This window comes from Equus caballus, chromosome 17 (assembly GCF_041296265.1).
Source record: "Equus caballus isolate H_3958 breed thoroughbred chromosome 17, TB-T2T, whole genome shotgun sequence".
NCBI lineage: Eukaryota > Metazoa > Chordata > Mammalia > Perissodactyla > Equidae > Equus > Equus caballus.
In genome coordinates, this window is record NC_091700.1 from 33,619,467 (window position 1) to 33,691,555 (window position 72,089).

A 72,089-nucleotide genomic window follows, 5' to 3' on the forward strand; every position below is an offset into this window, starting at 1 on the left:
AAGAACACAAGTAGCCCACGAAGGGGTCACTCCTCGTTCTTATGGTCTGGTGATGAAAGGGAAGCACACTGCAGGGCCTCATAAGGCATCTCATACATAAGGCCACTTCTCCAAGATCAGGAGACATAGCCAACTCACCTAGTACAAAGAAAATAGCACAGAGAAAGAGACATATTGAGGAGGCAAAGGAATACCTTCCAAGCAAGGGAACAGTACAAAACCCCAGAAAAAGAAGTAGGTGAAACAGAAACTAGCGACCTCCTCGACAAAGAATTCAAACAAAATATAATGAGGATGCTCCCAGATATGTGGAGAAGAATGGATGAACACAGTGAGCACATCAGCAAAGAACTGGAAGATATTTTAAAAAACCAATCAGAAATGAAGAATAAAATACTCGAAATGAGAAATTCACTAGAGGAACTCAATAGCAGAGTAGAGGAAGCAGAAGAACAGATCAGCGAGCTAGACGAAAGACTAGAGGAAATCACCCAAGCAGAACAGAAAAGAGAAAAAAGAATTAGACAGAATGAGAACAGTGTAAGGGAACTCTGGGACAATATCAAGCATGCTAACGTTCAGATTATAGGGGTCCCAGAAGGAGAAGAGAGAGACAAAGGGGCAGAAAATTTATTTGTCGAAATAATAGAGGAAAATTTTCCTAAGCTGAGGAAGGAAACAGACATCCAAGTTCAGGAAGCACAGAGAGATCCAAACAAGAGAAGCCCAAAGAGGCCCACACCAAGACATATTATAATCAAAATGTCTAAAATTAAAGACAAAGAGAGAATCCTAAAAGCAGCAAGAGAAAGGCCACAAGTGACATATAAAGGGAAGCCCATCAGGCTGTCAGCGGACTTCTCAGTCAAGAGCCTACAGGCAAGAAGAGAATGGCATGACATATTTAAAGTGCTAAAAGGAAAATCCTACAACCAAGAATACTCTATCCATCAAGGTTGTCATTCAGAATGGAAGGAGAGATAAAGAGCTTCCTAGACAAGCAAAAATTAAGGGAGTTTATCTCCAAGAAACCAGTACTACAAGAAATGCTGAAGGGACTTATTTAAGCTGGAAAGCAATGACCACAAATAGAGATAAAAAAAATTATCAAAAAAACTCAAAACAACAACAACAACAAAAAACAGGCAATAAAATCACTTGTAAGGTAAAAGTATAGTAAAGGCAGCAGATCAACTACCTGTGAAGATAATATGAAGGTTAAAAGACAAATGTACTAAAATTACCTATTTCAATGATAAGAGGGTAATGGATAGACACACACTAAAGAAAAGACTATATATGATGTGAAAAACATGCAATGTGGGAGGAGCGGAATGAAAAAGTAGAGCTTTTAGAAAGAGGTCAAGCTAAAGAGTCTATCTACTCAATATAGACTGTTATATGCATAGTATATTAAATAGGATCCTCATGGTAACCACAAACCAGAAACCTATAACAAGCAGGACAAAAAAGTAAGGCAAAAGAAATTAAACATATTACTAAAGATAGCCATCAAACAACAAGGGAAGAGAGCAAGGGAAAAAGAAAGGAAGTGAGAAGAACTACTAAAACACCCCCCAAAAAAGAAAAAGTGACAAAATGGCAATAAATACATATTTATCAATAGCTACCTTAAATGTCAATGGACTGAATGCTCCAATCAAATGCCCTAGGGTGGCCAACTGGATAAAAAAACAAGATCCATGTGTATGCTGCATACAAGAGACACACTTCAGACCTAAAGACACTCACAAACTGAAAAAGATATTCCATGCAAATGGCAAAGAAAAGAAAGCTGGGGTAGCAATACTTATATCAGCCAAAATAAACTTTAAATCAAAAACTGTAATAAGAGACAAAGACGGTCACTACATAATGATAAAGGGAACAATCCAACAAGAAAATATAACACTTGTAAACATATACGCATCCAACATAGGAGCACCTAAATATATAAAGCAATTATTAACAGACATAAGAGGAGAAATAGACAGTAACACAATAATAGTAGGGGACTTTAACATTCCACTTACACCAAGGGATAGATCATCCAAACAGAAGATCAATAAGGAAGCACTCACCTTAAAGGACACATTAGACCAGACGGACTTAGTAGATATATACAGAACATTTCATCCAAAAGCCACAGAATACACATTCCTTTCAAATGCCCATGGAACATTCTCCAGGATTGATTACATATTAGGCCACAAAACAAGTCTCAATAAATTTAAGAAGATCTAAATAACACCATGCATCTTTTCTGACCACAAAGGTATGAATCTGGAAATCAACTACAGAAAGAAAACCAGAAAAGCCACAAAAATGTGGAGAGTGAACAAAATGCTACTGAACAATGATGGGGTGAATGAAGAAATCAAAGAAGAAATCAAAAAATTCCTGGAGACAAATGAAAATGAAAACACGACATGCCAAAATCTGTGGGCTACAGCAAAAGCAGTTTTACGAGGGAAGTTTATAGCAATTCAGGCCTACCTCAACAAAGAAGAAAAATCCCAAATAGACAATCTAAAAGTGCACCTAAACGTACCGGAAAAAGAACAACAAACAAAGCCCAAAATCAGCAGAAGGAAGGAAATAATAAAAATCAGAGTAGAAATAAACTAAATAGAGGCTAAAAAAAAAAACAATAGAAAAAATTAATGAAACCAAGAGCTGATTCTTTGAAAAGATAAACAAAATTGACAAGCCCTTAGGTAGACTCACCAAGAAAAAAAGAGAGAAGCCTCAAATAAATAAAATCAGAAATGAAAGAGGAGAGATTACAACGGTCACCTTAGATATACAAAAGATTATAAGAGAATACTATGAAAAGCTATACGCCAACAAATTGGATAATCTAGAAGAAATGGATAAATTCTTAGAAACAGACAACCTTCCAAAACTGGACCAAGAAGACATAGAAAATTTGAATAGCCCCATCACCAGTAAGGAGATCGAAACAGCAATCAAAAACCTCCCAAAAAAATAAAAGTCCAGGACCAGATGGCTTCCCTGGTGAATTCTACCAAACATTCAAAGGAGACTTAATACCTACCCTTCTCAAACTCTTCCAAAAAATTGAAGAGGAGGGGAGGCTTCCTAACTTCTTCTACAAAGCCAACATTATCCTGCTACCAAAACCAGACAAGGACAACACAAAAAAATAAAATTAAAAATAAAAAAAGGCTAATATCACTGATGAACATCCATGCAAAAATCCTCAACAAAATACTAGCAAATCGAATACAACAATACACTAAAAAGATCATTCATCATGACCAAGTGGGTTTCATTCTGGGGATGCAGGGATTGTTCAACATCCACAAATCTATCAACGTGATACATCACATTAACCAAATGAAGAATAAAAATCACATGATCATCTCAATAGATGCAGAGAAAGCATTTGACAAGATACAGCATCCATTTATGATAAAAACTGTAAATAAAATGGGTATAGAAGGAAAATACCTCAACATAATAAAGGCCATATATGACAAACCTACAGCAAATATCATTCTCAATGGAGAAAAACTGAAAGCTATCCCTCTAAGAACAGGAATCAGACAAGGATACCCACTGTCACCACTCTTATTTAACATAGTATTGGAAATCCTAGCCAGAGCAATCAGGCATGAAAAAGAAATAAAAGGGATCCACATTGGAAAAAAAAGAAGTGAAACTGTCACTCTTTGTAGATGACATGATTTTATATCCAGAAAACCCTAAAGAGTCCACTAAAAAACTTTTAGAAATAATAAAGGAATACAGTCAAGTTGCGGGATACAAAATCAATGTACAAAAATTGGTTGTGTTTCTATACGCTAACAACGAAGTAGCAGAAAGAGAAATTAAGAATACAATCCCATTTACAATTGCAACAAAAAGAATAAAATACCTAGGAATAAACTTAACCAAAGAGGTGAATGATCTGTACACTGAAAACTATAAAACATTGTTGAAAGAAATCGAAGAAGACACAAAGAAATGGAAAGATATTCCGTGCTCTTGGATTGGAAGAATTAACATCGTTAAAATGTCCATACTTCCTAAAGCAATCTATAGATTCAACGCAATTCCTATCAAAGTTCCAACAACATTTTTTACAGAAATAGAACTAAGAATCCCAAAATTTATATGGAACACCAAAAGACCCCAAATAGCCAAAGGATTCCTGAGAAAAAAGAACAAAGCTGGAGGTATCATACTCCTCGATTTCAAATTATACTACAAAGCCATAGTACCCAAAACAGAATGGTCCTGGCACAAAAACAGACACACAGATCAATGGAACAAAATTGAGAGCCCAGAAGTAAACCCACACATTTATGGACAGCTAATATTCGACAAGGGAGCCAAGAGCATATGATGGAGAAAGGAAAGTCTCTTCAATAAATGGTGTTGGGAAAACTGGACAGCCACATGCAAAAGAACGAAAGTAGACCATTCCCTTACACCATGCACAAAAATCAGCTCAAAATGCATTAAAGACTTGAACGTAAGACCCGAAACCATGAGAATTCTAGAAGAAAACATAGGCAGTACGCTCTATGACATTGGTCTGAGCAGCATATTTTCAAGTCCCATGTCTGACTGGGCAAGGGAAACAAAAGAAAAAATGAACAAATGGGACTACATCAAACTAAAAAGCTTCTGCACAGCAAAGGAAACCATCAACAAAACGAAAAGACAGCCTAACAATTGGGAGAATATATTTGCAAACCACGTATCAGATAAGGGGTTAATATCCAAAATATAGAAAGAACTCATACAACTCAACAACAAAACAACCAACAATCCAATTAGAAAGTGGGCAAAAGATCTGAACAGAGATTTCTCCAAAGAAGATATCCAGATGGCCCACAGGCATATGAACAGATGCTCAACATCATTAGCTATCAGGGAAATGCAAATCAAAACTACAGTGAGGTATCACCTCACTCTGGTCAGAATGGCTATAATTAACAAGACAGGAAACAGCAAATGTTGGAGAGGGTGTGGAGAGAAGGGAACCCTTGTTCACTGCTGTTGGCAGTGCAAACTGGTGCAGCCACCATGGAAAGCAGTATGGAGTATCCTCAGAAAATTAAGGGTAGATCTACCATATGATCCAGCTATTCCACTGCTGGGTATTTATCCAAAGAACTTGAAAACACAAAGGCATAAAGATACTTGCACCCCTATGTTCATTGCGGCATTATACACAATAGCCAAGACTTGGAAGCAACCTAGGTGCCCATCAAGGGATGAATGGATAAAGAAGATGTGGTATTTATACACGATGGACTACTACTCAACCATAAGAAATGACGAAATCTGGCCATTTGTGACAACATGGATGGACCTTGAGGGTATTATAATAAGTGAAATAAGTCAGAGGGAGAAAGTCAAATACCGTATGATCTCACTCATAAGTAGAAGATAAAAACGACAAAAGAAAAACACACATAGCATTGGAGATTGGACTGGGGTTACCATTGGGGAAGGGGGGAGGGCAAAAGGGGTGATCAGGGTCAGATGTGAGGGGATGCACTATAATTAGTGTTCGGGTGGTGAACATGATGCAATGTATACAGAATTTGAAATATGATGTACATCTGAAAAAAATAAAAATTAAAAAAATAAAAGAAAACAGATCAGAAAATTTTCGTAACCTTTGGTTAATAAAAGATTTCTTAGATGTAACATCAAAAGCACAATCTATAAAATAAAATAAACAGATAAATTTGATTTTGGTATCTTCAAAATACTGCTAACAGAATGAAAAGACAAGTCACACACTGGGGGAAATACTTGTGCCTTATTTATCTGGCTAATATTCATAACATATAGGGAGCTCTCAAAACTCAATAATTTTTTAAAACTGTCAATTAAAAATCGGCAAAAGATTTGAACAACACTTATTTTGCCAAAAAAGATATTTTACAAATGTCAAATAAGCACACGAAAAATACCCATTAGAGAAATGCAAATTAAAACCACAATGAGGGGCCGGCCCAGTGGCTCAGCAGTTATGTGTGCACATTCCGCTTCGGTGGCCTGGGGTTCACCGGTTTGGATCTTGGGTGTGGACATGGCACCGCTTGGCAGGCCATGCTGTTGTAGGCGTCCCACATATAAAGTAGAGGAAGATGGGCACGGATGTTAGTTCAGGGCATCTTCCTCAGCAGAAAGAGGAGGATTGGCGGCAGATGTTAGCTCAGGGTTAATCTTCCTCAAAAAAACCGACAATGAGATATCATTATACACCTTTTGGAATAGCTAAAACTAAAAAGATTGACCATGGCAAGTGTTGGCGAGAGAAACTGGAACTCTCATATCCTTCTGGTAGGCGTGCCAAATAGTAGAACTCCTTTAGAGTATGGTTTGGCAGTTTCCTAAAATGTTGGTCATATACTTTCTGTATGGTCCTGCCATTCCACTTCTACGTGTTAGAGAAAGAAAACCCAGGCAAAGGAGAAGCCATGCCTACTGTGTGATTCAATTTATATGAGAATTGGAAAATACTGTGATCTATAGTGACAGAAAGGAGATCACCAGTTTCTTGAAGACTGTTGTCTCAACAGTAATCTCTATAAAGCAGTATTTCTCAGAGTTAGGGCTGTGGACCTTACGCATCAGGATCAAGTAGGAAGGCTTATTTTAACATGCAGTCTTAAGTCCAGTGTGCTCAAACCTGCTGCATGCCGCTTTATGCAGAGGATGGTTAGAAAAAGAGCTGAAATTAGATAACACAGTGTCAACACAATTGCGAAAACATTACATGTTGCGATTACATATCGTGTGTAAAAATCATGTATTACTCTGCCTCTTCAAATTGTAGGAAGCGTCTGAGTAGGACTGATGTTTATTTATCTATTTAAAATTCTTATTTTGGGATTTTAAATTATTCTTTATGTTCATATATTTTTAATTTTATATCTTTTTATTTGTATTATTGTTTTATTTATTTCTATTTTATTGTCTTCCTTAAATGTAATCTTTAAAGATATTCACTTGTGTCACTTGAAACACTCTGTCCTTTACCAGAGATGTATGCTAGAGTTTTGTATGTTTAATAGCCAATACTGATTTCTTTTTTCTTCTATGATTAAAAAAAAACAAAGCTGGGCCTTAAAATTAGCAGTCTTTAAAAAGACCTCACCTTATTCCTACCTTCCCTAAATTCCTATCTCTCAAAGTCCAAATCTGCAACACCTGGCTCATTGTCGGATGAAAACCCTGAAGGGTGCTGAATGAATGAATCCATCTCCTGTTTGTTCTATGCAATTAACCTGTGACCTTCTAGAGGCTCATGAACAATATGCTATCTGTTTGGAATAGCCATCTGTGTTAACAACAGTTTCGTACATTCTACCAGTACCACCTTATGTAAGCACGTCCTATGAATCATTTTGGGAAGATCACGGCCACGTTCTGTGCAGCTGAGATTGAAGTCCCAAGATTCTCTACATGAGTACTGAGTTGGTAGGACATTTTGTTTCCTGGAAGGGGCTCTAAATGCTAGACATAAATCTCACCACTTTCCCAGACTAGAAAGCATTCTGGAAAACCATGGTTGTGGAGCACTTCCTTAGCAAGCGGCACTGTCAGAATTTTCCTTCTCGCTTCCTCACCCAAACCTTTCCTCAAAGAACCAGTGCTTTGAGCTACCCAAAAAGCTTTCCAGGTCGTTTTGTGGTACTTTAGTACTGAGACTCTGATCCAAGCTGGACATCACGATCAAGACAGGTATCTTCTGTTTGGCCTCCCTCAGTTTTACAGTCTCTCAATGACTGACTTCTGTTGTTTGGTAGAATTTTAGTACACTATCACCACACAGTTTCTCATCAGTATGGATTCTATTCATTCATTGCTCTTATTTCAACTCGTCCAAGCTAAGGGTGACACTTATTGAGATCTGAGTAGATCAAACTGACCTCTTTGTCATTCTCAGGAAACAAATATTTTTGTTACCCTCCTTGACCATGCAATGGATTTAGATACTTCAAGTCTTAGTTAAGAGCATCTCCGTGGCTCCTTCTATGTCTGTCCCAAGCCTAGGAATAATCAACTGATGTATTTGTGCTTATGCAGTGCTGTTTACTCTTCTATTATACCCCACGGTGTGTTGTGGATTATTCGTGATTTGTCTCTTTGCCCTTTGAGGAGAGCAATTGTCAGATTCACCTTTTGAATCCTCACAACTTAGCGCAGTTGTGGGGTTATATGTACTCAGATGATGTTTAATGATTGCTTCACTGTGTAAAAACTTTTTATATATCATAATAGTTCTAAAAATTCAAGAAACACTAAATTCATTCAATTTCCTTTAATGAGTATTTGTTATAAAAAAAAAAAGAGGTATAAAGTCCTATTCCCAAGGCTAAACCGCTTATTAACTTAAATCTTGAGTTTTCTGAATTACCCAATTTGAAGTAATTCTCTTTATACCTGAAAAATTGTTTTATTGCAATTTTTGAGATAAAAATATGTATTGCAAGAAGTATATGACAAACGTTTCAAGAGTACAAAATTAGTTGTAGAAATAATGTAATTTACTGGTAAACCCACATTATATTAGAAATGTGCAAAGCCTTTTGATGTAAAAGTTTCATTTGTTGTTTTTAATACTGAGCACCCATTTTTATAACTTAGCTTCCCATGAAGAGGTAACTGCTTGCATGCATTTTATCCGTCCATTACATAAATTCAAGCTCAGTCATTTCAATGCAATAACAGCTCACCACTCTGAGATTTGAATTGTAATGAATCCGGTGAAAAGGATTTTCTTTGATGGATTCCAAAGTTAGCCAGAACTTTTAATGTTAAGATGTAACAGCCCGTATGGTGTTCTATTTCCCTCATTTCTATCCCACAGGAGGCTAACCGCACAATTTCCCTCACGTTTCTCATTCAGAAAAAATTTATATATTTGCATTCAGAATTGTCCAATGATTGCTTTTTTTGTGCTGATGGTTCATTTCCTGACGTCAAAGTGGCTCTCATAATTTTCCTTTAAGATCAGTTTATTGATTTAGAATCGTATACGCTTTATCTTCTGGTTTCTGGATTTTCACTGAGAACGACCTTCCCTCGATCGTCTTCTAGATCCTGATTAGGAAGAAGGGAGAACATATAGACTGTAAATGTGACGACAGTTTAGAGTTTAAGAATATGATATTCCATGCATAACTACATCTATAAAAGGCCATCATTCCTTACTTTAATAAATGTTAGATTACATTTCTTAATATCCTCTATTTATGATGATGCAATAAAGGTTATCTGATCAAAGGTATAAGAAAATAATAAAGTGGCGATTTTAATTCTTCAGAAAATTTTGTTGAATTTGGATGTTTAGAAGAAATCCCTGATAAATCCTTCAGTTAAAAATTATTTGTACAATTAATTCTTTAATTTCAAATGTCTGTATTGGATTGGGTTAAAATCAACTATGCTTATAATGCATTTATAAGCCTTGCGACTTTTTTTGACTATTAGGATGTAATTATCTTAGAAATTTCAAACACATAATTTATTCTAAGTTCCACAAGGACAAACTTTGATTTTTGAAAGTATCAGAATATAAGGTAGCGTAAGTGGAAGATTAGAAGATGCACATAAGTATAGTTATGAAGAAAATTATAGTGCGTGGGTGATATATACATGTATCTAATCTACACATTATATCAAAACTTTGTACATAGTTATATTAAATTTCTGTATGTGTACTGGTTTTAATTAATTTATGTTTCAAACTGTAGCCACATCTTAAATAATATTTTTACAGAGTTCAGGTCCACCTGCAACCTATTTTGCTCTGCTCTGGTTTTCAGGATTTCTTTTCAACTTAACTCTACTTGAGTCTACCTCAGTGCTTCATTATGTCTAGCAGTTTACACGGGTGCAATTACCTTTCCTTTCACATTTGTTATTCTTAGAATTTACTAATAGTGAATAATATGAACAATTTATTTTCTGATTCTTATCATCAAAATACTTTGTCTCAAAGTTGGCTAACTTTTCTTCTTGACAAGACAACAAAGTCCTATAAAATATATTAAACCACTCTCCTTTTCTTTGGTTTGTCTTAATACAACAAACCATGTGTCATATATGCAAATTACTATAGTCAGTATATTTACCTTGAACTCTTTTGTTGGCTTGCATCTTCCTCACGGGTGTGTCTAAAATTAAATAGTTGCAGTTAGAAATACTTTGAAATGATGGCTAACATCACAAAGGAGATTGTAGATGAGCGGAGAAATATAAAATTTTAAGTAAGCATAGCTTAAACATGTAGATTTTCTTTAGAAGTAGTGAGACTTCTGCATTGGCAACAGAAAAACAAACATTTTTTTCCACATATCATAATGAATGTTCACTATTTGCAAAACAATTGTTTCATTGGGGCATTTGGAGCCCCGTATAATGTGTCATTTTTGCATGAGTAAGTGACTTACATGACTTTATCACCCTTTTTATAAAAAGCATTGCTTTATGATGAAGAGATGTTTAACATTATATAAAGTTTAGCAGCAGTATCTTCCCAGAGATATCCGCTCATTTCTCGCGTCATTCCTATTTGTGATGTATCAGACTTCTGTTTCTGTAAAATTCTCATTGTAAACTAATTTATAATTACCTTATAGGACCTGAGGACAACAAAACAACATTGGCCTAATAACTTTAGAAATATAACAATAAGCATTCAGGAAGTGAGCCAACATACACCCAAATTTAATTCCAATCCTGCAAGACCATTTAGAAAATTAACTAGAAAAAAATAATAAAAGCTTTCATATTTAAGAATTTCAAGTGTTTCATAACTATGAAGTTTTTCATTGTTATGGTTGCTAAGTATTTCCCAATTCCTTGGTTTTTGTTTTTCATTTTAATTCATTGATGAGACCACCTGGTGAAATGAAATTCACATTTTCATTCTGTTGTTGGACATTTGAGATCAAAGAGTATATGTGGTTCCTACAGTGACTTCATTTTTCTGCTTCCCTTTCTTTATTTTTTTCTCCAAATTTTGACTTCTTGCTTTTTACATATTATCTTACTCAACAATGAATTCAAAATTTTCTATTTTATATATATATATATATTTTCAATTACCTGAAATCTCATAAAAAGTGAGGCATAAAACTATCACCAACAATAATTTTGGCTGAATGATATCAACTAAAAAAATAAACATTTAAAATTTTTTCAAGAATTCTGTTTCTATGTAGCATATTTCCAACGTGTCTCTTTTCCCCCCAGAATATAAGATGTATAACCATTTATCGTACCATATTAGTACTATAATAAAATTTAGAACTATAGAAAACCTTATTTGATTGGATAGTGGGGGAAAGTTTGTGTGATATAGGAAAGTTAGAATTACAGAATATGCTCCCATTGATATATTTTCCTTAACTTCAGGATTATTTGGTAACAAAATAATGGCTTATAAAATATTGTCAGGAAAAGATGAATCCAACTATTAATTAGTGAATAAGAGGATTATAATGGACTTATTAAATTCCAAAGAGCAATTACTGTACAATTTAAAACAAGATCATAAATGTAGCATTACTTTTCTTAACAAGCCCTTTCACTCAAATTTTCTTTCACAAATTGGGCTGCATCCAATTAATGTGCATATAATTAACTAACTTGTTAATTTATTACTATTTTGCTATGACAATATCAAAACAAGAAGTGTTTATTGTGGCAAACAAACATCTTTAGAAGAAAAGCTTGATTAAAGTGCAGAAAATCAGATATGCTCCCAGTGGCTCTCTGCTACCTCAAAATGAATGACAGTTGTATTAGGTCATGTTTAGGGAAGCAAAATGTGGAAAGATAAACTAGTCATCTGAATGATCCCACACAAATGCCCCTCTCCACCACGTTTCCTGAAATGTGCAAAGTGCTTCAGCCCAATCACTTGCAAGATTTTTGCATTTTTACATGGATATGACTTTGGAAATTTAAAGTAGCATGTAAAATATCACTTTATAGACCTTGCTAATGTTAATAGGCCATAACACTGATTGTAGCTAACATTACTGAGAGCTTATATGTGCCAAACATTATTCCAAGCACTTTTCGTATGTTAATTGATTTATATGTAGGTAACATTACTAATCCCCACTTTTGAGCTGAAGAAAGCAAGGCAGATAAGAATCCACCTAATTTAGTTCGGGTGGGAGAGCAGATTGGAAGCCAGACCTACAATCGGATTCCTTATTCTCTATAGAGGCCGTAAATCTTTACATGTTATACTGGAAGATTTGTCAAAACCTTCCCAAATAACTTTTTGTTGTTGTTCCATTTTCCATAGCCTGATATTTCTCTTAATTTCTTTAGCAGTTTCAGTAAATACAGTTCTACTTAGGATAAGCATGAAAAACTCTATGCTCTATGTATTTCATGAGAGTATTTTTCAGTTGAAGGCTCTGAAGCCTTTCAGTCACCATTCACAATATTAGTACCGAAAAGACCGCTTAGTAGTCATGATTTAAATGATTGAAAAATATATTCAAGTCATCAAAATGTACTATATGTACCCTAATATGAGCAGTTCAGATAGAAAACTCCAAGCTTTGAGATGAAGACTATAGTTTGGATACAGATCAATTATCTATACTCGGAAACGAAAAAAGCCAGTCTTGCATGAGGTAATCTCTTCACACCAGCTTCTTTGTAAATTGGTGTCTCTTAGGATCTAGGTCAGAGGACGCTTGTAACTCAGTGATGACCCAATGGTTTTACATGGCTGGAAAAAAGAAAACTAACATGTCCAATTAATGTCCAGATACTAGTAACCATACTGCTTATATTGTCTTTCTTATGAGAAGAAAAAGCTTGAAAATGTTTTGACAAAAATTTATGATGTGGCATTGTGGAAACTGATAGTTTGTAGACATATAGAGAAACCAAACACTGGGAGCTAAAAAAAATCAACCTCTCTGATGAACAGAAACAGGAGTTAAGGAAAGATTCCATTAACTAAAATTAGAATATCTTCTTAACTTGTAGCAGGTGTATCTTCTCTTGACTGAAGTTATTCTTAAGTACTTAGTTCATTGTTTACAACGGGCTTGTTAACAGAGGCTTATTAAAGGGGAAGAAAACATACTTACCTAAAGTTTAAACCTAAATAAATTAAAGCAATATATACAGGTGCAGCTACTAATGGATTCATTCTCTAAAAAGCACTGCCATTCCACAAAGCTGTTTACTATGGCAAGGACTATAAAAAAAAAGAATTCAATTTAATCTTTATAATGTTTTCATCTCTTCCCTCAAATCCTACATTTTCCTAGCAGGCAGTTAAGCATTTGGGGGTAGATGAGTGAATTCTATGTTAGATCTCACAGGAACTTTTCGTTCAGTTATGGCTTCGGGTGTGTCGCATACTCCCTACAGTCTGAAAGGAAATGGTGTATTTTTCAGACACACGTCTTTCTATTGAGGGGAAATTCGATCAGTGGTTAAATAAAAATGATTTATTTTTAGTATCACTGAACAGTCTCAACACTATATATTTTACCTATATCAAAATAAAGAATAAAGAAACAATACCTGCCAAAAATACGCATGGTCTCAAAAGAATTTATATCTTCTTTGACACAGTGATATAATTTTTAAAATTTTAAGCAGAAAAGCCATATTTGGCCATACTTTGGATAAATACCAAGCTTCAATTGTGTCTCAATTCATAGTGTATTTCCAGGAGCATATTTGATTTTTCTAAACAATTTAAATACTTGTTTCTCTAAAACAATTGGTCATCTAAATACTTTTGTTGTTAATAAAATGAACTAGAAATTCGTTTATTCAAATGCCAACTACCTAAACTATACTTTATTAACATTTACTATTTCTTTGAATAATTACTATTTAGAGTTTGTGTAAGATTTTGAATTCTTTTTTTTTCTCCTTTGCTTTTAAAAGTAGGTCCTTTTAACGCCATAGACAGAGAACATTCCATATTTTAAAGATTAAGATTAATTTCATATGCAAAATAATTTACATCTCCAGGTATAGATTATCACTCAAACCGTTAGAAGAAACAGATGCTCATTCCCAAGAATGTAGTTTTGGAAAGGAAAATTACTAAATGCACTGTTTATTGTTTTTTTTTTTTTTGCTAGATCTATGCACTTAAAAAATCTATAAACATGCCTTTTATTATTGTTGTGGAGGCAGTGAATATGTTTTTTTAAATATCAAAAGCATGTCAATTTGGGCTCTTTTAAACAACTACCAATTTTAAAAGCATTCCCCTTTCACATATTTAAAATATGCTTACGATGATCTGTATCAAGGCAAAAAAATATTCACTGCTCCACAAGCTTTATACCATAGAACTTTTTAAAGACTGTTTAAACTAGTAATCATTTCTTCATAACTATGACTTAAACTACCGTTGAACCAATCAATCTAAGACAGCACATGATGTTGTCTTTTTAACCTAATTAAAAAAAAATCTGTCTGAATGCTCTCAGTCTTTAAAAAGTTGAAGAACTCAGTGTCTGGAACCTGTTAAATGGGTTAGTTGTTTCCCTTTTACTAACCTCCCTGAAGCAGTCTTTTAATTTCTTCATCTTCAAGTAAATGACCATCACCACCTTCAATGAATTTGGTGACCTTGGTGACCTCTGAGAGGATACATGTTTATAGCAGAAATTGGTTTATGTAATAAAGACAGGAGACTTGATGTATATCTAATGGTGTCTGCCCAAGAATGAATTCCAGACCAACGCTCAGTTCTTTCTTAGTTTTTAGTGCTGTTTTCTGATAAACCAATGTTCTTATAAAGCTGATGAATAGTATATAACAAATATATAAGAAAACAATCAATAGGACTGTCATTTCAATTTCATTCTCTATCTTTGGACTTTTTTCTTATGTTGGTATGGAACTTCAACTAAGGAATGAGATAGAGTAGAAAACATATAAAAGGCCTCAAAGATTATATACAGAATTTGATACAGATAGCTTAGGTGAAGTTGCATTCTTATTTTTCTAGACATGCTGACCTTCTTGCAACAGTTTCTTGAGAGTTTCTTCCGTTTCTCCACCACCAGTAGAAATCCTGGTGTATTTTATTTCAGGACCTAAAGTAGGGACAATTTAAAAAAGGTCTAAAATGGGGGTAGGCAAACTTCCTCTGTAAAGGGCCAGATAGTAAATTTTTTAGATTCTGTGGGCCATATAGTTCGTGTTGCAACTATTCAACTTTGACTCTGCAGTGTGAAAATAGCCATAGACATTATATAAATGAATGGTCACATTGTGTTTCATCAAAACTTCGTTTACTTAAGTAGGTGGCATGGACCATTGTTGCTTACTGCTCATTTAAACAAATACTGATAAGATAGTTAAATTCAGAATTTTAGCGTAATTCATTGGTAGGAGACTAATGCAGAGGTTTATTGAAATTATTGATCAATTGTTTTATACAAATTTACCTATATTTTGGTATGTAGATGTGTAGAGCTTAAGATTAATGGAAAATCAAAGGAGAGAATAGTTTTTCTTCTAGGATTCAGTAAACTTATTAATAAATAGCAAAGTGAAGATAGTGTATTATATAATATGTATGCATACACACAGTCAAAACACATGCTTATAGATTTGCCCACAAATTTCCATTTCAGAGAAAAACATAGATTATATATTTAGAATCGTATCATTTCTGCCAAAAAAGAAATGAAGTAACTTTAGTAACTACCATGAAAATGACTTAGTTTTTCTAATGATTCTTATAGAGATATTTTAGGATTAACTATGGTTTGGTCTTTAGAATGCAGGCATAGTTCCGTATATGGAATTAAAGATTACCTGTAATGATTCGTTCTTCTCGTGTCTCTTTTTCAGTTATTTCCACAGGCACTCCATCAATGATTTTGGTGTATTTTTTAATAATTGGCTCTGAGAGTAGGGGAAGAAAAATGCATTGGATTTATCCCCATAAGGTGTCTAAACTGCCATAAGCTAGACATTTTAATCATTAAATATTTTTCTCAAAGCAATACCATTTAGAATTCAATCATAATCATTTTGGGGACATATCTCAAATAAATTCAGGCTAGCACAGGTGTAAAAGGTCGTAGTTACGTTCCGAATCTTGGGTGAGGGAGAAGGCCAGTTGGCAAGCTAACTCTCCACGTCATACTTGTTTCCTGACTGTCCAATGAGTACTTATTGAGAATTCATGGAATTATACATCATTAGAATGAAAGCCCTATAATAAGTCCTAGCAGTGGCCATTTTTTCTTCTATTTCTAAGTCCAATATATTCTTCTGTATTGACGTTATTGTTACCATTATGTTTCATAATCATAACTTGCACATGCAAAGTAACAACAGTTTTGTTGGACCTGACGACTTAACGGTTAAATTAATGCCAACCAGATGCATCCAAAGGTAGACTGTACTTTATTTGAGTGGCTAATAAGAACCCATAACTGAGAAAAGTATTCTCACAACTTATATAAGACAAAAGCCAAGAGAAAATATCAGATGTTCAATATATTTAAATCAACACTATTTCAAAATGATCACAGTGATCCTGAGCTGTAGGAAACATACATAACGCACCTCCATGGATCACTTGAGTTACTGTTTCCCCTTCTTTAATCAGTCTGAATTCAGGTTCACCTTCAATTTTGACCTTCGTTATTGTGGGTCCTGAGGCATTGTTTTAGGAGACAAATTATCATGTTAAAACATTCCTTTAAATTTAGCAGAACAGAGGTTTATTTCAACATTTGCTGTTACTCAAAAGTCAAAGCAGTTTCAGGCTTTACAAAGTCAGGTTTAACTTTTCCCATTGTCTTCAAATTAGGCAGTATTTATGAGAACAAATGATTCAGTCTCTTAGTGTGCCGCTAAAATGACTTTCATCTGTTTTAGCATTTAAATTAATGTATAAATCCATCCATTCGTCCTTAGTTGTAAAGTATGATCACGCAAAGTATTATATGTGGCGATGTTTTGTGAATTAGGATGTACAAATTTGAGCTTCTCTAATGATAACTAGTGTAGATCTTACTTTCTCATACTGATATTGTCTATTGCTCTTTCCTTATTAAATTTTTAAATTTAATTTTTAATCACTCAGTATTTTACATTTTTCATATAATGGGCATAAGACTGAACATTTAAAAATCCCAACTTTATGCCTACCTTGAAGATACTGAATTTCTGGTTTTATGGGAAAATGAATTTGAGTGCTTACCTTCTGTATGCGAATGACCCAAAAATTTACTAGTTAATAATTAAACAGTCCTTCAAATGCAAAAGTTAAACACAGGTTGCATTTGACTTGCAAAATGATTTTACTCCCAGAGAAAATCATTTTGAATGTTAGAAAGCTGATTACTACATTAGTTAATCAAGACTATTTCATAGAGGAGAAGAAAAATAAAATTCAGTACATTTAACTCATACTATAATACCCTTCAACAGTTGAATGTAACTATATTTGCTTATCTTTAAGAGGATTTATTTGCTTGTCCAGAAATTGTCAATGTACACCACTACCCAGAATTAAATAGTCTACAGCAATCTACAATAATGAAAACAAGAGGATAGTTCTTTCAAACATTAAGTATTTTGCAGGATAACATTTGACCTATGGGGCCAAGGGATTTGCGTATCAAAACATATGACCAGGTTTCTAAGGTGTAGAAATTTCAAATGGAAAGTGCACCTAAGGAGTTTAAGAACAGGAAATGAGTTAATAAAATATCCAAATCGACATTTCTTTTGAAGAGCCCACACTGAAATTTCAGAAACCTCTTCATCATCTTGCTCTATAAAGGTGGGGATTTTTACCAAAGAAGCATTTTTTCATATTTACTCCCAGCACCTAGGAGAGTTCAATAGCACATTAGGTGCTCAATAAGCATTTGTTGAATTGAATTTCAGTTGATTTATTCTTAATTCTGTAATTTGATTGAGTACCTTTTATAAGAAACATCTTAATATTGTGTCTTGGAGTCTCATTTATTTAGTGACAATCCAAGGATCATCAAAGAACCTGCAGAAGTTCAAACAGTGAGAAGAAATGCCGGGAGCAATCTTAGAGCTGTACGATTGTAAATGGCTGCCAAGATAAGTATTTGTTTCCTTCACTATGTTACGCGGAAGTAAAACATCTGAATTTGTGAACTGAAGAGTTCAAAATTTTTGAACTGAAAAGCACAGGTGACATGACCCTATTTTTCATTCTTGTTCCCGTTATAAGAACTCAGATGGAGTAGCTGGCCCACTGTGCTCCTAATTAAAGAAAGACCGAGACGATAGAATTCTGCTAACAAAGTGGAAAGATAAATGGATTGAATGAAGAAGCTTGAAAGAAAAGAGAGGAACCTTTGAATATCAGAACAACAGCACATGAGAATGACTGATTATGGAAGCTCTGTACAAGCGATAATACAAACTTTTAGGGAATCTAATTTTTAAAAACAGTACAAGAATTTCAAAATCAAACGTATTACCACGGACCGCTTTATCATTTTTCATTAAAATGAAGAGAATCATTTTCTCAACAAAAATTTCTGTGATTTTATTTCTTCTTAAAATACCAAATTCTCTTTATTGATATATAAAAGCAATCAACTAAGGGGATAATATTTTTTAAAAAATAACCAGAGATTTCAAAGAATACCTCAATTTTAAGTCACAAGAATAAATAAAAATACAGAAAATTAATTAGCTAGGAAATAAACTTTTAAGTCATGGCTTCTTTTAAAGGAACAGAAAAAAGTATTCAAGAAGTTACCATCTCAATTCACAGAATGAGAAGAATACCAAAATCAAGATTACAATAATAGTTTTCTTGAGATTCAGTTGAGGACTTTCTTTTTTGGAAGACTGTTTCTGTCCTTTTTAGAGAATAAAGAAGATAACCTAGTGTTTTCTTTGTGGCAAGTAACCACATTAAGATGCTTAGATACAGAAATAAAAAATCCTTAAGGTCTAATCCTTGGCAATCACTAAAATATATGAAATAAGTTGGCATCAAAGATGTTGGAGTTGGCTAACATAGACAGTAGGGGTAGAGAGGAAAGTGACTATTTAATATTCTAGCCAGAAAGATCAGAGGGAAGTATACATATTTGTTTAATACACATATTATATATGTGTATATGAGAATATTTATATTCTCATATATATAAATTCAAGGCTAGAATTAAGGATTTTAACGTTTGACTCACTGCACCAGCTACTTATTTCCTCTTCTGTTCCTGGTGGTCTAATTTAAAATTATGCCTCGTGTGGTTGTAATTTTAAAAACTTTCATCAACGTACAGCTCCTATGCTCTCATAGGTTGTTGAATGAAAAATGCCTGCACTTTTTTGGTAGAGCCTTTTCTAATAGTACAAAAGAGATGCATATGGAGAGATTGGAAACAAAGCTATAAAATGCGTCTGCTTTCTGAAAGAGTCTAACTGCAGTAAAAAGGCTCAGGATTTATTTGTTTAGTGAGTATCTGGGTACTAGTGCTAATGCAATGGCCAATTAGGTTCTAATGAAATCAAGTACAAGCAAATGTACTGAAAGTATTAGGAATGCACGCTCTACTCTGCTAAATAATTTGCATTCTGCATTCTGCAATTACATGAGCATGCCATTGGTACAGAAATTTAGCATGTTAGTTTCAAAAAGAATGTAGATACACTCATAGAAATCAGTCCATTATATGGATTTTTTTTTTTACAATAAAAGGAACCATGTATAACATTGATTTTTTACCTTCAGTTTTGATAATAGGCTGAAGACTGCCTTCAATCACTTTAATTTTTGGTTCCACAACTTTGGTTATAATTTTAGTTGCTGAAAGTATAGAAAGTGGAACGTAAATGATGTTTACATAGAAACAACCTGAACCAAATTGTCCTTTTTTGTCTTTGTTGGGTACTAAGTTATCTGATATGGTAATATGTTCAGGCAGTCAGATACAGGAAATATTCATGGTACATTATGTAGTATCTTCTCATGTCCAGATGGTGAACTCTGATGTCCAGTGACTTGGATTTGCTCCAGTGAGATATATATTCACTAAGTGAGGAATTCTACCTAGAAATCTATAATTTTGAACTGCACCGCTAAAGCTCTTTACCGTCTTTTGTACTTCTTGAAAATATTGGCTGCATAGCAACAGAAGACAAATAAACATAATTAATTTCATGTAATTCATAATATCTTAAATTGCATTGTTGGATTCTTTCTCAATTAGAAGAAAAAACTAAAAGGAAAAGACAATATATTTTTTTCATGCATTTGATAACAGTGATGTAGAAAGGAAAATATGAAAAATAGCTCAGAAGACTTAAAAGGAAAAATAAATTTCAGCCGGCCAGATATGACCCCTAGCAACAAACATAATAATATGACCAGTATTTAAGTTCCAGTATTCAAGTTCCAGGCTAAAATGCCTTTAATTTTCAGCTTTATCACCATATTCAACTTCTTTTAGTTTATAGATGTATATTTTTAATGAATGTCATCCACCCAACTAAGATAATGTGCAAAATTTATTTAAGATAGAAGCCAACTATTTGGTTGGCTTTTTGTTGTACAGAGTAGCTGGAAATGTGCCTCTGGAGCCACACAACCAGAACTCCTGGCTTTTTGTCATTTCCAAGGAGAAGCTTTAAAAGATGGTTTCGTTAGATAATGGAGCACTAAAGCTAACTGTGCATTCACAACAGATGTGATCACACATTAGAGGCGAGAGGTTAGCACAGTTTGGGTTTCTGTCACATTCTCCCTCAGGTTTCTGAAATATTTACCGATGTCAATTTTTGAATTAAAATGGGTTCTAGGCCTCAATTGTGACTCTATTTCAGTCACTTCAGATTTTATTTCTTGAGATCTCAAATTATGAAGTGCTAAAATATATCAAATCTGTGTGTCTAATTATTTGATTCCTCAGATGGTCTTGCCATAGAGGAAGCTTTCCATGAAGGTCAAATCCAGAGGTCTCTGCCAACTACCAAAATAGTAGTTACTTTTAGTTTAATTTTCACTTCATTGTCAAGAAACTTGAAGTTTAGGATGTTTAGCTGGTTGGCAGTTTTGTTTCAATCTTGCTTTTCTGAAGACTTAACTTGTTTTGACAGGTCACAGATTTAGGATTAAATACTGATATCATTCCTCTTCACCTCAAATGTTATATATTTGACAACTTATACTAAAGAGCATTTTCCCCCAACAATTTAAAATGCATGGTATTTTGGGGGCACAAATAGTAAAGAAATTTTAGAGACAAGTCAATAAAGGAACATAAAAATGGAATCTTTGGTTTAATTAGTCTCTACTTCTATTTAAAGTATGCTTCTAAATAACAGCGTATCCACCTGGGGAGGAGTTAAAGAAACATCTGATATCAGAATGTAAATTTCAGGGCTGTTTCAAGAGCTCTGAGTAGGTAGGCAAGATTCAACGGACTTGCTTAATTTCACAAAATGTAATATTCTCTGTGAGTGAGGATCCTCTTTGTGAGTAAGGATCTAATTTTAGTAGAGGAAAACAAAAGAATTATAATATTTTGGCTCATTGTAAGCAAAATATTGCACCAACATATAGAAAGTGGTGGACCTACCATGGAAAAAGTGGGAAAGGTAAAGAAATGTCGTGTAGATACACATCTTTAGTGGAGAAAGATGACATAACATTTCTGATAAATACAGCTCATGAAGATTCTTTAGTTTGTCATAAAATATAGCTTTAACAGGATCGTATACTTCCATACTGGAATTTACACCATGTCGAATCATAACTATTCCAACTAAATCTTTAAAACAGTGCCGAGCTGGCCTGACACTTGGTTTGCGTATGTGATTACCACATAATTGAAATCACTAAGAGCAGCAGACATTTTGTTTTGCTCCTTACATTGACTTTACTCTTTTTCCATAGCTGGTGTAAATATTAAGGACATTTTTCCTAATTAAATAACAGGATGCTCAGGGTATAAAACAGAATAATTTTCTAGCCAGGACAAATGTGGGAATTGAAGTAATACTTTAGCTACTGATCCATTTTGAGTGCTTAATTTCAGAGTCAAAACAAAATGAGAAGAATTTCTGCTTTGAAAGCTATAATGAAGGAAAGACAAAAGACAAAAGAAGGAAAAGTTACATTGAAAAAGAAATACTGTGAGTTTCGTTTATGAAAATGAAATACCCTTTACCATTGTTAAGTAATAGAAGTTTAATTTTGATAATCTGGTAGAGTCAGGGATAAAAGACCATTGGAATCTAGAAACTTTAGGTTTATCACCTGGCAAATCCTTTGTTCCTTCATCCAATTTTGGCTGGAGAGGATTTTTGAGCCACCAACTCACAAATATTAGGATTCTGTGGCACCCCACCTCCCGCCTAGCCCTTAGACGACTGAGGGCTTGAGGGTGGAATGAGCTACAAATCTTCAGCAATGTTATTTCTGAGTTCACACCTTTGAACTTTCAGATAGGCCTGGAGTGGCTTTTAGCTATCTCTCCACTTTGTATGTTTGTATGTCTTTTTTTCCCCTGCCTCTTTGCCATGCTTCTCATATCTTATCATTCCTGTTTTTCAGATGAGTGGGGAAGTGGTTCCTTGGAGTTGAAGGGAATGGCAAAGGCTGAGACATCTCACCCAGACCTCAAGCCTTGATTCAAGTGGGATGAGATTTGCTATTGTTTGGAGTTCTAAATACCAGATTATCAATAATCTCTGTTTGTAAATACAAAGAAAATGATTGTGTTTTCTTTTTTTTCCATTTTGCCAGTTACATGTGACAAATATTCATTGTGTACTTACTGTAGACAGTCATGGGGATTTCCTTGAAGGAGCTACCACGAACAAACTGAAAATAAATACTTATATTTAGTAACATGAAATGTGGTAGTTGTATTAACATAACCATGGCACCAATTTAATTTTTACTAAAGTAAAAGTAGTGAAGCTATCATTACATTTAATAGAAATGAAGTCTTCATGTACGTCTTCTTGCAATTTCCCACTTTTGGGCCAGATGGCATAAAAATTATTGAATTTGTTACTCAGAATCCTAAAAATTATAGAATAGTTAATCCATAGTTGCATAGGTTTATTAAATAATATTTCATGTGTTTTCTGATACTTTGACCCTATAAGGATGAAGGAGTAAAATATTCCTTTGCCTTTAACCACTCTGATTAGTGATACTTTTTAATAAGTAAGTACTTTATTTTTCCCTTATTAGAAGAAATGTTTGATGATAGAAAGATTATGGCTTTTTTTTAAGATACATGTCTTCCTAACTGGACTGTAAATTTTTTGAATGAAGGGTGTATCTGATTCAACTTAACATTTGCCATAAATATGCACTGCTTGGCCCTCTAGCTTTTAATAGATATGTGTTAAAGAAATTATGTTATTTATTTATACAGGTGGGCCAATGGTACATAATCAACAAAGAACAATCCAAACTTAGTGAACATCTCCTTGTTATCGTATACATTTCTAGCCTCTTATGTTAAACCTGCAATATCCATTCAACACATTAGAAAGAAATCCAATAATATTCTGTACCTTAATTTGGATGTATTTGATCAGTTTATTTAGTATTTCCAGCAGCTGATCATTTCCAACAGGTGTGTCTATGAAGAGGAATATTAAATGAATATTGGTAAGAAATGGTGAAATAGACTTCAATTGAAAAGATTTAGTCCATTAATGAGTTCAATAATTACTGACCTGCTGGATAGAGGAGTTTATCTACAACATGAATGACACCATTTGTTGTCATGATGTCAGATTCCTTTGATTTCAATTCATTCACCAGAAGGGTATCATTTACCTATCAAAACAAGGGATAATGGCAATGAGAAATTTAATGAAAAATGAACATTAAGTTAGTTGAATGATAAATGAGTGCTATCATAAATTCATTCTAGAGAACTTACTCCCTTCAGATAGATTTTGCTTCCTTGTGTGGTCTTTAGAATGTTAGTAACCCCAGGTTCAAATCCCTTTCCAATGAAAACTCCTGGTGTCAAGTGATAAAGGATGATGTTTTGAAGAGCATTTTTGTCGCCTAGGAGGAAAAACATATATTTATTTAATAATATGTCATATCTTTTTGAAATTTTGACACTAGGAAGACTAAGAAGAAAAATATTTCTTTGTCTTTAACTATTTTCTCCACACTGTAATTTCTCATAATGTCATTGTTCTCCCAAATTGGTATCAATGCTATGTCAAAACATATAGTCACTTCAATCAGTTCAATCAAAATATTATCCAACTTACCGGGAGAAAAGCATCAAATTATTTTTGAAATTGTGACTGTTTCCTTTTTGTCATCTAATTATGTGGCCTTTAATAGAAATAACATAGGTAAATATCTGGCCCAACAATATGCCAGTAAACAGTTAATTAAGAACATTAATGAGTGACCACTTACATATCCCAAATGGAATTAAAGGAAACCAAGGCTAGCCACGAATATGAAAGAGGGGACATTTTTGAGGTTGACATCTGGGCAGGAATGTTTGAGGAAGAAGCAAAATCCTGAAATCTAGGGCCAAATATCTGGTGTTCACGTCTACTCACGAATCAGAATTTCCTTTTCTTCATTAGTCATTCCCTTAAAGGCGTCATTGGTTGGCACAAATAAGGTCCAATCTCCAGGTTGTGTCAGGAGCTCTTTCAAGTCTGCGGCTTCGAGTAGGCTGAGGAAGATGCTAAGCAGGAAGGACACATGTTTATTTTGTTAGATTTAGCTCCAGGTATGCTCACCCACAACATATGGAATAGACCAGAAGCCATGTATTGTGGAAAGCATGAGAAAATTGCTCATACATTTTCATTTGTTTCAAGTGCAATTTACCTGTTAAGAAAGTTTTATCATGGAGAAATTATTTAAATATACATATGATTTTTAGATTTCCTAAATTCTGTTTTCATCCTATAAAAAACTTGATGAGGTCACACTTTATAACAAAATAGAAGCATGTTTTTTTCATCTAATATTTCACAAAATAGTATTTGCTAGTATACACTATCATTTCTTAGAAACTTAATTATAAGAAAATTTGCAAGGAGTAGTTCAGTCTATGAGATTTTTTTTCACTCACCAAATCATATTATGTTGCACCAGGAAGTGAAATAAATGGCATTAAGAACAGATTTCAATTTTGAAAACGTCTGCATGGACTTGCTCTAAATTCTATTCTCAGCGATACTGAATACTGAATGCCTTTTGGAAACTAACTGTGAAACAAAAATACACCAATTGCTCTCATTCTTCTGTGGAAGTGAAACCAATAAGCTTACCTAAAGCGCTTATCTTGTTTTAATTTTTCATGGAGGGATTTCTCTGCTGGTTTGATGATCTCTCGGAATATGTGAATGGCACCGTTTCTTCCTTGCTTGCTTCCTCTCACCATGCATGAATTTTCAATGCAGACAGCCTAGCAAAGAAAAGGAAGATTCAGCTGTTCCTTACTTGAAACTTTCTATGTGGAGTAGCTACATAAGTCAATTTCTGGATGGGCTCTTCCAAGAAGTCAACTGACCTCAAAAGCCAGAGGAAATGGTTTCTGTCCGCTGCTTTTAAGGTCTTGTACTCTAACCTCACTCTTCTATATAATCTGGTTTTCTTCTACTAGCCAAGCCTCCCTATGTATCAGGCAGGCAGTTTTGTCAGTCAATAACAAAAATTCCGTATAATTCCGCGTCTACATTTTCCATTATTCCTCTCTTGGTTCTAACCATTCTTCCAGACCCTCTTTGGGAAACTTTAACCCTTTAACTCTTTAGGACCTTCTTTAACCACAAAGTTTCCTGACTTCGGTGTCTCTTGTGATCTTCACAAATATTTACTATGTTTTCTTTACCATAAAAACCCTATCAATTATAAGTCAAACTATTGAACAAATATAATATTTATGTACATAATTTAGAGGGCAGCCCATTTTCTGCCTCATTTAAAATGTGTGTCTTGGACGTGGGGAACTACAGTGATCAGCTGCTGTGAGTCATATTCGGTTCTAATGCTTGACTTCCTATGAAATCTTTTAGCTGTAGCTGAAAGTGTTGCCTGGAAGGAAACTGAACAGCACCGCTGGTCCCACTGTAATTTTGATAAGCAATATTTCTAGAAATTTCCCTTGGATAAAGTACATTAGAATCATTTTATAGAGTCCAGAAATCTTTAAGTGTCTATAAAATTTTATCCTGAAAGTCATTAAAAGATATTCAGTTGCTGAATGGTGATCTTATAGTAAAAGATCATCCTAAATATTTGATTCAATGTAAAAATTACCTTGTAAACTGTAAAGTACTCTGTAAGTCAAAAGCTTATTTTAAAGGAGTTTTAGTGACTTCTGGAATTGAAATAATTAATGCTTTAGAACATAAAGTTATTTATAATGAAACAAAGGCAAATTATCTGAATTATTAATAGATAGCACTTTTTGTGTACTTTCCTCAAAGACTTTTCACACAAGTTACTCAGTTCCCTGATCTTCCTATGAATATTTACAACTGAAAACCCATTAATAAAATTCTAAGAAATGTTTGTTGTAACAGCATTCTTTGACAAGTGCGTGGCCAACGTGGGTATTTTATCTTATTCTGATTCACTTACTGTACGATACACGAAGACTCTGAGCTGTTTGCCTCCAATGGTCTCGAGCTTTTGTCCATTGTAAAGCTCATTAAGGCCAACTTTTACTTTCAATATGTGATTCTGCAGAATTAATTTAAGAAGGCGCTGATCCATGCTCAGAGTGTCATCTATAAATAAAATCATCAAGAAAGAGTATTATTTTATTCAGAAAGCATTAAAGTTTCTCCTGGTAAGAGAAAATCACAAAAATGGATAATGCCTAATACTATTGATATTATGCATTCTGCACTTATGTAATATACGTCAACTAAGTGCTCAAGGCCAGGAATTCTGTGCACCAATTTGAACTCTACGAGCTCTTCCATCAGATAGCTATAACATGATTCCAAGCAGTCCAAACAATAGGTTTCATCTCTATGAGGGCTACATAGTGTTATGTGGTCATTAGCAAAAGTTAAACTCTAGTGCTTGCAAGGATTTTTCTTCTGAGAATTTGATGCCCATTGGTCACATGGAAGACTACTGACAAATCATTTGTAAATATATTTTTGTTACTGGAGAGAAAATCAGGGCACATAACACCTTAAATGTGGGATGATGTCAACATATGTGTACATAATTATTACAAAAAGGGGAAACAACATTTCTAGGAATTTGAATTTTTTATTAATAATTTTCTATATCACAGTTTGGATTTGGAAAAACACAAAAAAGTGATCCTTACTTATGTTTTTAATTACTAAATTTTGCCTAAAATTTTAAATAAGTCTTCCTGAAATCAGTTTTCTGGAAAAAGTGGCAGGTTGAATTAATCTGAACACTGTCTTTGGCTAGCAGCTACTAGGTAAAACACTGAAAATAACAGCTCCCATCATGATCCAGAAGTGTATAACAGTTTCTTGTTTTTTATTTATTTATAATTTGACACCTTACTTTCAAATTCTGAGATGCAAAATATACCTATTTATACCTAAATATTATTATATTGGTATTTAATAAACAAATTGCATTTATTTTTCTTAAGAACTACTAATATATCCATATGTGTGCTGGAAATATGATTAGAATTTCAGAATAACTGAAGACTCCTTATCACAAACTTTCACTCCCTGTAGGCTATTATCTATTATAATGAAATGTTTTGAAAGGAAAGACATTTTAATGGAGACTACATAGTGCTAAGATATGTGCAACCAATGAAGAACTAATCAACGTCTCATAAAATATCCATTATTTCTTACTTCAAACAATCATGGTGAAGAAAAAAGGTGTGTGGAAGAGGGGAGAGCAGGAATGACAGCATCCAGTACATACCAGAAAATGCATTATTCACAGGTGCCAGCAAAGTATATTCTCCATCAGGCCTCAGAGCAGATGCCAAGCCTAATTGGGCCACAAGGTCTGTGAAAGTGGTTTGCTGATTTCCAGCCAGCTCAATAACTTGTTTGGCTGTAAAATAAACCATCACCATCCGAACAATGTCATCATTGTTATTATCATCATCATGAAATTAGTAAATCAATTCCTGGCTGTTGCCTATAAGCTATTGGCTGCACTGGCAATGTGCCCTTCCCTAGCTAAGAGTTCCACCTTTCCTTTTTTGGGGTTGATAACCACAAAGAATTTCAGAAGGAAAATAACTTTCTGTCTTCTTTCTTTCTGTTTTCTTTAATTCTCAATTGCTCCCCTTGTTTGTCTCTATTCTTGGAAGTGCCATAGCTCTTTCATTCATCCAAATCTGACCATGTGGTTATAGCTTTCCTCCCATTTTCAAGAAAAACTCTGGCACTGTGAGAACTTTTATAAGTATTAAGTGTTAGAAATCCTGGAAAGCCAAATTTCCATGCACGGAATGCCCATGCCTACACAGACCACTTCTTTAGTACTCAACTCACTATTTATTTTGTGTTTATGCTTCACATGTCATTCTTTATATGACATTTATTTTTTATGGACTTACTCTTGAGGCATCATAATTGGTAACAATAGTAAACAGAAGAATACGAAACTGTTGCTCACCAGAATCAGGAATTAGGACTTGATCAATCAAATGGATAACACCATTATTTGTCACAATATCTTTTTTGTTCACCATTTTGATTCCATTTACTGTTATGCTGTCACCATCACAACCTATCTCAATTGTGTTTCCTTCCAGAGTCTCAAAGACTGCTCCTCCCATGATAGCCTCAGAACACTGGAGAGTATTTAAAATGTGGTACTTCATGAGAGCTAGAGGATAAAAAAAAGAGCAAACTTGGATCAAGGGGAATAAATAACATTTGACTCTCAAAAGACGTGTTTTACTGTAGAACTAAGTACTCCTGAGAAATACAATACATATATAAGGCTTAAGGATCAACTGAGGGATTTTAAATTCTGTTTATGTTCTAGGAACATTTTTTCCCATCAACTATACACTAGAAGTAGCTCAGCTCGGTAGGAAGTAAGAAGCAGAGAAGATCAGCTTCATGAAATGATTTGTGTAGTTCCAGAAAATATTTTAAATCATATTGCCACTGTCATAAGAAAGAAATTTCTGATGTGAAAGCAAAAAGAATGGCTCCTCTCAGAAGGCCTGTAGTGTTTGTTAGTGATACCTATTCCAAAACACTGCAGCTGTATCTTGCACTGGCTGCTCATAACAGAATAACTGTACATAATTCGTAAAGAGGTTAATAGAGGCTGAGAGTAAGACAAACATCTAGAAAGTAGCCAAAATAAAGCTAATTTCTTGAAGGACATCTGAAAGGATCTATGCCTTAACCATATTACATCTATATCCTCATCTTCAAAATCTCTCATCTTAAATGTTTAAATGGTATCTTGGGATAGACTGAGTGAGTACACTGTGCTAGTCACAATGTAAAATCTATTTGAAAAAAGAAAGGGACACTGGAAAGAAGCCAAAATCTATGTATATCAATAAATAATGGCCCAACAGAACCATGCAATTTTCTCAACTCAATTATAACTTTCATCATAAATTTAGAATTAAACATTGCATAATATGTATACGAATTAAAATTTGATGACCTAATACTTCTTTTCAACAGTTTCTAATCCTTTTTAACGTCTGCTGCTTGTTTACTTGAAAACAATACACAAGAATGTGATCATTAGGATATTCTTATTATTTAATTATTTTAATTAATTATTTGATTACTCTGCCTACTCTTTCAAGGACTTTGCTTTTTAAGATTTTTATTGTCCACCTCAGAACAAGAGTTTTTCTTTGCCTTTGCTTATCAAAGCTGGTAATATTGGCACGGCTTAATCTCTTTTTCATTTCCTTTCCTTCTTGGAATTCTGGGAGGCTTCTCAAAAAGGAAGACATTTTGGTACCTTCCGAAGCCACTTTGTCTCCCATGATCCTTTCTAAGACACCTCGTGGAAGTTTCTCAAAAGCCTCATTGGTGGGAGCAAAGAGTGTGAAGTGACCATCTCTTCCCAGGGCCTCCAAAATATCAGATGTGATGGCAGCTGCCTGAAACACAAATGTGCTTTTTAGAGTCTTGCACATTGCAAATCTAAAAGATAATTACAACACACTTAGCTTAGGCTGACATGAGGGAGTTCCTTCTATAGAAAACTATGGAAGTTTGCTCCCTTATTAGATCTTTAAAACATTACTTTTTGGCGCAACCAGTTACGTCTTTTCCAACTCTCCTCAAATCGTCTTTGTAAGAATGGGAATTCTGCCAACATTTGTGTGACTGTAGCAATACCCAGCACTACATTTAGTAACTTAGATGGGCACGTTATAAAAGCACTAAATACACTACAGTCACATAACTAAACGTCTTTAGCTCTCACGTCCACATAAATAATATTATCTCGTATGAGGAGATAATTTCTTCCATGTAAAATGAAAATCTTTTCATTTCAAGAAATACGTTTGTTACATTTCTTCCGGATTGGTTTAATAACATTCTTATTGTTCTCAGATTCTGACAGGGAAACTGGGGGAATTTCAATGATCCAAGACAAATTGCTGTTCCTTCTTGTACTTGCCCTGAATGATGAGAGGTCATCTTCTGCTTCAATGAAGTCTTGAATAGAGGTACCAATTTGTGTAAGGACACGGTCAATGACATGCACAACGCCATTTGTTGCAATCTGGTTCCCATGGATGATTCGAGCACAGTTAACAGTGACAACCTATAATTATTTGGGAAAATCAAAGTACAGAAATTAGAGCTATTCACTAACCACTGAGAGAGTAAGCCCACTCCCTATTTTTCATTTAGACTAGTGAATGTGACATGAAGGAACTGGCATTCTGAAGATAAATGCTGAGGATGAAGATTTACATATTTCTCTGTCTAAAAAAGAAACTAAGAGAAAACAGAACAAGTTAAGAACCCAATCCAGTTCCACTTAACACATCTAGAAACATGAGGCAAAAGCATTTTTTCATTTGTATTATTGCTTTGATTCTGTTCTTTCTTTCATAGAGACAGTCATAAATTATATAAAGAGGAATAGCGAATTACATAAAGAAGTCTAATTAGTCATAAAGTAAGTTCTGGGAAAGAGAAACAAACAGTTATTGCATAAATATGATCAATTCTAGTCCACTGACTTCCTAAAAATTCCTTCATCACTGACCCTTTTTGTCCCTGGAATTTGACTGTTGACCTTGTTGGAAGTTTCCCACAAAAACTCTTATCTAAACCCACAAGAATCTAAATCAGTGTAGTAGCCAGAGGGTGAATAAAGGAATACTCATTCTCTGATTACTCTTTAATAAATTCTTGTTTATTATTTTTTTCCAACACATCAACTACTAAAATTTCCTTTCTTAGAATATCTAAGTGTACTATCAATGAACTATCAATTTCATTTATTCTCACAGATGTTGTAGAAATCAGTCACTGGATTAGAAATTTCCAAGCCCTGGCTGTGGGGATAAATCATGAGATGGTACTTATATTCACTAACATCTGATCATTTGTTGACATTATATAAAAGGTATAGAAACAAATTAAGGGCAATATTACTCAGAAATGTAATTTTTATTATTGAAACTTACCCCATTAGTATAATGGTTAATGAAAAGCCCCAAATTGTTATACATTGAAGGAACAATCATGCCATTTTTCAAGTCCTTGGTCAGCATTCTCTTATTAACCATGTGGCTATGTAAAGCATTCAATAATTCAACATTTACATTGCTTTCCAAACCTCTACGGATATCCTAGGAAAAATTGAAATGATAGAAGTTTATTTAAGTGTGATTTATTATTAAGATTCTTATAATCCCTCTATTTCTACTCTCTTGTTACTTTCTCATTGTGTTATCTATATCGTCAATCAAATTGACACAAATTTAAAATTATATTATTTCAATTGATTAAGAAATTCTGTAAGTTCAGGTACCCAGTTAAGTGTCTTGAATCTGATAGAGTACTTGGGCATTTTTAAAGACAAAATGCTTTTTTTAAATGAATATATTGGTGAAGAGACAATCTATGTAATGTAAAGGCTTAGGGGGATTATGCAATTATCAGACATTTAAAATATTTTGAGTAGTAAATAAAACAAAAATGGCATTATATTTATGTACAACATTTGAGTTTTAACAAATATTTTATGTTTATTCCAAAGCAAATTCAAGAAATCCGTCATCCTATACCTTTTTATTTATCTAATATCATAAGTAGTGGGCTTTAGGAAGCTTAATCTGGTGATAACGCGTAGCACAAATGAGAGTATTAAGAAGATGAGACATGAGGTGTGGGTGACTACCAGTGGTTTGTAAGAATTGGAGAGACGGGAGGTAAGGATTACTTACAATTTTCATGTCTAACCACTGGGGCTGGTACTGCCAGATAGAAAAGGCAACAGGAAAGCAGTTGTTTATGGGAAGAAAGAAAATGGCATACGTTTTAGATAACTTTTTGTTTAAAGATGCAGATGGTGCATCCAAGGAGAAATATTAAGATGGATATTAGAAACATTCTCCTGGGGTTCGAAGGAGAACAAGCACAAGACACACAGATTTCATGGTTAAAGGCACTAAAGTGGTAGCTGAAGGCATCAGAAGTGCATATAAAGAACAGAGTCTGGTTCTTGGAAGAGACCTTAAGAAGACCCATTTTAAGGTAAGGAAGGGGAGGAGTCAGAAAAAGGAATCAGAAAAGGTCATTAGAAATGTGGTCAAAGACAACCAGAAGAGAGTTCTATAAAGCAAGCAATAAAGCATACAGTTAATATAGCAAGACGATATCTAGAGAATCTGCCTAAGTTTTACTACATATTGTTTTACTCCAGTAGTAATTAACAATTTATCTTCATATCAAGTAGAAAGTGGGAATATATTTCTATACCAGTTTTACAGATTTGGAAATTGAGTCATAATTTAGTGTGCTGTAAATTAGATCACACACAAAATCTCTGAAAATCAAATGCACTGCTTACAACACTTTATTTAAATATCCACATCCATGTTTATAAATCTGTCAATGTCTGAACAGCCGTATATAATTAAAATAATAATTATATCTATATAGTATAGCTTGTAACAAATTTTTAAATTCCACTTGGCTTCTTCACTTACCTTTCTATTAGATATGTCATCTAAAATTAAATAGATTTCTTCACAGTCAAAAAAGAAAGAAGAAAGGAGTAAAATAGAATAATGATAAGTGCCTGTAACACTCTTGGTTTGCCTGTCTTTTCTTAGTCTATAAACATGCTTCAGAGTTAGTCCATTCATGGATGGATTAAAATGCTTTACTCCTTACCCTCCATAACTCATCCTTTTATGTATCCTCATATATGTACAATAGAAAGGTATGAAATTTCTTTTAATTTACAAGTTAATAAATCAATTAAAATGAAATAACAGTAACAACAAAAATAATTATATTAATAAAAACAATGAATTACAGGATCCAAGTTGTCCCAAGCCTCATTACTCGGTGCGAAGTAAGTGAAGGACCCTTTTCCTTCGATCTCTTCTCTCAATTTTGAGACATCAGAATAGCCCTGCGTCGTGGTGGCCCCCACAATGCCCAGAGTACCATAAACATGGTCAATAGGCAAAACTGAAATAATGAAGAAATGAATAAGCACTTAGGATAATATTCCAAGAGGATTATTTCACAATCATGTAAACTTTACACTAAGTTCCCAATACATTTAACTGATAATTTTAGCAATAAAATTTTATGAATTGTCAATTTTATATGGAAGTTACCTTTTGAGTGCTAAATAATAAAATACTACTGAAAACTACTATTTCATATATCCTTTGTGTTGAATTTTAAATTATCATCCTGGTTTACTGGTTTAACATTTAATCTATTTAGGTGTCAATCCTACTATGTCAATAATAGTTCAATTATACTTATCAGTAAATATCTCTGATTATTTCACTAAAAAAAAAAGATTCTCTTCATTTCTTACTGAGAATGGTGAAAGTAATATTCTTTTTCATGTTGGCTTAACGTTCCTAACTAATATAATACTAATATAATATAATATATATAGGAATATGATTTTTATAGTTTTGGGTCCCTAAAAGAAATACGTAGATCTGCTTCTTTTCATCATAACTTTAGGAAGGAAATAGATTAAAGCATCTAACACTTCCAGAATATCTCTCCTGAACTTCAGAAGAAAGATTACTGTGTGACTATCAACCTGAATGTTATTGCAGCCACCTTATTTTTTTCTGACCCTATCTGATTTGAAAATGAGTACGATTGGATAATATCATAGGAGAAATGGTTATTATATTTGTAAATATACCGAGCCTAGGTGACACAATTAATCAATTAAATTATAGAATTAGGATTTTAAAAGACCCAAAAAGGCAGGGAAAATGACTTAAAATTAATAGCTTAAATGTAACAGAGTTCCATGTAAGTCCTTTGCCTAAGCTGAAAAATTAAATCCTAGAGAAAGACCTGACTTGATAGTAATTATGTAAAAAAGATCTATAATCAATTTTAATTGATTGCAAATTCAATGTGAGCTAATGATATGACATGGTTACCCATGACATTAACCAAAGCTCAGTGGCCCAAAAAGGTGAGCTATTTGTCTTGCTATTCTCTCACCTGCTTGGATCTACATGGATTACACACAACAGTCTGGGATCATATTTAAAAAAGATGACTGGATTAAAGACTATGGGTTGGTGTTCACAACGGTGAGGGCTCCAAAGTCTATATGCCCAGAAGGACTGCCATTAATTAGCCCAGAGAAGAGGAGATTCTGTTGGGGAGGAGAGGGTAGCTGGAAGGAAGGTGTGATGATTGGTGTTAAATATCTGGATGGCTGTCATGTCAAAGAGGAAATAAATGAATTATTTTTTTCTCTAGTTGCCAGAGTTATAAGAAATCAGCTTTCAGTGTGAGGAACATTATAAAATCAGAGCTGTTCAGTTAGAGAAGATGATGTTTTGCCGAGCAGTCAGCTCCATGTTTCTAGACAAGTTCAAACAGAGGGATTTTGTAGAGGGGATGTTTGTTCTTGATGGAAAGTTGAACTCATTTAAATTTATGACTCAGCTTCTGTTGTATTTTCCAGCACCCAGTGTATCAGAAGTATGTTTTAATGCCTTATCACCTTAATAAATTCATGATTAGTATCAAGATATGGGGGGGTATGTCTTGGATTTATCATGGTTCTAAATGTGGTCACCTGCACACTTGCGCACACATGCACTTGGCTTCTCTACAAGCTACCTCAACTTTTTTCTGCATAGAAGATAAGTTCCTCATTTAATTCAGCAATTGAAATTTTACCTGCTGGGCAACCTTTCATTCCTTCCATTCTCATATAGCCAGGGCAACATTCATATAACACAGTCCTGTACATCGGAAGAAAATTAATATTAAAATGGAAAACTACATAGAACATCTTTGACATAAACTTAGCACAACATATCACTTATCACCATGGTTTATTGAGAATCTAAAAACCATTTTTTTTCTGACCCCAGGGTACTTATATTAGTTTGATTTTTCTCTATAGCCTCAAGGCATGGTGGAAAAGTTCCAGAATATTGAGCCAGAAGAATGAAGTTTTGTTCCCCAGTTCCACTACTTAGTAGGTATGTGATCTTGAGCAAGTCATTCAACAAATTTGAGTCTAAGTTTCCCCGACTGTTTAACATGGATGTAGCAGCTACAACACTTACTCGCGGGGTAGTTGTGAATCTCAAATAAAACAATGCAAACTATAAATAGCTAGAAATGTCCATTAGTCTAAGGTTATTAGAAACTAGAAACATCAGGAGATACAGTAACCTATTCCAACTAATAAAATACTATCCCATTCCTAACTAAAATGCTATTTTTGGCCTGAATGGCCAGTAGAGTTGTTAATTTGATCATATTAAAGACCACCATTAAAATCTTCTATTTATTTTTATAAAATTGGAAAAGATAATTTAAATGTTTGTTTCAAGTTATTAGAATATAATATTCAAGAAAATGCTACACTGTTCAAAATTGACAAGGTGTGTTATTATCTACAGGCAATAATTAACTAAGGCAACAGACCAGAAATGGTTTGTCTTGCTTCGTTCAAGCAAACAAGGATATGTCCAAAATAACTGTGTGTAATTTACTACATTTTGAGGGACAATAGCAACCTGAAATTGCCTGTATAATTGCTTCCCTTTTCCACTTTATAAAAAATATAATCCTATCTTCATTTTATCAAATTGTATTTGAAATTTTCTGGACTTCCTTAGCATCTAGCAGAGGTGGTATTTTTAACTAAAATTTTAAATAATACTTTATTTCCTTTCAGTAGACATATGAAGATGAATTTATCAAACATTTGGAAATAGGGGAAACATCACAATCAAAGAGTAAATACAGACCATTTTGTAATTTTAATTGATGAGCTCCATGACATACAAGCTTAGTATAATCATTTAGATATTAATTATCTTGCAATTCTGTAATCAAATATACATTAGCTAGTTTGGACATTATTGCTTTCTAGCTTTTATCTAGTTATGATAATTTTACTTAAGAAGTATGAATGAATGAAAGAATTTGGACATATTAGAAGAAATATCACCAACAATAAGAACAAAATAACTTTTCCTTGGTATGATAAAAATTACAATAAGAGCAAATTTTCAATAAGTGGAGTTTTTAATGGTACACGATATGATCTTTTTTTTTTTTTTTTTTTTTTTTTAAAGATTTTATTTTTTTCCTTTTTCTCCCCAAAGCCCCCCGGTACATAGTTGTATATTCTTCGTTGTGGGTCCTTCTAGTTGTGGCATGTGGGACGCTGCCTCAGCGTGGTTTGATGAGCAGTGCCATGTCCGCGCCCAGGATTCGAACCAACGAAACACTGGGTCGCTGGCAGCAGAGCGCGCGGACTAAACCACTCGGCCACGGGGCCAGCCCCCTACACGATATGATCTTATATAATTAAAAAAATATAAATAAGCTTTCCAGATTGAAGTCAGGTCCCTTAATTGATTATCCATGATTTGTGGTCCTGCTTGTGACCTTGGATTCCTATTTGTCTATTTTCTTAATGTAAATTTTAAAACCACAATGTAATGTTGTTTATAGATAGATGTATATAGGTAATAAAATATGAAAAGATAAATGAGAAAAAAGTTCCTGTATGGACTGTTGGCTTAAGGATAGTCAATAGATAAAAAGATAGAGACAAAATTGTGAGAAATGCCAATTTCAAATTGTTCTCTAATTTTAAAATAATTTCATACACAACCTATATGGGACCTTTATGTAAATATGGCCCCTGAAATAATTTTATTTACATAGATCCTCAAAAAAAAATTTGAATATTTGGATGCCAAGGGATTGATTAAGAATTGTTTATACTTTAGCTTTAGCACATATTGTAAACAATTAAAAAGTGAGATACATAGTTTTCAGGTTAGGACTGATAATCCTTGAAGTCAAATAGCGAATAGAGGAGGAAATGGTTAATGTAATAAAAATTTCTATAACAAATGCTAATATAACCCAAAGATGAGCCTTAACGTAGAGAATTAATGTGCCAGATGGGATAAAATTTCAAAACAGTCAATTGCAATTTCCACTGATAGTTGAACAGTATGATTCTCTGAGTTAATGTTTTAAAAACAAAAAAGTGGTTTTTTTCAGGAGAACTTTTATGCTACAAAAACTCAAAGTTCCCATGTGGTCAGTAGGACAAAACAAGAGCAAAGATAAAACCTTTACTATGCACATCTCTGAAAGTCAGACATTTATCTTCGTTTTCTGAATAGTGCCTAAAATCTCATGAAAATGTCACTGACATTCTTTAAAGGAAGTTTGCAAAACACTCTGTTACCAGGCCAATATCTATGGTGAGAAATATCTTAAACCTAGAAAACTTCATGTTTTTCATTAGACCTGCACAGTTACTTCCCCTGAATCCCCAAAGCAATTGCTCAACCAGAAGAGAAACATTTCTGTCAACAGATGCGTAAAGTCATAAAGATATCTTTGGAAATTTTAGCAGCTGCTAGCAGATGGCAAATCTGGCATTCTTCTTGTCAATATTATTGATTTCTTTGGTTATTTGAAACTAGCAACTATCATTTACATTTATTTCAGAGCACAGATGTAAATGTGTTTGTGAAAATGAAGCTACTTGGGGGAAATAAGCTAATATAATTAAACAAAGGAGACATTGTTCTATTTCTGGTAAAAAGCCAGACTTCCAAGCAGGGATTTTTTCTTTTAATGGAAAGCTAGAAAGAATCTTGGCATGTGCTTTGTACGAGCCTTGGTGTCTCTAATATATTTATATCGTTAAAGTAAGATTATATCACACTTCCTGAACTTCCAGGAAGGATGTAATAAAGATTTCACCTAAGTATTTCAGAGAGTGAGTCCTTCCTTATGTGGTTGGTGTGAATTCCAAATATGCCTTATGGTAACCAAGAATAGTAAGAACAAAGGGAGGAGAATCCACAGCCGTGGTGTTCCCAACTGGGGCCTGGCCTGCGGCATGGCCAAGATCACTGCAACCACTGAATTATATGCTAATTGTGTGAATGACTCAAGTCTGGGAAATGTCTGCAAACTCGGACAAAATAGTAATAATGTCCAAGTTAAAAAGGAACATCAGTTGGAACTCTGTAAAGCCAATGAGTGGGAAGGGACAGCAATGTCCTGTGGTGTTCTAGACTCGGTTACCATGGGGAGGTATGGTCCAGCTAAGGTTATGCCTTGAATACTTGATCCTTATTTGGAAATAAAGATAGTCTTTTGCATTTAAATAGGCATCTGCTCACAACCCCTTTTTCATCTACATATGTCCGTTTGTTTAAAATAGTTTAAATTTAAGGACAACTGATATTGAGAGTTGGAGTTACTTAGCAATTTTATATTCATCAATGCGCTCTACTTTCAGAAACTCTGCAAGTACCAAATCCATATATCCTAGGTAAAGAAACAAAGACACCAAGAGGTTAAATGATTCCGTATTTAGTATTTGTACCAGTATTATTGTTAGGAATAAATTTTTAGCAATCCTCCAATCCTTCCACCCTATTTAGGACAATGGAAGTTTAATGATGACGTGCTCAGCAGATTCTCCTTCAGACACTCTCGTTCTCAGGTTTCCCTCATGGAGGATGGGGTCCAAACTAATAGGAAGCAAGGAGGAGCCATTTCCTCTGTTTTCTTGAGTGAGGAGGACATCTCTCACCTTTTTGATTTAGTAAATTATTCTGTCTGTGACTCAGCTCCTTCATTTTAAAATGAAGAATTTGGACCACATGAGAAGTTTTCAAACTTTATATGCCCAGAATTGTATTTTTTATCAGTATTTATTGATAATTAACATGTCCATCAAGTAACAAAAAATGTTCTCCAATTTTAAATCAGTTAGTGAAATATATAACTAAGTTAATAGTAACTACCTCTTTGCCTATTGAAATAGTAATTACAGTGGTAGACTTTATCACCTTTGTAGACCCGTGGGGATCTGACAGTTTGGAATGGGATGACTGGATTAGACGAAGAGATGAAATTTAAGTCCTTACCAACTTTAAGCCTTGATGAAAACTCTGAGATACACTGGAGTACTTTAGATAATTTCCAGTTTGAGGCAAATATTAATTTGTGCCTCAAAACCCCTGATATTTCAGATCAATTTGTTCTTTTGGCCTATTTTTTAAATAAAATGAGGAAACTGAGGCATAGTTAATTGACTTGCCTCAGATAAAAGAGGGCCAAATCAGGAGTAGAAGTGACAGTCAGTCTGCACACTGATTCTTCACCAAATCACATTGCCATGTGGTTTGCCTTGTTGGACCTCTACGACACATAGATTCAAGGATAATGAGAGTTCCACCAGTATAGGGAGAAATGCAGAAAAAATTTCTTTATTCATGCATGTGATCCTTTTTTTTTAAGAGAAAACAAAAAAAAACTCCTAATTTTGGAGAGTATTTTCAAGAAAAACAGTGCCTATGCCCAAGGAAAAGCATAGACATCATGATGGTGTCTTTGGAACTGGCACATAAAGAAAATATGAGACTTACGTTTTCTTTCCACAGATGGCACCTTGATACCAGTTTCTACATGTGCTGAAGTATTTCTTTTTGGTGCCCAGAATTTGTTGAAGGGCACAGACATTTGGGCTGGAAGATAGAGGGAAGGAAAGAAAATTAACATCCTAATGATGACTATTTTTTCATATCTACAGGTCAGATGGTAAAAGAAAAAAACGTTAACATATGGATTCAATTTTCAAGGAGGTGATTCTAATCTTGCACAAATCTGATTCTTGATCTGATCCTCCTGAATCACTGGAAAAACTAAAGTCTATGGGAGAGAAAGAGAGAGAAAATTATACATCCCTGAGAGTAAAACACCAGAGTTTCAAAAGTTCATCTAATAGAAATATTCAAGCAGCATTAAGTTTAACATAATTTTGTTCTCATGTGTCTTACTACTTTTAACAATAGATAACCCACTAATCCTTTTTAAGCCAAACGTGTGCTCATTTTGGATGTGGGGATCCTTTTAGGGTTCTCTGGAACAACGAAGGATGAGAGAGCAAGAGACAAGTTGTACTATGTCCAAAGAAACTATATTCTGTAATTTTCTAGGTAAGTAATCACAGAAGTAAATGGCTGTTAAAATTAAACTAAATAATATGGTTGCACAATAATATGGTTTTCTTTGAATGGAAGCAATAGATCAGAACATCCTCTGCCAGAATTTTAAGTGTTTTTTTCTCTCTTAAAGAGATAGAAGACTTATTTGCATTGTAAGGCAAGGGAGCTTTTGAACATCATGAAAATCCCTCTGAGATATACGAAGAAGAGCCAAGATTCATTTAAAAAGAAATTATAAATGATTGGTTAAGTTACTAAATTGTGTCTGATAATCTTAAAAATGTTGTTATAGTTGAATTTATTCTATGAAATATAAATTGTTTTTCTCAATTTTATAGTATGTAAAATTTAAAAGCATTCTTAAACGCTTCAAAGAATTCAGAGAACTAGTTAACATTACCCATTATTTAACTTTCATACATAAATCAAATTTTTCCTAACATCCTGTGAGATATTTCAAAGCTGTTTATGTAATGAAAGCCACTAACCATAGATTCTCTAGTTTTGAAAACCTCATTCCAGATTTTTGGGAGGAAATTAAAACATAAGTAAACTGAATCATAAGGAAATGCCCTGTTAAATTTTTAAAATTAGAATAAAATTATATAATGTTTCATAAAAAGCAATTATATGTATTTGACAATAATCTTAAATTTTAAAATGCATATATAAATCACAAAATACTCATTTTTTCTATTTCTTATTACTTTCTAATAAGTAGCAAAAACCCTGAGATATATATAAAGAACTTTCTGTATACTTGCACATACACCATGCTAAGGCAAAAAAAAGTTTCATAAAACCAAACCACCAACTTACCCTTGATCCCGGCCCCTGATACGGCTATGAGCCAGGATCTTGTCATAATGGCCATTGGCGTTTGCAGGGTTAACAGCAAACAGCAAGAGGAGAGAAAATATGGGTAAGAAAGGAATCATCTTTAGTCTCTCCGTTGGAGTTAGTTCACGAAGAGAACTGGCAGTGGGCTTTGGAGAGCTCAGAGTTTATATACATGTGAGGGCTGTGGGAGGGAGCACTGTATCAACCTGGGAATCTGAACTCTCTCCAAAAAACATCAGCAACTTCCAGCTGCCAGCTAAAATCCACTTTTGTCAGTTATGTTTACTGAACACATTGAGCCTCTTTTTCTTCTCGTTATGAAGAAGATATTTATTTTTATATTATTTATATTCCTCTTTATTTTTAATAACTGAGTCATTGTATGTTCATACTTCAGTTTTATTCTTTTGTAATTGAGAGGTTTTTTTTAAATGGGAAATGATTCTGTTTGGGTTGTAAGGAATATTCTGTAATCAGTCTCTTTCAGAGTGCATGTCCCTGAGCTCAATGAGATCATGATTTCATCTTATCACATCTTTTCACATTCAGTTCACATCAGAACCGAAAGATTATTATTCTTCATGAGAAAATAAAGGTAGATGTAAGTTTGATAATTACATGGGAGTAACGGCTATTGATTAAAAACAAATGTTGAATAGAATACATTGAAAGTTTGCGCAAAATGTGGAATAATTCTAACTTGCTGATGAAACATGTAGAAGAAACCACCTTTTCCTTGCAATCTTGCTAAACTGGGGAGATAGCTCCCATTTCTCTTCTCTTTTCAAATATCAAAGAATAGATAGCGTTAATATAAATCTAGTCCCGGCAAGTTTCTCTAACTTCTGAAATGAAGCAAACAAGAGAAACATTTGTGTCTCATTGTTTTTTCACTACATGCTTCACATGATTTTGAGCATCTCTAGGCAGCACATCTACTGATAATTGCTGGACAAAAGTTTCTCCTGTTGGAAACAACTATTACTAATCCCACTGTAATTGAATAATTAAATACATATTAAGAAACATGGACATTAACAGAATTCTTCTGATCTTATCAAGCATAACTAAAGTCTCTCAATGTTACATTATGCATGTCTTACCCAAGGGAATTCTCAGCACTCCACACATGATATGTCAAGTGTGCAGAACACTTTCGATAAAAGAAATCTGAATGTCAGAAGTCAACAATATGCTGAAATGATATCTGCAATGAATCTCCATGAATAAACAAGTTACACATTGTTCTAGAATAAAAATGTAATTCAAATATGTCTTGTTGCAAATTGTGCCTGCTATGCTGGTACATCAGTTTTGGTTCCCCACTGGCAATATAGAGAAATTTGACATTGAATCTCTAGGTTGTCCAATTGGAAGGGATGTTTGGGGAGGCTGGATTAGGCCAGAAAGGATTCCAAGTATCAGGAGAGTTATATTAAGCTTGCTATAGGATTTTGTCTTGGCGCAATAAAATAATTCTGCAACTTGCTGCCAGTTTATTAAGAAAGCATACAATGAAACAGTAAATTCTGAAATATGATTCAGAGGCCTCTTTTATATTTGAAAATCATGGTATTAAGTTATAGAAAATAAAAGAGCAATTCGAAAGAAAAACTGGAGAGAAGATGACATAAAAGACAGATGATATTTTTTTCCTTACTCCACTATAGAAAGAAGAGAATTAACCTATTGTTTGTATTTCTCTGAATGCAATTATTCTAAATTCATCTATATGTCACTGGCTTGCTTTATATAAAAAGTTTCTATTACTCTTATGTTGTTCAAATTGTGGGTGGTCAGTAATTGCTTATTGAGTGGACTGGGAAGACTTTTATGAAAAAACGGTCTACTTAATATTAGTAAATTAACTGTTAGAACATTATCGATAACATAGTATATAAAAGTCTTCAATTCTAGGCTGGTTAGACATTATAACGCAGATTACTTATCTTCTAGGACATAACAATAGAACTTTGGAATTAGAGAGGAATAAATCAAACTCAAAATATAGAAATCTCTCCAACATCACCACTATAAATAGTCATTCATTCTCTACTTGGATGTCCACTATTAACGCAACCCTTTTCATTTTAGACAGCTGCAACTGTTTATAAGCTTTTCTGTAATGAAGCTGAAATCTGCTCAAATCCAATGGAGTGAGGTTGGACAGAAAGGAAGGAGGTGTAGAAAGGAAGAGATATAGACTTGGAAAATATGTATCAAGAGTATAAAAGAGTTCTTTAAATATAGTCAAGAATGAAAATAGATAGACTTGGTTATGAGTATAGGGGTGAAGGCAGAATAAATAATTTCCTGTTACTTGCTCTCTTATTAGTGCTTGCAATAAACTGAAATTACATTGATTATTTTGGAGAACAATTTTGACCTGGTTGTTCCTTGTGACCACAATTTTACTCATTGGAATCAATGGCTTCCGTTCATCCTGATTCCTTCAGTGGTCTAAAGGGACAAATAATTGCATGAGATGAGTAGTGAAAATGGATATGCATTCATATTTCAAAAGAAGACGGCTTCTTTCTGACAGGAGACATAGGTTTACTTTTTGTAAAAAGTATGATATAGCTCATATAATAAAAAGAGGGTTTTTAAATCTTTCTTTTCAAAGTTTCAAGTAATAGAGCCTTAAATCTGTCCATCCTGAGCATCATATTGGAAAGTGTGTAAGTCAACAAATGCTAGCCCTCAACAAGTCTTTACACTCAGGATGAGCAACGCCATCAAGGAGGGTCTTGAAAATGAGGGCCAGATTGTGCATATAAACTACGTGTAAATTTAGAGGTTGGAAAATATTCCAAAAGAAGGAAAGTTTCAGGGTTAATATGAAAACGCTAAAGCACTGCAACTTAAAAAGCTGAGCCCAGCCTAGAAATGTGATATATGATATTGTATAGTGGGAGAAAGTCCAAGCAACTACTTTAGCCAGGATCCTGGCTTCAAGGAGGCTAATAATTGAACCCTGGTCCATAGGTGACAGTTTGGGGTAGGGTGAGGGAAGGAAACAGTTCCAGAGAATGAGAAGAAAAGACAGTCTAAGTTATAGAGAAAAGATGGAAAAATCTTGAGAGGGCCACAATTCTTTCCTTTCAGAGCACCCATCAAAGGTCATTCTCTGTCTCTCTCTTTCTCTCCGTGCAAAACCCTTCTTCCTCTGTTTCCTGAAAGGATCCTGACCCTGGGCTGGCTACATAATTTTCTTCCTACTTTGGGGGAAGATTGAAATCTTGGCAATTAAATCTGACTTTCAGGGTTGCAAAGTCTGACCCGGAAATGCAAGTCGCTAATGAAAAAGAAATGGTTTATTATGCAACCGAAGAAAAATAAGGTGTCTGAAGACAGAGACATTTGTTTCCAGCTCTCAGGGCACTAATTTACTGGAAGTTTGCAAATTATCCAGTGGATCTTTGTAGCAAGATTTGTAGCCTCTGGAGACTGTGAAGTCATTGTAATAGCATGCTTGCTATCACTAACATGTAACCGACATTAAACTTGCCTTACACTCTCTAGGATTGGATATGGCCTATGGATTGAACAACCTGGATAGTCAAGCCAAGAGTAGACTTTTTTTTTTTTTTTTTTGCTGGGGAAGATTCACCCTGGGGAAGATTCACCCTGAGCTAACATCTGCTGCCAGTCTTTCTCTTTTTGTATGTGAGCTGCCACCACAGCATGGCCACAGAGGAGTGGTGTAGGTCTGTGCCCAGAAACTGAACCTTGGCCGCAGAAGTGGAATGCTCTGGACTTAACCACTAGGCCACTGGGGCTGGCCAAGAGTAGATCTTTTAAAACAGAATTTCCTTAGTTTTGAATGATTGAGTGGTTATGCGCCCCAAGTTATTTCTAAACCCCTGCTTTTTAACACATGGTCTGTGGGATCTTGAAAACATTTCTTGAGTAACACTTTGCTGTCTTATTGGCCTATTTGTAAATTACAGGTAATAGAACTGACTTGTAAAACATGATAAGGCCTTGAAGTTAATGCCACCCCTTCTTGGGGACAGCACTCCTCAGTGTCCAGGCAACATGGCCAGTGCGGGTCTCAGCCTTCTCCTGTACCTGCGTTTGCAGCTCTATAAAATGAAGTTCTGGCAAAGATCTGGTGATTTTTGTTTCCTTTGAGAGAGGGAAACTATTTTCTTAAAATTATTAGATTATGTTGAACTAAGCCAACCGTAGAAGAAATTCACATTAAGCAAAAATTAAATTTTGTGATTTCCCCCTCTTTAAAATATTCATACAGCTAAAATAAAATTGAAAATCAATGGCCAATTTGAAGAGGTCAAAGGGGCAATATACAGGCTCAGATATTTGTGGCTGACACATTGAAAAGCCTACAAGATGGCAGATGTCCTGAGCTACGCTCCCAATATATTTCCCAGGGATTTCCTCCCTACACCTGGAGATATTGCTGGCATCTTCTTGCTTAACATAGATAAGATAATAAAATAATATTCAGAGAAAAAGATAACTAACTTGACCCCAAAGTAGACAATAAATGATGTCTCTGTAATGTTATTTCATTTAGGAATAGACGAGAAGTCTTTCTACAACGAACGTGGGCACTATGCCTTCTTTCCTGTATAAATTTTGACTCTCATTTCCTGCAGAAGTTTGTCAAGTGACAAATCTCACCCTAATACTAAGTAATCAATGTAACTATTTGTCTCTAATTGAGCTGAGTGTTTTTGAAATTCTGAAACTAGTGCTTATTAGCAGCATTTCTAATTAGCAGTATTTACTTGTATTTCTCTGGAGACATCTAGTGGAGAAAGTGCAGTACACTTTTCCAGAAGCACAGGCACCATCTATTACATTTTAATTAAAATAATAATTAATAAGAAATTGACATGAAAAAATCTTAAACATTTTAAGTGCATTTCAAAATGCCAACTAACTGAAGATTGCTAACAGTGTCTTATATAAAATATCTTAAAGCTGACTCAGACTGACCACAATAAATGATACCAAATCTGGATAAAAAGTGAAAACTATAGTCTTATTTTTGTATGTATGTGACTGAACAATGAATTGCTTCACTTTTATCAGATTTTGTTGTTGTTGTTGTGCTACACTCACATAGTCTAGTGACGAGAATAAGAAATTGTGAATAAGAAATTGACGGATTTTTCTACTTCAAATAAATGATTGGGAAATAATCACTTCCATAGTCTGACTTCACTCATTGGTTCCCCCTCACATTTATAGACTCTTCATTTATCATCTCTGGCACACTTGATACTGTTGACATTGTACCTTTCATCTTTTCTCTCATTTAGCTCTGGACAACTTTGTTTCAGAGACAATTAAGACCCTAGTCGTCATCTGGCTCCCATGCACAATAACTTCTAATGTTCTTTCGGATCAGACTGTAAGATGAAGGGCTGGGTAATTGCTGCAATTAAAAGAACTCTGTAGACACATCCATTCATTATAGTCCTGGAGTTTCAACATGCCATCTGGCACATTTGGTCTGCTGAAGAAATGGTTTGCACTGTGTAACTTCATTATTCATAATCATCCGTTTATCACCTCTTGGGCCTTCTCCCTCTGAAATACAAATATTCTCAGCTCCTATACTTAGACCTCTATCTGCCGATATCCCCTCTGTTTATTTGTCTCTGTCAACATTGTCCTCCATTTCTCTTCGTCTTCTATTTCCAGTGTTTACATGGTCTATATTCTATGTCTCCAGACCTGAAAATCTTCTAGGACATCTTTCCAGGAAAAACACCAACTGAAGTTGAATTACTTCTCATTTTTCACCCATAATCTGTCTGTTATCCTCAAAGACATTGAATATATTCTGCTCTAAAATAAACTGTTTCTTCGCTTCTCCAGATATTGTTCTTACATGATTTCCAATCTCAAAGATTCACTGCTGTTACTGTTAGAGATTCTTCTTTCTCTCCTGCTACTTGATGAGGGTTCCTGCTTTCCTTGCTCAAGTTTACTTGAAGTGTGATTTCCTCTCTAAATGCATGCATCTGATGAAAGTTTTTATTCGCTACAATTTTCTTATGTGCAAACCAGTCTTGGGGTACCGTGTTAGTACTGTGCAGGAACGAAAATGGAAAGAGCTGTTATTCATTTTATGTTAACAAATGTGCAACATGCTTTATATTTTTATTCTTGTTCTTAGAGACATCCAGACTTGTGGAAAAGTGGAATTAGACAGGTCACAGGATATCAGGTTATATCTATATACATGACCTGCACAGGGTTTTGGACATCATAGGTTCCTGGTACGTAATGAACAACAAGAAAGAAGGTGACCTCATTAGAAAAGTTTCTGGGGAGGAAAATTATTCAAGTCGACATAGAGACTGATTCTATGGTTCTTATTAAAAAAAAAAAAGGCCTATAGTAGTTGATGGAAGCATGGGCCTTTCAACGAGAAAAGAATCTTTTATTCTTTAAGTCTGCTTTTAAGTTTCATAGAAACAAACATACACAGCTGCACATTTTTGCGTTTAGCAAATCATTTTCTGTTTAAGTAGAAGAAACTCTTAAGTATGCAGACATTGGTTAGAATAATAACAACGATAACAGATACTCATTGTAATGGGTATACTCATGTACATTAACACTGTTTGGAATTCATACACAAAGCAAAATGTGATAGGAAAACCATTATTTTGGGTGAGAACTGATAGTGCTGCTCTGATAAGAAACTTTAGTAGCCTATCAGTGTAAAATCATAGAAGTTATAAATTAATAATTCTTCAGCCTGAAAGAATATTTTGGCAGCTTCAACTTTGAAACATTATGTCAATTTTTCACTTTGTATTTAAACATCTATCATCACATATTTTTATCATGCAGCAGCTTTTTCTCCACCCCACACCCCAACACACTCTTAATAGCCAGAGGGTAATTGAGAAGAACAAACAAATTGTTTGCCCAGGTTGACACCCATTTTGGATATTTGTGCTTTAATAAAAGAGAAGGAGCTCAGTTAATGTCTTGGGGTATTCCAGTTACCTATTGCTGCCTAACGCATCACTTCAAACCTAGTGGCATAAAATAGCAACCAACTTATTGCGCTCAAGTTGTCTGAGGGTCAGGGATTCCAACAGCACACAGTGGGATTGCTTATAATCCATCCTGCTCTGTGATGTTTGTGGCTTCAGTTGGGAAGACCAGAATGACTGGGATGATTCCAATGGCAGCTGCCAGCTGCCAGCTGGAACACATTGGACTGAAGAGACTCTGCTTCCAAGATAGTGTCTTCACTCATATGCCCGGCATATTGGCAAGGATGACTGGAAGGCTGAGCTCAGCTGGGACTGTCAAGGGGAGCGTCTCTATGTGGCTACTCCAGCATGGTGGCCTCAGAATATTTGCACTTCAAATACAACATGTCAGCCATCCACCTAACAAACAGAATATGCACGGTCTTTTAGGAGCTGGCCTCAGAGCACACGTGGAGATCCTCAGCTGCATGTGCTAATGGCTGCAGTTGTAACAAATCATCTAAAATATAAGAGGAGAGCATATAGACTCCACTCCTCAATGACAGGAGGATCTAAATATTTGTGACCATGGGAGAATGGCATTTAGGACCTTGGGACACCTCATAGACCTAGAAATGCCCATGAAGATCTCTAACCTGTGGTTCAATTAGATAATGTATGTGTAAGGACTATATATCTAATAGTTGCTTTATTTCTAGTTTATTTTCAGAAAATCTCCCTGCTGTTAGTGCTTCATCTTCCTGTGTTTCTGTATTGCACTTCGCTTTGGAATTTTGCTGCATGAATTAAATACAGTGTCAAACACCTATCCACTCAGGTGTGGAACGCTTTGAGCTTTTTGAAAGGAAATGACTTAATAATGGAAGAAAATTTAGAAAAGATTTTGCAAATAAGGATGCAGAGTTCTAAACTGGATGGCTGTAGTTTTGGAGCACTGTTTTGCAGATTTAAATGTCTGACCTCTAGTGGTTGCAACTAATTTTTGCAACTGTAAATCGGTGTGCGTTTTTTAGAGAGGAGTCTTCACAAAGTATTTTTTGCTTTGATGCTGTCACAAATGGTGAATTTTTTCAATTTAATTTTTCAATTGTCCACTGCTAGTATATATAAATAAAATTGATTTTATATATTGATCTTGTCTTATTCAACCTTGGATATTTTCTAAAAGTCTTATTGTTATTGATTTCTGACAAATTTATTTTGGTAATAGAATATTCTAGGTATAATTTTAACCCTTTGATATTAACTGTGACTTTCTATGGCCCAACATATGAGCTATCTTGGTAAATGTTTCTTGTCAATAAATGTTAAATGTCAATAAAGTCAGGTTGGTGGATAGTGTTAATTCTTCAACATCCTTATCCATTGTATGATTACTTTTTTTTTAGGAAGATTAGCCCTGAGCTAACATCTGTGCCCATCTTCCTCTGCTTTATATGTGGGATGCCTACCACAGCATGGTTTGCTGAGCAGTGCCATGTCTGCACCCGGGATCCGAACCCTGGGCCGCAGAAGCGGAATGTGCGAACTTAACCGCTGTGCCACACGGCCGGCCCCTATGATTACTTATTTTTTAACATCAGTTCTTGGGAGAGGAGTATTGAAAACTCTTCTGATCAGTCCTCCTACAGGCAGGTATGATTGTCACTTACAAATTCATTTAGATGTTGAGACAGATGATACAAACCTTCACCAATAAATAAGAATAAAGTATTCACACAAAGCAGAGAACTGTCAGTAAGAGAAGGGCTCACCAAGGATCTGATAAGTAGGCGAGCAAATTGGGGCAGGAGGGGTGGCTTTTATTTTGTTTAGGAGGTAGGGCCAAAGGGGTGGAATGTTCCCCTAGTGGCTGCCCTATTTGAAATTCCAGCAAGGCAGAGAGCACACCTGCAGTCTTTCTTGACAGGTCACACTGGTGGTACTGATGGGGGCTGGGGTGGATCGATAAGCATCTTCTTGATTGCAAATTTTCTAATTATTCTGATTTGTTTACTCCTTAATTCAGTTCTTTCCGTTTTCATTTCATGTATTTTGAAGCTCTGATATTAAATACATTTATTTAGGATGTTTTCTTGTTTTTTCGTTCTTTGGTGAGGAAGATTTGCCAATCTTCCTTTTTGCTTGAGGAAGATTATCTGTGAGCTAACATCTGTGCCACTTTTCCTCTACTTTATATGTGGGATGCTGCCACTGCATGACTTGATGAGTGGTGTGTAGGTCTGTTTCCAGGATCCAAACCTGAGAACCCTGGGCCACCAAAGTGGAGCGCCCAAACTTAACCACTATGCCACCGAGCTGGCCCCACTTATTTAGCATTTTTATGTCTTCTGTATGAATTGACCTTTTAATCACTATGATTTGTAAATCTTTATCCCTGATAATTCTCCTTCTTTGGAATTTTGCTTTATCTGTTATTAAATTAGCTACACCAGTGTTTTGTAGATTTGTGCTTAAATAGTGTATCTTTTTCTCTTCTATACCTTTATGTCCTTTACCCATTTTTAAAATCAGATTGCTTGGTTTTTGGTTTTTTGCTATTGAAGTATATGAATTCCTTATATATTTTGGATATTAACCCCTTATTAGATATATGGTTTGCAAATATTTGTAAATATTTCTCCCATTCCATATGCTGCCTTTTCACTTTGTTGATTGTTTCTTTTGCTGTGCAGAAGCTTTTTAGTTTGATGAAGCCCCACTTGTTTATTTTTGCTTTTAAAACTTTTGCCTTGGTGTCAATCCAAAAAATCATTGCCAAGATCAATGTCAAGGAAATTTTGCCTATGTTTTCTTCTGGGAATTTTACAATTTCAGGTCTGATATTGAAGTTTTCAACCCATTTCAAGTTAATTTTTGTGAGTGGTGTAAGACAGGGGTTCAATTTCATTCTTTTATATGTGAATATCCAGTTTTCCCAGTATTACTTATTGAAGAAGCTATCTTTTCCCCATTTAGGATTCTTGACTTCCTTGTCAAATTTAATTGACCATATATGTGTGGGCTAATTTCTGGGCTCTCAATTCACATTGGTCTATGTGGCTGTTTTTATGTCAGTACACACTGTTTTGATTACTATAGCTTTGTAATATAGTTTGAAATCAGGAAGTGTGATGCCTCCAACGTTGTTCTGTCACAAGACTGCTTTGGCTATTTGGGATATTTTGTGGTTTCATACAAAGCTTAGGATTGTTTTTTCTATTTCTGTGAAAAATGCCTTTGAAATCTTGATAGAAACTGCATTGAATCTATGAATGGCTTTGGGTAGTACAGACATTTTAACAATATTAGCTGATACATGAACAGGGGACATCTTCCATTTATTTGTGTCTTCAATTTCTTTCATCAATGTCTTATGGTTTTCAGTGTATGAATCTTTCCTTGCTTAAATTTATTCTTAAATATTTTGTTTTTGATGCTACTAAAAATGAGATTGTTTTCTTAATTTCTTTTTCAGATAGTACTTGTTAGTGTATAAAAATGCAACTGATTTTTATGTCAATTTTTTATCTTGAAAATTAATTGTATTTGTTGATTAGTTCCAACAGCTTTTCAGTGGTGTCTTTTGAATTTGCTGTATACAAGATCATGTCACCAGCAAACAGAGAAAATTTCACTTCTTTTCCAATTTGGGTGCCTTTTATTTCTTCTTCTTGCCTAATTGCTCTGGTTAGGATCTCCAGTACTATGTTGATTAGGAATGGTGAAAGTGGACACCCTTGTCTCGTTCCTGATCTTAGAGGGAAAGCTTTCAACTTTTAATCATTGAGTTTGATGTTATCTATGGGTTTCTCATACACGACTTTTATTATGTTGAGATATGTTCCTTCTATGCTTAATTTGTTGAGAATTTTTATCATGAAAGGTTGTTGAATTTTGTCTAATGCTTTTTAAAAAAATACATTGAAATGAGAATATGATTTTTATCTTTCATTCTATTAATATGGGGTATCACGTTTATTGATTTGTGTATGTTGTACCATCCTTGTGTTGCAGGGATCAATCTCACTTGATGATGGTGTCTGATCCTCTTAACGTACTGTTGAATTCAGTTTGCTAGTATTTTGTTGAAAATTTTTGCTTCCACATTCATCAGGGATATTAGCCTTCGGTTTTCTTTTCTTGTATTCTCTGGCTTTGGTATCAGAGTAATTGCAGCCGCATAAAATGAGTTTTGGAGTGTTCCCTCCTCTTCTAGTTTTTTTGAAGACTTTGAGAAGAATTGGTATTAATTCTTCTTTAAATGTTGGTAAAATTCACCCATAAAGCCATTTAGTCCTGGACTTTTCTTTGTTGGGATGTTTTGATACTGATTCAATCTTCTTACTTGTTATTGGTCTGTTCAGATTTTTTATTTCTTCCTGATTCAGACTTGGTAGGTTGCATGTTTCTAGGAACTCGTCCATTTCTTCTAGGTTGTCCAATTTGTTGAAGCATAATTGTTCATAGTAGTCTCTTATGATCCTTTGTGTTTCTGTGGTATCAGTTGTAATGTCTTGTTTTTAATTTTATTTGAATCCTCTCTCTTTTTTCTTGGTAAGTCTAGCTAAAGGTTTGTCAATTTTGTTTATCCTTAAAAAAATCCAACTTTTAGTTTTGTTGACTTTTTCTATACTCTATTTCACTTATTTCTTCCCCTGTCTTTAATAAGTCCTTTCTCTGCAACTTTGGACTTTTTGTCCTTTTAGTGCCTTGAGGTATAGATTTAAGTTGTTTATTTGAGATATTTTTGGTATCATTGTTAATGTAGGTGTTTATCACTATAAACTTCCCCCTTAACACTGCTTTTGCTGCATCCCAACAGTTTTAGTATGTTGTGTTTCCATTTTCATTTGTTTCAAGATATTTTTAAATTTTCTTTTGATGTCACCTTTGACTCATTGGTTATTCAGGAGTGTGTCATTTAATTTCCATATATTTGTGAAAATCCAGTTTTCCTCCTTTTATTGATTTTTGGTTTCTTACTATTGTGGTTGGAAAAGATACCTGATATGATTTTGAACTTTTTAAATTTGTGAAGAGTTGTTTGGTGATTTAATGTATTATCTATCCTCATGAATGTTCCATGGGCATTAGAGAAGAATGTATTTTTTGCTGCTATTTGATGGAATGTCAGTATATGTCTAGTAGGTCCATTTGGTCTAAATAATAGTCAGGTCTAATGTTTCCTTATTCATTTCCTGTCAGTATGACCAATTTTTAAAAGTCGGGTATTAAATTCTCCTACTATTATTGTTTCTTGTCTGCTACTCCCTTCAGATATGTTAGTATTTGCTTAATATATTTAAATACTCCAATGTTGGATACATATGTATTTACAATTGTTATATCCTCTTGATGAACCCTTTTATCATTATATTATGATCTTTGTCTCTTGTTATAGTTTTCAACTTAAACTTAAAGTGTATTTTATCTTTATGTAAGTATAGCTACCCTGCTCTTTTTGGTTGCCATTCACATGTAGTATCTTTCTCCTTCCCTTCACTTTGAGCCTATGCGTGTCCTACATCTGAAGTGAATCTCTGCTAGGCAGGTCATAGCTAGGTCTTATGTTTTTATCCATTCAGTCACTCTATGCCTTTTGATTGGAGAATTCAACCTATATACATTTAAAGTAATTATTGATAGGTAAGGACATACTATTGCCATCCTGTTAATCGTTTTCTGGCTGTTTTGTAGTTCTTTTGTTCCCTTCATCCTCTTTTGCAGTCTTCCTTTGTGACTCAATGATTTTCAGTAGTGCTACACTTTGATTCCCTTCTCTTTATTTTGTGTGTATCTACTATAAGTTTTTTTTTTTTTTGTGGTTACCCTGAGGCTTACATGAAATATCTTATTAATGTGACAGTCTATTTTAAGCTGATAATTTTGATCACAAAAAAAACTTTATCCTTTTCACTCTCCACACACACTTCATTTTGATGTCACAATTTACAATTTTTATTGTCTATCCATTAACAAATTATTGTAGCTATAGTTGTTTGTATTACTTTTGTCCTTTAACCTTTATACTAGAGTTACCACACTACCATATTCCAGTATTAGAGTATTCTGAATCTGACTAGATACTTACTTTTACCTGGGGGTTGTATATTCTCATATGTTTTTATGTTACAAATTAGCATCCTTTCTTTCTTTCTTTTTTTGATGAGGAAGACTGGCCCTGAGCTAACAACTATGCCAATCTTCCTCTAATTTACGTGGGATGCCACCACAGTGTGGCTTGACAAGTGGTGTTACGTCTGCACATGGGATCCAAACCTGCAAACCCCATGCCACCAAAGTGGAGCATGTGAACTTAATCACTATGCCACCAGCTGGCCACTGGCATCCTTTCATTTCAGCTTGAAGAGCTCCTTTCCACATTTCTTTTAAGGCATGTTACTGGTGATGAACTCCCTCAGTCTCTGCTTATTTGAGAAAGTCTTTATCTTGCCTTCATCTCTGAAGGAAAACTTTGCTGGGTAAAATATTCTTTTTTGTATAAATTTTTTTTAAGATTTTATTTTTCCTTTTTCTCCCCAAAGCCTCCTGGTACATAGTTGTATATTTTTAGTTGTGGGTCTTTCCAGTTGTGGCATGTGGGATGCTGCCTCAGCATGGCTTGATGAGTGGTGCCATCAAGTGGTCCACACCCAGGATCTGAACTGGCGAAACTGCGGACTGTTGAAGCAGAGCATGCGAACTTAACCACTTGGCCACAGGGCTGGCCCCTGGGTAAAGTATTCTTGATTGGCAGTTCTTTCCCACCACACTTTGGATATATCATCCCACTCTCTCCTGGACTGCAAGGTTTCTGCTGAGAAATCCACTGATAGCCTTCTAAGGGTTCCCTTATACAAGAAAAAAATGGTTTCTCTCACCGCTTTTAAAATTCTCTCTTCGTCTGCTGGACTGCAAGGTTTCTGCTGAGAAATCCACTGATAGCCTTCTAAGGGTTCCCTTATACAAGAAAAAAATGGTTTCTCTCACCGCTTTTAAAATTCTCTCTTCGTCTGCTGGACTGCAAGGTTTCTGCTGAGAAATCCACTGATAGCCTTCTAAGGGTTCCCTTATACAAGAAAAAAATGGTTTCTCTCACCGCTTTTAAAATTCTCTCTTCGTCTTTGATTTTAGACAGTGTTATAGTAATGTTTCTTGGAGAAGATTGTTTAGGATTGAAATTTTGGGGTGACCCATTACCTTCATGAACTTGAGTGTCCAAATCTTTTGCTAGGTTTGGTAAGCTCTCAGCCATTGTTTCTTTAAATAAGCGTCTTGCTCCTTTCACATTCTCTTCTCCTTCAGGGACAACAATAATGCATGAATGTTTCTCTTAATTTTATCCCCTGAGCCCCATAGGCTTTCTTCATTCCTTTTCATTCTTTTTCTTTTTGATATTCTGACTGAATAATTTCAACTAATTTATCTTTCAGCTCACTGATTCTTTTGTTTGTTTGTTTGGTCCAGTCTGCTCTTGAAACTCTCTGTTGAACCCTTCACTTCAGTCACTGTGATACTGACCCTGATAGCAGCTTCCATACATTAAACCCAGCATATGTGGGGTTAAAACCAAAACACTCATTCCCTGCTTACTCTCTGGCTTCCTGGCTCCAGAACCCACTGTCCTCTTTGGAGACAGACACTACCAAGGACAAGCACCTGGATTCATTATCTCCTCCCTGCAAAGAGATACAGGCTGGTGGGAAAGCTCCGACCAGCAAGGCCATATTCTCCCCCTCCCCTACTTAAAACCCCAAATAAAAACCCTTCCTTTTAGCTTTTTGGGGAGTTTGGGATTTCAGCGTTGGCTGCCCTCTCTCCTTGCTCAGTGCTGTGCAATAATAAAATTCCTACTTTCTTCCGCTATCCCCGGTGTCAGAGATTGGCTTGCTGCACAACCAGTGAGCAAACTCACTTCAGGTTCGATATCAACTGTACTCTTCAGCTCCAAAATTTCTGTTTGCTTCTATTTTATGTTTTATATCTCTTTGTTGAACTTCTCATTTTATTCTTGTATTGTTTTATTTCATTAAATTATTTATCTGTGTTCTCTTGTAGTTCTCTGGGGATCTTTAAAACAACTATTTCGAATTCTCTGTTGAGAAATTCATGTGTCTCCATTTCTATGAGGTCTGTTACTGAAAATTTACTATATTTCTTTGGAGGTGTCATGTTTTCCTGATTCTTTGCAATCTCTGTAGCCTTGTGTAGATGCCTATGCATTCAAAGAAGCAGTCACTTCTTTCAGACTTTATTTACTGACTTTGGTATGAAAAGACCTTCACTTGTGGGTGGGGGAATGTTAGAGCATATTGTGACCCTGGATCCAGTTTTGCAGGGCACTAAGTGTAGGGCTGTGTGGTGGCTCTGGGTCCAGGGGGTATGATATCTTTTTTGCTCAGGTCACTGGGGTCCACAGCACTGACAACTGTAGGACACTTGGAAAGCACTGTAGGAGTTCTCAGCAGCTGCAAGGGCTATTGGGGCCCTCAGTGTGACCCCAGGTCATGTGGCTAAGGACCAGGGCAGGCAGTGGTAGTGGCCAGAGCTAGCAGTATGCAGTGGTAGGTACATACTTGCCTGCAGGGGCCAGCTGCAGGTGCGTGTGTAATGGTAGGTGCTGGTTGTAGAAACATATGTAGTGGTGGAAGCCAGGGCCAACAGGAAGGGCCTTGGCCAACTGTGAGTGATCTAGATGCTGCAGGGGCCCTGGTGTCGATGTGCACTCCTGTGGCTGCAGAGTCTCTTCCTGGGTGAGTGGATGGCAGTTGAGGCCAGTGAAGGGAGTCAGGCTGGGGGCATTCAAATGCACAGCTGGAGGGGCTAACTGCAAGTGAGCCCAGTGATACAGGTCAATGACAGGAGATAAGGCTGGATCCAGGTCCACAAGCAGCTGTGGGGGCTCTGGTTGTTGGTGTGCACTTCTGTGGCTACAGGGTCTCCCTATGGGCTTAGGTATGGCAATAGAGGCCAGTGGTGAGAGTCAGGCCAGGGGCATGCAGGTACATAGCTGGGTGTGGCTAGCTGCAGATAAGCACAGTGGTACAGACCAGTGACTAGAGAGAAGGCACAGCAGTGGGGGTCAGCAGTGCAGGTCTAGGCTGGTGTCTTGCATTCATGCAGCCAAAGAGACCTTGGCTGGCTGCTGGTGTTGATCTTGGGCTCTGTTGTAGGGGAAGGGGTAAGGAAGGAGTGGAGAGGGACTCAGGAGGCTGGCCTCTGTGAACATTAAAACTCCTGGGAAAAAAATTGGTGACATCTGCAGTGGGTCGTCAGTGGCTGTACTGGCTGTTAATTCTTTAGTGCAAAAGCTTCTAGTGTAGTGTGCAGTGCAGGTCAGTGAGAACTACAGTGGCTCTCAGTGTTTGGCTGATATTGGTAGTCCCTGCTTCTTCCTCCTTGTTCCTAGCTGTCCATATGTTACAGCTTTGCCGATCTCTGAGTGGGAGAAACTGAAGCAGGTCCTTTGTATGATGCCCTGAAAAGCTGGGGAGGCTGGTAGCTCACTCTGCTCTCCTTTTCCCAGTGAGGAGAGCTCTTTCTAACTGGCAGTTACCTCTCGGCACTGAGCAGTGCTGTCCTAGGGGACAGGCAAAACGAAGTTGTTCTTCCTTCTATTTTTGTGTGGTTATTCTCAGATTTTTCTGTCTAATGTGTTGCTGGAGTTTCGTAAATGGACTCCTGAGCTCTCCCAGAACTGTTTGTTTTTGTGGACAGCTGTCTAATTGCTGGTCTTGGCTGGGGGAATGGAGACTTGGGTCTCCTGTTTCACCACCTTGGTGACATCACTTCTATGTCTTTATGTTTTTAAACGTTATCCTTTGTAAACAAAATGTAGTTGGGTCTTGCTATTTATTCATTCTGATAATATCTGTCTTTTAATTAGAGTGTTTAGCCTATTTACATTTAATATAGTTATTGACATGATTGAGTGTGATTGTACCTTCTTTCTAGTTGTTTCCTTTTGTACCATCTATTTTTTCTTGCAATAGTCTTCCCTTTTCATTTTCCTTTAGATTGAGAGCTGCTTACTATTCCATCATATATCCTAAGTATCCAAGGTATTTAGCTATCTCTTTTGGTTTACTTATTTTAGTGGTTGCTCGAGAGTTTATAATATACTTACTTAAGACGTTTAAGATTGAATTACTATTATGCCAGTTGATATATAATATTAGAATTTTAATGACACTGTCCTTCTTTTTATTCCCCATGATTTGTGATATTTTCTTTAATTTCACTTTTGCATATGTCATAAATTCAAAATATTGTTATTAATGTTGTTTTAATTAATTGTTTTAAATCATTTAAGCAAAGAGACAAGTAACATTTATCTTATCATTTCCTGTGCTATTTCTTCTAGTAAATACAAATTTCCCCTGATTCCCCTCAGTCTGAAAAAATTCCTTTAGCCTTTCTTACAGTGAGAGTCACTAGTGACGCATTCTCTCAGCTTTTTTTTTTTTTTTTTGCTGAGAAAGACTGGCCCTGAGCTAACATCTGTTGCCAATCTTCCTCTTTTTGCTTGAGGAAGATTCTTCTTGAGGTAACATCTTTGTCAATCTTCCCCTATTTTGCATATGCGATGCCACCACAGAATGGCTTGATGAGCGGTGTGTAGGTCTATGCCCACGATCCTAAACATGTGCATCCTGGGCCACTAAAGCAGAGTATGTGAGCTTAACCATTATGCCACCAGGCTGGCCCCTTCTCTCAGCTTTTACCTGTTTTTTGTTTCATCTAATTTTTGGAGAATATTTTCTATTTATAAAAATTCTTGGTTAACTTTTTTCCTTTTAGCAATTATATGTTTTTTCCATTGTTTTCTGGCTTGCAATGTTTCTGATGAGATGTTCTACCTTTCTTATCATTTTTCCTATAAAAACAATGTATCTTTTTTCTATTTTTTTTTTCTATCTTTGGTTTTGGGCAACTTGTCTATGATGATTCTAGGTTTGGATCTCTTTGTATTTATCTTTATTTAGATTTGTAGACTTTCTGGGAACTATGAATTGATGTTTTGAGAATTAGAAGTATATTTCTCTAGCTTCAAACAGAAGTATAGAATACATATATATACTATAAATTTTCAGAGATAAATAACAGTGGTACTTTAATGGCATTCACAGTCTTTTCCATGTCCTGACATGGATTGTATACTAGTCAAGGGATTTATAGAGCTGTGGCTTCCTGTTGTTGAACAGGTATTCATGTAAAAGTGACTGGAACATGTTTTTTAATTTCAAAATTCATTTTAAAGAAGTCCATTTTGAGGACAATTTTTTTAAGGACTAAACCAAGAGTAGCCATTCAGACTGAATTTGAACATCAACCACACTAAAAAAGATACAGGCAGCCAGTTTACCATCCTTTGAGCTCATATGGACAGAAGCTAGATCACCGTGGGAAGTGAGGGTGAGGGAGGAAAGGAACCTTATCCAACTTATTCTCTAGTCTCCCAAAAATTGAATCTAATGTGGACATTGTAAACCTGGGTGCTAGCAAGAATAATCGTGATACCACGCATCTTAGTTTAATTTTTCCATGCCTCTTCCCTGGTCTAGGACTCAAAAAAAATCTTTGTTAAACAGAGAAATCTAATAGTCTACACTGGAGAAAATTTGTTGTAAGAGAGGGATAAATTATTAATTATATAAGAATTATAGTTGGTCCAAGTGATTCTAACACAGTGCATCAGTTTGACTTTTTTGTTGTTGCCTTTAAATTAACCCAACAAATGCTTTCAACTTCTAATTAATTTAGCATGTAAAATCTCTTGAACGGATAAAATATTTAGAACTCAATATAAAGTTTGTGTATTTTGAAATTAGTTAAAAGTAAAGAAATTCGATTAGATGATTCTTAGGATCGCTTTTGATTCCAATAGTGTTATATAACTTCACACAGTTGTAAGGTGTGAAGGTGAGATTGACGGTGTTTGCAGTTGGCATATAGACTGGTAGGGACTCAAACCATCAAATCTAAAGTAGAGAAAAGCGTGAAAGGCTTCTAGGAAAATTCTTACCAAGTATATTCTCAGGCACCAAATTCTTTCCTTCTCTTCCAAATTCTTCATCCTTCTAACATCTTCCACTGTTTGATGTAGCCTGAAATTCTACTTTATGGAAGTCTTTTTTTTTTTTTTTTTAAAGAATTTCGTCTAAGGTACAGCTTCTCTGAGAAGCAAGAGTAAAACTTTAACCTGCTATCAGCTGTTTATTTTTTAAGGTAAAAATGAGTTTGTGATCTTTCTGTTTGAGGTCAGATTCTGGTAAGAAAAATTAGGAAGAATTCTAAGTAAACTTATGAAACTGGTACCATGTCTATCCTTTAGCAAAGATTATTTTCCCTTCATTTCTCTTCTTTCATTCCTCTCTATAACCTTTATATTGGATCATTCTTTCACAGAAACTTATACATTACAGTTAAAAGTTAAAGGAAGATTTGAGCACTAATAAAAGTAAAAAGACTTAGAGTAAAGAAATGAAAACTTAAAGACTTGAGGCAAAGAGAAAGACAGTGCTATATATCTTACAGGGGCTGCTACAGGGAGGTCAGACGGCCTGGGTTGAACCCTTGATTAACTAGTCTTCAGCTGTGAGATCACTGGAAAAGTCACGTAACATCCCTGCACTTCAATTTCTTTAGCTGAATATCAGCTAATAATATCTGACCTTCCAACCTCTCCGAGATGTTTTAGGAGTTATTTTTAAAGTAGGAGGAAGTTTTTAAGTAAATGTCCAAATGGAATAAATTCTGTGCCTTTTCAAAGTTGACAGAAGTAAACATTACTCTCAAAATTGCTAACTCCCTGTTTATGTTAGCTGAGACCCTCAAAAGGCACTAAGCAATAGTGTTCTTCAGCCTTGATGGGCATGGTGATTGACCTCAAGGAACCGTTGTCCAACAGCACCAAAAGTAAAGTGAAAACATCCAGAGTTGTTTTGTGTTGCAGATGAAGCGGACTATGTGTAAACGTGCTTTTTAAACTGTAAAGCAGGTAAAGGAAGATTTGGAGTTAGAGGATTAAGACACTTCCAGCAGGAGGAAAATATGTAGAAGGACCTACTCAACCTGTTCAGGAAATTAACTCTGGGGAGATACAGAGAGAGCCCAGCTGCAGAGAAGGGACGGGTCGAATGGACAAGAGACAAATTATTGGTGAATAATTTTACAGCAAGGGTTGTACGGTTAGGTCAGGGCGACACTGAGATGCTAAACTGGCAAGTCTTCAAAATGGAATGCGTTCAAATTAAAAAGAACAAAGGGTATACACACACACACATAAATGTAGGAATATTATTCAAATGTATCAGGATGATATACAGTAACTTTCCACATTTGTTTGTAAATAAATATATAAATTCTTTTTTTTAGTATTTTGTCTAGAAAGGTACAAGATGTTTGCTGCTGTTGTTTGGTTTTAGTTTTTTGTTGTGGGCTTCCAGCAGACATAGATAGTTGTCATTGACTTAAAAGTGTGGAGTACCTGACAAGGTTTTTATTCCGCTGTTGTGCCCTGGAAAAGCAACCATGCTCCGTATCCCTTATTAACATGTAAAGTGCACAGTCCAAAAAGGAGTCTCTGATTATTTTGCACGGTGACTGAAGGTAAAGTTTCATATAACCTCATTATGAGTTTGCATTATATCGTAGCTTAGATGTTCTGCTTAAAGTCTTTGCAGGTCTTACCTATATGCCACTGTGGTGTATCAAGAGAAAACTAATCCTGAGTATGTCAAGATCAGTGTAGCTATTTCTGTTGGGGATCATGTTACCATAGTAATGTATTCCCTATGGCTTAGAAAAGACTTATTTTTTGCTTAAGTGCTATTTTTATTTTATTCAAAAATGAAATAGAGATAAAATTATAAAAATGTTTTTCTTTTGCCTTCAGTCTTAACGTTAATTTCAAGTAGAAGGATGAAGGTAATCAATGCATCTTTCTTTTTAGCCACTTTCTGTTACTATATGCTGGCTCCTCAGGCCAGTGTCATCATTAGAATGACCATGTGAATGGAAATTAGTGCCTGTATATATTTTATTTTCTCTTTTGATTTGTAGTGGTCCTGAGAGGGGCCAGGATTGTACTGAAATTTGGTCTAGATGTCAAGACAGATGCTGCCACACATGCACCAAGAGGATATAAAGAAATCTATTACTTATATAATAAGACTTTCTCTGGAGAGCAAAGTAAATTCCCAAGAAGGTTCAAAAATGGCTTGAAAGAGCAGGAAGGGGAACTGACTTTGACTTTGACTGAGTTAGGGTGTGGGGCCAGGGTGAGTATTCTCACACAAGGGCCTGGTTTTGCTTGGTTTGAATTTCCCTCCAGCACCAAGGGACAGAGTGCTTGTGGGCTTTCTTCTTGGCTTCTCCAGATGTGAGTCAAGAGGGGAAAAGGGAGCGGTGAGCTTGAAAGCTGTTAGTGGTCAAACATCAGAAATGGAGTCAGACTATGTTTAGTCTCTTTATTATACCTTTATTCTCTAAGCCAATAATAAAGACATAAGTAGAAATTGTATATATGTGTGTGTGTGTATATATATACACATACATTTATGAATACAAATATCAGTAAAAGAAAATGACAATTCGCTCCTGTTAAAGATGACGTGTATTATTGGCATGGTTACTGTGGAACCCTCATAGGATGCTCTTCTGTACTGACTGAAGATGGGGGGAGGCATAGCCTAATTTTGAGCAGTGCTCCCTACTTTCCTGCTCCTTTCTATTTTCTTGTCCTCCCTTTTTATTTCTTGTGGAATTGGTGGATTGGAGATAATAATATTCCTTAGTGCATGAAACATGATCAGCATAGTGAAGTTTAAGTCTCCGCCCTTGTTCTATTTTTGTTTCCTTTTTTTAAAACTCATTCTAGATGGCATTCCGCTTCTTCCCATAGAAACTCAGTTGATTGCAAATATATGCATGTGGTATGAAAAAATGTAGAGTGTTTTGTTTTTTGTGCATGCACATTATGAGTTTACACAAATAGTATTTTGCTATTGATATGCATATTTTTTACTCAGTACTATGTTTTAAAAATCATTCAATGTGCTTATATGTAGATTTAGTTTGTTACTTCTGACTGATGTATAATATTTAATCTTTTTCTTATAGGACATTGTCGATATCCATTCACTTAGTGATACACATCTAGAAAGCTCTTAGCCTATACCTTTTCTATAATGTCCCAGGCTAACATTCTGTCCCCAAACCCCCACTTGAAAGTAAGCCTGTTTTCTTCTCCAAGGATCTCTCAGCGTGTGTGTGTTAGATTTATATTTTAGCATCTTTCAACCTCTCTCTTCCTTCTGTGTCATCTATAAGTTGATTTCAGGCAAGAGAGTCCTGAGCCTATGTTTGTTTACCACAATTTTGCACCTCAAAAAACTTTCAAACATTTGACTTCGCTTGATTCTCATAATTTAGTAAGTCAAGTGCTATGATTAACTCCATTTTATTGCTAAGGCAAATAGCTCTTGGTGAAGGTAAGTTGGGATAAGCCCCAAGAGATGGATTCTGTGGAAATACTAAAGCCTTCTGACTTTGTTCACTGCTTTACGTTGGCCAAAATGAGCCACTATCAACCCAGTTGTGATGTATGGGGCCCAGATTGTGGTAAACGTTTTAGTGTGGTCGCTGGTGCTTAGTAGTACCCAAACAAGGTCAACAAGGAGAGGGAATGCTATAAATGATCACAGAATAGAAATTCATTCTTGAACTTTCTGAATTTGACGTGGTATAAATGTCACGCCTGTCATACCACAATGTAGTCCCTAAGCATGATTTAATTATAGCTCTGAGGTATTAGCCTGTCACAGGATCACATCAGGTTCTGAGCTCCCCCAGCAGGTCTCATACAGTAGGAGAGGTTTACATAGGAAGCTCTAAAATACAGCATTTAAGCAGTGCTAAGTGCCATCCAGCATGGCAATTCCTCTAGGCTGGTCATGTGGACAAGACTTAAGATTCTGGCTTAGGAATCTGGAAACTTGTATTCCAGCGTTGCTTTCATCTCTAACTTGCTGCGTAATCTTGTAAATATAACTTCACTTCACAAAACCTCAGTTGAAACTAGAGTGCTAGAGCAGATGATTTTAAAGATCCCCTCTAAGGGGAAATTCTATAGCTACGGTCCATTGTTAATTGAAATGAGAGAACAACACTTACATATTCCTGTCAATAAGGAATTTTTTAAATGATTTATGTTTTCATACATGTTGTTACAAGACAGAAGTGCCAATGACTCTCTATTGTTTTGACAAATAATATTTACAACATTTGTGCATTTTAGGAGCTTATCAAGTAAAATAGTATTACTGCACAACAATGTATGAGGTGAGATAATCAATGATGATGACAGACTTTTTAGAGTTAATAGGTTACTTCTTTATGGGTCAAAGCCACAATTTCTGATGTTCAGAGAAAGGTGTACAAACTGTCCATTTAAGGACAGTTTTATAACAGAAAACAAACAGAAAGTTACGAGCTACACAGTTTCACAAAATTCTTCACACTGGAGAGGACAAAAAAGAGCGACATTAATTTGCCAGCTACTCAGTGAGAGTCTTTGAACTAGTTTTATAGCTCAGAATGGTGTGTGTCCACTGATGCTGCAATAGAAGGGCATCTGCTCCTTCCCACACTTCTGAGATTCCCTTCACTAGCTGCATTCCCAAACCTGAACTCTCATTCCCATTGGCAACCACGGAGAGAAGACAGCAGGATCAAGAAGCTCAAAGCATGCAGTATGTAAAAGAAAAATGGTAGAGTGTTTTTAACAGTGTAGAGTAGGTGATACTCTATTCCATATACCATATATAGAATATTCTATATATCTCTATATAGTGTTCTACAATACTCAAGCAGCTGTTACATGAAAGAGAAAGAATCTGAATCCTGGCACGGCTCTACCAGTTGTGTGATGCTGGCAAATTTTTAACCTTTTCAACTCTGAGTTTTATTATCTTTACAATGGGAATACTAGCATATATTATTTGCAAAGATGTAGAGTATTGTTAAAAGATCTGCAGTGCCTGAATCAAATTTTCCACTTTTCTTATTGTATTTAGTATTAATATCTCTTATGGGAAATTTTACGGAACTTAGAAACTGCGAGAATGAAACTGTTTTAAGTCCACTACAGTCTACTTATACCATCACCCAGGTTTGTCGCTGTTGCTGAATTTGTCCCCCCGGGGAAGAGCTACCTTTAATAATTTCCCGTGAACTGAGAGCCAGGCTGTGGTTACTCCCTGCCTATGACACAGACATGCGTGTGCCAGTGCACAAACTCACACTTGAATATGTGTTTGAAGGTTAAAATCAGTTTGAAGGCATCCTTGTACTGCTCTTTCCTGACAGGAGTACACAGTCCTCACTCCCATACTCATGAGCAGAGGGTTTCTGACCCAGACACAACACATTGTATCTCTTCTGTGAAACAATTTCCTGCTTCTTGATGGGGAGTGAAAGGTGGGAAATAAATAGATTGCTGCTGCAATAAATGTGCTAGAAGAGGTCAAACCCTGACAATTGCCGTTCTTTCTCTACTTGAGTCGGGTCAAGGGAGCATTCTGAAATGAGGAAAAAGCCCTTATTGATGCTGAGAAGGAGCGACTGGAGGGGGTGAGGGATGAAGGACAGGAGCAGAGAGGAACAGACAAGGAGCGTTTGTGTCTCTATTTGTTCTCTTCCAACCAGCCAATAGCCAATTCTGTTCAATAGCTGAAATCATCCTGCACAGAGTGTGGCAAGAATGCAATATTCATTTTATTTTAGAGTCAGGCAAAGGCTGTGTATCAAAAATTTCATAACAGAAATCTTAAGAAATATGGTACTTTAAAAACTGCAAACAAGAGCAGCGCTTGTTAACTTTGCTCTTGGATCAAATTTGTTCAACAAACCTTTGTCAAACATCATGTCATGACAACTGAATCCTACTTGACTCTATGTTGATGCAATCATTTCTCTCTTTCTTTTTCTCTGCCCGTAAATCTAATTTTGGCTTCTGCAGCTTTTGATTTTTCATCTGCTGCTATTATATGCATCACCCACCCAATAATCAGATGATAGAAACCTTTATCAGAGTCTTCAATGATTATTGTTAGTGATGACATGAATCAATGAAACAGCATGGAAGCTCAGGAAAGACAGAACAACTGTGAAAAGTTAGAGTAGGCACAGCCCATTAAAACCACTCTGTATTAACTGAAAACACAGTAATTCAAATACATCTTTAAGGAAAAGTGCACTTCATGTCCCACCACACTCCATTTTCATCACGTAGATCACTCCTGGAGCTAATTTCAGGGTGGATTTCTTTAGACTCGCGTGGGGACTCCACGTGTCTGTGTTCTGTAGAGGCAGATAGCAAAGGAACAAGGGCTTTCTTTCTGTTTGTGTTTATATAGTGTTTCTCTGACGGTTCTCCAATGTGAGAGGGAACAATTACCCGTGATGATAATTATATGTGTATGGGACAATAGCTTATTAATCATAATTTCCTCATGATTTTATCTTTAGTATAATATTAATATGTAAATGCAAACAATGTAACTCCAATCGACTGAAACAAGGGGACTTGTGGGAGAGAAGACCATGTCCCTCACTTTACCATGACTGGAAGAACCAGCCCAAATATAGTTTTAGGAAAATCAGTTTGAGTTCTAAACGAAAATGAATGTATTCTGCCTATTCTTTCTGTTTTTTCATCTCTTTTCTGTCAAAAACAGTGATGTAATCAGAAGAGCATGGGCATTGGAATTAAAAATACCCTCATTCAAAGCCCAGCTCCACTACCTTTTAGCTATGAATCCTTGGAAAAGTTGCAAAAACTCTATGATAGTCAATTTTGAGTGGTAGGAACAGAGTTTATCACTGCTAATTCTTATGAAAATTATGAGGTAAAGTGTTTATCCCAAGAAGTGTTCATTCTTCTTCTAATTTTTCTTCTATCTTCTTTCTCTTCCCCCTTTACCTTCCACTCCCCCTGCCCCTGCTCCTCTTCCTTCTTCCATGTCTTCCTCTTTGAAGTGAGGTGTATATGTTAAAATCCATCTTATTCCACAAACATGTCGTTTGATACAGGACAAAGTATCAAATCTTTCCATCTCTTTTCCCTCACCTACAAAACTTAGTTATTAAAAAACTTTATGAGTTATATTAAAATATGTGTGAAAGTTTCCTGGTCGAAGTCAGTCTTCAGAAAGATTTCTTTTTTCTTTCATTTCTTTGTTAAATTTTCTGTAAAAATTGTGATTTTACTTATTTATTTATTTAATTTTAATTTTTTTTTTTGCTGGGAAAGATTAACCCTGAGCTATCTGTTGCCAATCTCTCTATCTCTCTCTTTCCCTCCCCAAAGCCACAGTACATAGTTGTACATTCTTGTCCTAAGTCCTTCTGGTTCTTCCATGTGAGGTGCTGTCACAGCATGGCTGCTGCCAGATGAGTGATGTGGCTCTGAGGCCAGGAACTGAATCCAGGCCACCAAAGTGGCACATGTCAAACTTTAACCACTATTCCATCAGGGCTGCCTCAAAAATTGTGATTTTAGAAAGTCATTTTAATATTCCTACTTCTTTGACTTATTGATAGAGTAAATTTGGTGGTAAGTGAAAATGGTAGTATGAAGAACATTTCAAAACTTTATTTAAAAATATTTATTAGGTATACCCTAATATCCCAAGGACTGTTCTAGGCACTAGAAGTATGAGAGTGAACAATATGGGTAAAGCCCCTGCTTTACGGAGCAGTATCTTAGAGGAAGAGGGAGAAGATACACAGAGAAGCAAGGAATAAACAAGCTTCTGGCTAAGAAAAAGTTGAGTCTAGGGATTTTTGCAAACTCTCATAAAAATTGAGAGCTGGAGCGAATTTATTCAACCTCCTATAAAAATTGCACTGGATCCATTAACTCCTTTTGAATAAGCTTATGTCATTGCCTTAACCAATATCTTTTTTTTTCTTTCCTGGTTTTCAGCAACAATTCTCAAGGTACAAAAAATGTTGATTTCAGTTAATGCTTTCATTCAACAAATGAATAAATACTGTTATTTAGGGCTCCTGGTTAGACTCTTCATCTCTAATTAAACCTATTACATCCCTGCTCACCTGGGCTGAGATTCTCTCAGAAACGCAATTAATCAAAGACAAGGCTACTTTTCTCCAGAAAGGACAGTAATGTAAGTAATGCTTCCACTCTTTTCCCAAATCCACCAGGAACTTGGGAAATCAATTATTTTAGGAAATCCTGCCACACATCCCTGCCACAGAACCCTCTGGTTGATATCCTTGTTATATAGTTAACTATCCTTAATGTTATTCTCCCCAGTCATCTATTCTCTTCCTTGATTTCTTCCTCAAACTCTTCCATTTTAAACTCTAGAACAATTATTTAATAATTTACTTATTTTATGCTAAATAAATGAGTTTTAAATAATCACCCACTACTTTGAAAATAATTTCCACCAATTTTCCCCTCCTGAATCTTTGGTTCTCACCTGAGGAAAACATCTCTCCATGGAGCCCTGTCCTGTGGGTATGATTCATTCTCCACATCCCATGTATCTTGAGAGCAGCAAGTTGGGAGTCTGAATCTTTTTCAATTTTTAATGCACCTTTCAGAATATCACTCCTCTGCTCTGTCAATCTTACATTAGCTTGCTCTAACCCGTTCTGTTCTTCGTTCTTGCTCCCAGAAAAATTCTATCTTTATGTTATTTGACCTATTGAAGCTATTGACCATGCAAGCCACTTTCTCCTAAAAATGCTTTTCTTTCTTACATCTCCTGATTTCCCACTATCTTTCTGGCTATGGCTGTTCAGATTGTTGGGTCATTTCCTTTCCTTCTCTTCATCCTTTGAACTATTCATCTGCCCAGGCCAGACATTTGAGCATGTTTCTTGACTTCTCCATCTTTATCACCAACAGTTTGAGTGGATCTTTAAAATCAAACACCAGGGTATGCATAGGTTTCGTTAGTATGTACATTTTGTTTTATTTCTGTAAATTTCAGAACCTGATCTAAGCCAAAGTACATAGAATTTGTGATCCTTTTAGTTTCCTGTTTAGTAACTTAGATAGATCTTCAGTGTAACGTGTAAAATGAGATTTGACAATAATAGCTATGGATATTAGAATAGTAAATATACCTAGTGATACAGACACGTGTGTCCCTTCAAAAATACCAGCTCGCTGTCTCCCAGGAGATCTCACAAGCTGGCCTCACTTTGATTAATTGGCCATAATTCAGCATCTGGCTCTTCGCCTGCAGGCTCTGAAATCTAACTTTGTCAGCACCTGTGGCATGGTCCCATCTCTCATAACTTCAAGGTACTTAAGTTCAGAAGCTTGCTGTTTATAATCAAGATGCCTATTTCTTATTTCCATGGTTATAGCTGTCACATAAACCAGAATACATGATTCAACATTAGTAGTGCAGTTTTTCCATGAATAAAGCTATACCAAGGGACCTTACTAGGATTAGAAAGCAAAATTTGGGGCATGGTATCAGAGACATTTATCAACATACCTTCATTCATTTATCTCCACACTGGGTCAGCTTTATCAGTGGGACCTGAATGATCCAAACCCATGAACAAAGATTCTTTTCCAGTGCAATACGTGCCGTGCCTGGAAATGCCAAAATTGGCTGCTCTGACACTTCTTTACCTTTTCTCTACAGCATTTATCCAGATTGTGGCTGTCCCCCTCATTCTGACAGTCATTTTCTTTGTTTAGCCACATTAATACATTAGATCAGGTTGCAGTGAATTCTTCCTGGCCTGCAGTTCATTCTGCTTCCTAAGGTGATTTGCATAGTTTTTCTTTGATCCAAGTTAGATGTGAAGAATTTATATACCACTTAATGCTAAATTCTTTGAAATTCCTTAGTGTTACCCTCATGTAATGAAAAGAAAATCACGCACACATATTTCCTTATACTTGACAAAATGCTTTCAACTTCTTCTTCCATTTTTTCAAATCATAATGATAACTGAGCTCCTTGGTCCAGAGTAGTAAGTTGCCATTTTCCCATTTTACAAATGAGCCAATAAAGACATTAGAATGAAGTTAGAAATTAAATTTCTTGCTTTCAAGTCCAATAGCCAAAGCAGAGGATTCTGGTCAAAAAATTTGGATTGAGACTGGCTTTGGCTATTTTCATTTATTAAACTTAATTCTAACCAAATTCTCACTCATTTTAGTGCCATGTAGACATACATAAAGTCATAATATTTGTGTCTATGATTGGCCTATTTTATTTCCTCAAAACATTTTTTCCCTCTTAAATTGTCCTTGATAGGGACAGACAGAGCACATGAAGGCCAGAGAGGGAGGCTTTGGCGGGAGCATCAATCCAAATCCTTCTACTAAGAATTGTGGACGGAATGTTGTGCTTGTTGCCATCTTTCTCGCTTTTTTTCTTTTTCTCATCCATAGTGGATTCTTAATCCTCAGATATCATGGACCTTGTTTTCTTATACAGCCACTCATCTTTTCTCTTCATCTCATTTTTTCAACCAGCGTAACCAATTAGTCTGGTTATGGCCTCCCCTGAGCACTAATCCTCCCAAGTAGCTAGATTTATTCTTCCTCCTGTCCTATATAATAAGATTAATGGAATATCTTAATTCTATAAACTGGTAAAATTCATGGGCATACTTTCCAGATTAGTCAAAAAAAACCCTTATTAAGTATACTAAAATTGCAAATATCAAAAATAGTAATAAGCATTTTAATTCACTTGCTTACTCCTCACTCCTCATTTATCAGTAAGATTATAATTAGATATTCATAACAAGATCTGCCATAATGGTTACTTGGTGCATATTAGCATCAAAAAACTACAGTGTATACATACATAAAACCCAGTACAATTTGAAAATTCCTCTTAAAATTAACATGAGAAGTTTATGTTCACATTATGAACACATAATGAAATGATGAGATGGATGGTAATGCTAGGCTTAGATGTAAAGACAAACATATTATTAACATGTGTAACCACATTGCAATTAAAATTGACAAAAGTTACGTAGACAATACACAGGGTAATTAAAATGAGACCATTAAGCAGAAATCTGAAGAAGAATGGAGAATTGTATGCTCAAATATATAATTTATTTTATTCTTGGCTTTTATGTATACCACCTTCAAAACAATTCTAGCAGTTAAGTGGCTCTGTCAATAAAAGAGGTTGGATCCTCATAAATTGCATAATTACTTAGCAAAAGTCTCTATGGTGATGGGCAATAGAAATTTCACTTTATCCAGTTTTTAATTGATGAATTGATTCTTATGTATTGTGTATCAAGAATTTCTGACTTTTGAGGAACTTAAAAGATAATTATAATTCCATTCACAACAGCATCAAAAAGGATAAAATACTTAGGAATAAATTTAACAAAAGAAGTACAAAACTTATACTCTGAAACTATAAAACTGTTAAAATAAATTAAAGAAGACCTAAATAAATGGGAAAGCATCCCATGTTCACGGATCAGAAGATTTAACATTCTAAAAATGGCAACATTCCCCAAACTGACCTATAGATTCAATAAAATCACTATCAGA

General features: G+C 35.2%; 1 protein-coding gene across 6 annotated transcripts; it reads right to left on the minus strand.

The window, feature by feature from the left end:
- Window positions 1–8,299: 8,299 nt before the first annotated feature.
- On the minus strand, window positions 8,300–41,840 carry POSTN (periostin). 6 transcript variants are annotated; one of them, XM_070240241.1, is made up of 23 exons: window positions 41,508–41,762; window positions 40,110–40,208; window positions 35,359–35,423; window positions 33,494–33,651; window positions 31,635–31,799; window positions 30,610–30,760; window positions 29,945–30,082; window positions 28,619–28,831; window positions 27,914–28,048; window positions 26,618–26,766; window positions 25,303–25,439; window positions 24,580–24,710; window positions 23,931–24,061; window positions 23,722–23,824; window positions 23,557–23,624; window positions 22,804–22,849; window positions 19,751–19,831; window positions 16,588–16,677; window positions 15,829–15,918; window positions 15,024–15,101; window positions 14,559–14,642; window positions 10,131–10,172; window positions 8,300–9,096 (listed from the first exon to the last, which is right to left on the minus strand). In XM_070240241.1, the coding sequence occupies exons 1-23, from the start codon at window positions 41,624–41,626 to the stop codon at window positions 9,059–9,061; spliced, it is 2,511 nt and encodes an 836-aa protein (XP_070096342.1). In that variant the 5' UTR covers window positions 41,627–41,762; the 3' UTR covers window positions 8,300–9,058. The 6 variants fall into 6 exon arrangements, with proteins under 6 accessions (XP_070096342.1, XP_070096343.1, XP_070096344.1 ...); XM_070240242.1 differs by lacking the exon at window positions 19,751–19,831; XM_070240243.1 differs by lacking the exon at window positions 14,559–14,642.
- Window positions 41,841–72,089: the final 30,249 nt, after the last annotated feature.

Bases quoted from the DNA above. Each gene is read 5' to 3' on its own strand.
- POSTN (XM_070240241.1), bottom strand. From the start codon at position 41,626: ATGATTCCTTTCTTACCCATATTTTCTCTCCTCTTGCTGTTTGCTGTT. The intron at 35,424-40,109 runs GTAAGTCTCATA...TCCGATGTACAG, and splicing joins GCCATCTGTGGAAAGAAAAC to GACTGTGTTATATGAATGTT. The intron at 16,678-19,750 runs GTAAAAAATCAA...ACAATGCCTCAG, and splicing joins GCCTATTATCAAAACTGAAG to GACCCACAATAACGAAGGTC.